Source organism: Salvia miltiorrhiza, chromosome 3 (genome assembly GCF_028751815.1).
Source record: "Salvia miltiorrhiza cultivar Shanhuang (shh) chromosome 3, IMPLAD_Smil_shh, whole genome shotgun sequence".
NCBI classification, from domain to species: Eukaryota; Viridiplantae; Streptophyta; class Magnoliopsida; order Lamiales; family Lamiaceae; genus Salvia; species Salvia miltiorrhiza.
This window is the reverse complement of record NC_080389.1, coordinates 12,269,642-12,341,730: the sequence shown is the minus strand read 5'-3', so window position 1 is coordinate 12,341,730 and position 72,089 is coordinate 12,269,642. Positions and strand designations below refer to the sequence as shown.

At 37.6% G+C, this 72,089-nt stretch overlaps 3 protein-coding genes and 5 long non-coding RNA genes across 13 annotated transcripts; 4 read left to right on the top strand and 4 right to left on the bottom strand.

Annotated features, from left to right (window-relative positions):
• The first annotated feature begins 7,785 nt into the window (after window positions 1-7,785).
• Window positions 7,786-9,618, top strand: LOC131017620 (sucrose nonfermenting 4-like protein). 4 transcript variants are annotated; one of them, XR_009099691.1, is made up of 7 exons: window positions 7,787-8,116; window positions 8,269-8,339; window positions 8,438-8,471; window positions 8,538-8,888; window positions 8,981-9,040; window positions 9,301-9,390; window positions 9,513-9,611. XR_009099691.1 is itself a non-coding variant. In XM_057946438.1 (5 exons), the coding sequence occupies exons 2-5, from the start codon at window positions 8,844-8,846 to the stop codon at window positions 9,549-9,551; spliced, it is 234 nt and encodes a 77-aa protein (XP_057802421.1). In that variant the 5' UTR covers window positions 7,786-8,116; window positions 8,438-8,843; the 3' UTR covers window positions 9,552-9,618. The 4 variants fall into 4 exon arrangements, 2 of the variants coding, with proteins under 2 accessions (XP_057802421.1, XP_057802422.1); XR_009099692.1 differs by lacking the exon at window positions 8,269-8,339 and having other exon boundaries at window positions 7,788-8,116; window positions 9,513-9,607; XM_057946438.1 differs by lacking the exon at window positions 8,269-8,339 and having other exon boundaries at window positions 7,786-8,116; window positions 8,438-8,888; window positions 9,513-9,618.
• Window positions 9,619-9,710: 92 nt separating this feature from the next.
• On the top strand, window positions 9,711-10,061 carry LOC131017685 (uncharacterized). The gene is made up of 2 exons (XR_009099782.1): window positions 9,711-9,803; window positions 9,897-10,061. It is a non-coding gene; the product is annotated as an uncharacterized LOC131017685 (long non-coding RNA).
• A 24,627-nt stretch (window positions 10,062-34,688) lies between these two features.
• On the bottom strand, window positions 34,689-36,119 carry LOC131018339 (putative late blight resistance protein homolog R1A-3). Its single transcript, XM_057947066.1, has one exon. It carries the CDS (start codon window positions 36,117-36,119, stop codon window positions 34,689-34,691), a length of 1,431 nt encoding a protein of 476 aa, XP_057803049.1.
• A 4,711-nt stretch (window positions 36,120-40,830) lies between these two features.
• Window positions 40,831-43,386, bottom strand: LOC131018338 (putative late blight resistance protein homolog R1A-10). Its single transcript, XM_057947065.1, has one exon. The coding sequence runs from the start codon at window positions 43,384-43,386 to the stop codon at window positions 40,864-40,866; it is 2,523 nt and encodes an 840-aa protein (XP_057803048.1). The 3' UTR covers window positions 40,831-40,863.
• A 7,994-nt stretch (window positions 43,387-51,380) lies between these two features.
• Window positions 51,381-53,942, top strand: LOC131017733 (uncharacterized). Of its 2 annotated transcripts, none has more exons than XR_009099833.1 (2): window positions 51,381-51,491; window positions 53,623-53,942. It is a non-coding gene; the product is annotated as an uncharacterized LOC131017733 (long non-coding RNA). The 2 variants fall into 2 exon arrangements; XR_009099834.1 differs by lacking the exon at window positions 51,381-51,491 and adding an exon at window positions 52,947-53,017.
• On the bottom strand, window positions 51,576-52,582 carry LOC131017632 (uncharacterized). Its single transcript, XR_009099716.1, has 2 exons — window positions 52,023-52,582; window positions 51,576-51,764 (listed from the first exon to the last, which is right to left on the bottom strand). It is a non-coding gene; the product is annotated as an uncharacterized LOC131017632 (long non-coding RNA).
• Window positions 53,943-56,683: 2,741 nt separating the features above from the next.
• Window positions 56,684-59,665, top strand: LOC131017729 (uncharacterized). 2 transcript variants are annotated; one of them, XR_009099829.1, is made up of 2 exons: window positions 56,684-57,214; window positions 59,346-59,665. It is a non-coding gene; the product is annotated as an uncharacterized LOC131017729 (long non-coding RNA). The 2 variants fall into 2 exon arrangements; XR_009099830.1 differs by lacking the exon at window positions 56,684-57,214 and adding an exon at window positions 58,670-58,740.
• LOC131017631 (uncharacterized) lies at window positions 57,299-58,305 on the bottom strand. Its single transcript, XR_009099715.1, has 2 exons — window positions 57,746-58,305; window positions 57,299-57,487 (listed from the first exon to the last, which is right to left on the bottom strand). It is a non-coding gene; the product is annotated as an uncharacterized LOC131017631 (long non-coding RNA).
• Window positions 59,666-72,089: the final 12,424 nt, after the last annotated feature.

Here is a 72,089-nt window from a genome sequence, read left to right as displayed (position 1 = left end):
TCCGACTTCTGATGGATGGCGTTGCAAAAAAGATTTGAGTTCAGCTTTGAATGCGTCAGTAGATACTAAGAAGGCAGGAGCTCGAAGATAGACCTTTGTCCGTCATCACTGCTGTCTTAAAGTTGCGTGTGGGAAAACTATGAAATTCATTGCTTTGCCTTGCTTGATCAGTTGATCTTGATATAAAACTCAACTCAAATCATAAAATTTTGTTTCTTTTGCAATGTATCTTGAACGCAGAAGCATAATAAGATTCTCCACATGCCGTGAGTGAACCATTTTTCTCTGTTTATTTAGATAGCTCTGTTTTCCATTCATTCTTGATATTGCTTTTTCCATATCAATGAGGCATTCCTTTTGTGCTTCAGTTATCGGCAGATATGCAAGAATAAGTCCACGACAAATCTCAAAGAAAGATTATATGTGTCCATTATCTTTTTTCAGTATGGTTCTTTAAAGGATATGGAGCTGCGAGGTATGAACTTTTGATATTAATCCCTCATCATGCATTCTTGTTGTTCGCTTTCTTCCATGTAGGAATTTAAATTTGCACCAACCACTTCAAGTCGTCAAGTGCATCTTATTGAAGAGTTTTGCTCGGATATACTTTTCTTCTTGAGAGCCGTGGATATTTTGCTTTTTGCAGATCTTCAGCTGGTTTCTTACATATAGGAGTTTTATGTGCCCCAACTTCAACTCTTGATTGATTGCATTCATTCTTCGAGGAATTTTGCTGATACAAATTCTGATCGAGTGCATTCAACCGAGGAGTTTTGCTGATAAAAATTGATTGAGCGCATTCAACCGAGGAATTTCGCTGATACAAATTCTGATCGAGTGCATTCAACCGAGGAGTTTTGCCTTTAAAGATTGCTGATTTTGAGGATCTTTTTTGTTGTGTGTATCTACTTGGACTAGATGACTCAATTCTTTTATAGGTCTTGGGTGCGCTCGGACCTAGGATTGCTCTAGTCTAGTTCCAATGGAGTTGTTACTTTTGGCGAGCGCGTGTTTTCGCTGCACTACTACTGGCTCAAGGAGTTATTACTTTTGGCGAGCGCGTACTTCCACTCCACTACTACCAGGTTTAATGGAGTTGTTACTTTTGGCGAGCGCATGCTTCTACTCCGCTGCTAGGTGTTATAAAGCTCGAAGTTCGGCGTATACTTTGGAAGCAAGGCGAAGTTCTCTGCGTCGGCACATAATTTGGAAGCAAGGCGAAGCCCTCCCCATTGGCGTATACTTTGGAAGCAAGGCGAGGCCCTCCACATCGACACATACTTTGGAAGCAAGGCGAATCCCTTCACATCGACACATACTTTAGAAGCGAGGCGAAGCCCTTCACATCGACGCATACTTTGAAAGCAAGGCGAAGCCCCCCACATTGGCGTATACTTTGGAAGCAAGGCAAGGCCCTTCACATCGACGCATACTTTGGAAACAAGGCGAAATACTCCGCATTGGCGCATACTTTGGAAGCAAGGCAAGGCCCTTCACATCGACGCATACTTTGGAAGCAAGGCGAAGCTCTTCACATTGATGCATACTTTGGAAGCAAGGAGAAGGTCTGCACCAACGTTCCCTATGCATCAACATTATAAAGTCCAAAGTTTAAGTCAGATCCAACATTCGAACAAAGCGAAGACCCTCCACGTCAACGTCATGAAGCTCAAAGATCAAGTCCAAGAAGATCGGATGCATATTTCATCAACAACTCTCAAGGACTACTCAAAGATCGTCCAAGAATCAACTTGAATATTGGAGAGAGCTCTTTCAAAGTGTGTTGAAGAGATGTGGAGACGCGGAGTTTAAGTTTGATCAAGAACGCTTTGAAGGTTTGAACCCGTTTTATTGAAGTTTTGTCAACTATTGACTCTCTTATTGTTTTGTTTCTTCACTTGCCTTCTTGCGCAACATTTATTGTTTCTTTTGGATTAATACACCATTTGACTTCAATCATCCAAGCATAACAATCAATATGCCCACCATTCATTTTACTCACCAAATTTAAAGGATGGACAACTTCAAATCATGACTGAACTCAGAGATATTTAAGCTGACTACGTACCCTTTTGAAAGGGATCAAGTCAAAACGTAGTTCAATGATCAACTTGAATTTTGATTGGGGGGGCGTACACAGTTTATACTCTTGCGGGCCAGGAGTGACTATTTATTTTACCACTATATAGACAAAGTGGGGCATATAATAGTTTAGCCACATAATTTACCTTTTGGTGGGAGAAGTTTAGCAGTTTAACCATATACACTTTCTTTGGTGGGTGTCGTGCATAATTTATACTCATATGGGCCAGGAGTGACTATTTATTTTACCACTATATAGACAAAGTGGGGCATATAATAGTTTAGCCACATAATTTACCCTTTGGTGGGAGAAGTTTAGCAGTTTAACCACATACACTTTCTTTGGTGGGTGCCGTGCATAGTTTATACTCATATGGGCCAGGAGTAACATGCAGTTTAGGCTCGTGCGTTATGGAGTTGTCTTTTTTTTTTTTCCAGGGGTAGTAGCGCTTCAAGAACTTTCCATTTATGAGCCCAACTCTCACATTGTCTTCCGAGAGCAACTTATATGCCCCATTGGCGTAGACTTCTTTTGAGAGGCGGGTTAGATAGTATTCCAATCTTTGTTGAGATTCTAATCTCTTCTTATCCAAAGCTTCCAATTCTTTGAGGTGCAAACGTGCATTATCCTCTTCAACTACTATCTCTTCGCAAGAGGTGATATGGTTTGATGTGGCAACATCTTCATCTTGCTGGCGAGGACTCTTGAAATCAACACACATTTTTATTCTTCCATTTCTCTGGCATATGAAGACCATATTCTCTGTAATGCTTGTTGTGATAACCCCACTTCTAATGAGACTTGCAATTTCTCGGCGCACTTGACTTTGAGCAGTATGAGGAACTGGATTACTAGCACTATTAGTAGCGTAGTAAGATGAAGCCACGCTTTCTCTATCTTCTTCGTCTTCGAGCATCTTTGAATCAGAAGAAGCTATACTTTCTCTATCCTCTTCATCTTCGACCGTCTTTGTAAGGATAACAGTCTTCATTCTGGCTTTCAATTCTCTCCCACATGTCACAAGTAAAGTGGTACATCTTTTCATATACGAGAAGGGATCGAGCTCCTTAGCTTATCTGTCATGTGCAGTCCATCACTCCCTTTTGTCTTGTCTTTTTTCCATGATTTGCCTTTGCCAAGTCTTTTAAAGACAGACATTTGTTGAACTTCTCTTTTACCCATCATTTTGAAAACAGAAACTCTTTGAATGCTTGAAGAAACCTGGATTTGTTGGGTGCTAGCATAGTTACTAGTAGCTCTCTTGATGGCGATACGAATGGGACTCTGCAGTGCATACCCCAAGCCTGCTTTTGGGTTTTGGCTCGTGTTACTAGTCTTTGACTTTGACATAGAGCTTTCTTGAGGATTGTATCCAGCATTCACAAGAAGTTTATATGCCTTCGGACCAAAGTGCTTTGAGAGTTCTTTGTCTGAGAGATCCCCGTGCTCTGCGGTGACACTTTGCTTTGGTTGGAAAAACCCTTCAAGCGATTCAAAAATTTGTAAACACAAATTTTATTGTATTCAATAAATGAAATAAAAAAATGTGTACAAATCCAATGTGGATTGAAATGAATTTGTTGCGGGTTGCGATTCTCTACTTTAATCCTCTGATTCTCCTCTTCGAACTTCTTCAAATCCTTGGAGGGAAATATAACTTCTTTATCTCCTTGAACTTGAATGTTGGCTTGAATTTGATTTGATAACGATAATACAAAGGGCTTCCACCTTATTTCTGAATCAAACGTTGACTTGGATGAATTTGATGAAGAACTCTTTGATCTTCTTTGCAGAATGCCTTGATCGTTGGAGATGACTTCTCGTAGAGAATTACTCCTTCAATGCTTGAGCTCTCAAATGATTTCTGTTCTTCCCTTTGACTCCACAAATGACCCATATTTATAGGTGAGGAATGGAATGGGCTGTGGGCTTTGGCCTGTCATATTGGACTTTTAGGGCTGAGTTGGCGCGATTTGATTGGCTCATCAATATTTGTATTTATCTACATAAAATATTAAATATTTTATGTAGATTTTCCACATGTCAATTTCTGATTAGTCAATAAATCCACATAATCAAATATTAATCATATATTTATTTAATCTTGGAATTATATTTAATTAAATTCCAAAATATAAAATAAAATATATAATTTCATATTTAATTTATAATTTCCACATGGTAGGATTTTATAGGCTATAAATTTAATTGCCTACATGATGAAATTTTCGACCTCTCTAAGACTCGAACCCAAGTTTAAATGATTATTTTTGCATTATAAAAGTCTTCTTCGTAGATTTCATTGATTTATTCATATCCATTAATTCTCATTCTTACGAAAGATAGCATTTTTAGTGGAGAATATATTCTTATTGCTAAACACCGAGCATTCTTTCATGAAATTAACCCTACTTATTTAGTATAGATATTTTATAGGTTCAATGCAATTAATTTATAAGTTATTTGTTTTTTGTTTTTTTCAAAGAAAATCAATAATAATTTCTTAATTACAGTTCTCACAATAAGATATTTTTATATTATTGCTTGGGTTAATATCGCATTCTATCTCAACCTTTCATTTATGTCTATTCCAACTTTTAAAATTTATCTATTTTATTCTCAAATTAATATAGAGGATTTTTTTAAATTCAAAATTTATCAAAGGATCTTGAAGCTCATGTTCTGGATTTGTCTGATCACATTTTGAATTTTAGCTTTAGGACATTCGGTAACAAAATAATTGAATAATAATTTTTTCGGAACAGAGAAACATATATACGTTCGAAATAATAATTGTAAATAGGATAACCTATATCATGGTCTTCAAACGACATCAATTATTTTTTAGTTCAAAATTTCTCTATATTGTTATGAGGATTGAATTGATACTGACAATGATGAAATTAGCTAGGGATTCCCTTTTTGATAAGGAAAGCCCAAATAAGATGTTTTCAGCCAATTTAAGGTTCAAATATATAAACCATACATAGACACAATTATAAATAAATTAATATATTCATATTATTTTAATATTATCGCAAGTTTAAAGTCACACTTGGTGGATCTAGCCACTACAAATCCAGGTTTATCAGCGTTGAGTAATATAAACATTTTTATTTTGTCATGTAAAAACGCTTCAAATTACATTGAAGAATAAAAAAATGGTTCTTGCACGAATGAATGCATGTATTGCTTCATCGAAGTAGAAATTTATTCGAAAATGAAAATTTATGGACATATTTTCTAATAATCAATACTACTTCTTCCCTTATTGTTTTTGACATCTAATGTGAATGGTTAGTTTTTATGCATCTTGATTTTTTTTCAAGTGAAGCATGTTTTTACGTTGAATGGATGAGATCCAATGTTTTAACTAATAAAAAATAATTATCTACCTTAATCAAGTGGAATAAACACTAATTAATAATAATTGTAGAAAAAAAATGATGAAAGAAAATAAATAAATAATAAAAAAGATTGAGAGTCATGAGACATAAAATTTGATACAGTGGATCTTAAGTGATATTGAATACTTTCTACCAAAAATTCACTCATCGTATAGAACTAACTTATTACTTTATAGCAAAAGCTATTCATCATCAGTCGAAACATACAGCCAATTTTTCAATTAAATTGAATTATTTTATCAATCATATATTATCATTCAAATCAAACACCTCTTTACAATTTTTCACAATCACAAGGGATGAGGAGTAAAATAGCAGCCTTGCCTTAGTGGGCTAAAGCCCAATAAAAACCATAAGAGAAAAGGCCCAAGTCTAAGAATGAGAAAAGTGAGCCCAACCCTATCATTTCTCTCTCAATCTCTGTCTCTTCTTACGCAGAGAGCCTATCTGCCCTTATGGCAATGTGAAGTATTCTTGTAGTGTTCGTTAGCTTTGTTTTATTTTACTAGCAGGAAGAACGTGCGATGCACGTTGAACACGTTTGATTTTTACTATGTTAATAAAATTGATCATAGATATTTTTATATAGTTTTGAAAACGTTGAACACGTTAGATTTTTACTATCTAAATAAAATTCATAGATATTTTTATATAGTTTTGAATATTTGTATTAATTCATTTGATTATTATTATAATTTAAAAAAAGAACCAATGCAACTATTAATGAATAAATTTAAAAGTAATAAAGTAATATTCATGCCTCTAAATAAAAATGCCAAAAAATCTATGAAAAACATCCTAAATTATCTAAGTACTGAGCAAGACGAATTTTAAATCTTTTCTTGTTTGATTTTGACGATTGAGGATCTCTTCTTCTTATTTTTGGTTTGCAACAGAATGTTGTTCAACGGCAGATCATCGTCACTTGTAATGTCAATGTAGTCATCAAACTTTTTCTTGGTTATCCTTCTTTTTTTCTTTTGCGATTCTGTAGGCTGCAACTCCATCGTATATTTTTTCTTTCTAGAGGGGATTTTTCTTTTTAGATTTCTCGGGTGAATTTTTCTTTTCCTCCACTTCAGTTGACTCTTCTTCAATATCTCCAACATTGATGCTTTCCACTTCAGTCGGCTCTTCTTCAATATCTCAACATTGATGCTTTCCATTGGTTGCATTTTTTCATAAGAATTTATAGGAATTTTAAAGCATGAATGTGTTGTTCTTCCTCCTGGCATGATCCCTGCAGCAACTCCAGATGTAGCAGTTGCAAGAGCTATGTGTTTTCTTAATCTAAGATAAGCTAATAGTGCACGATATAAGAAAGTCTTTCCCGTTCCACTGGGTCCGTCTATGAAATAAATCCCACTTTCTGCTTTCTGTATGCATCTCAAAATCATAGAAAATGATTTCCGTTGGTCATCATTCAACTTTAACTTTGCATCTTGATCTTCCTCAGGAATTTGTATCGGCATCTCATGTTGTATCTCTCTAGAACAATTATTTTCTATATTAGCATCACAAGAAGGAATTGTGAGAAGATCATATGAATTTATATCTTTTCCCATGCTCTCTAACAAAACTCTTAAGCTCAACAATGTCTTAGAAACACGTTGTTGAATTGAAGTATTGGCATCCCTTTTAAAATCTTCAGACATAGCATCAACGGTTTTGAAAATACTTAAATTTTTTTTCTCTCTTCTTTCACTAATTTTTTTTTTACTAATTTTTTCTTTAATTTTTTTTATGAACATCATCAAATTTAATTCATAAAAAAAATACTTAATACTACATCTTAAATTTAAGTTAATGAAAAAATATTTAATATGGTATAAAAATCATAAAAAATAAATAAATTATGAAAAAACAAAATTAAAAAGATGAATAACAGTGTCTCTCGTTTTCGACCTAATCGCGCTGGCCTCTCTATATCTTTTATAACGATTGTCAAACCGTTACGAAAATCGTTATATATGAACGTATTTTGTAACGGTTATTTCAACCGTTAGGGAAATTGTTATGTATGATCAATATTTTTTTCTCTTTTTTCCAATTTTTTTTTCAATTTTTTTTAAATCCAAATATATTTATTTTCAAATAAAAAAATGTTCTAAAAATAAAAAAATTAGAAATTAAGTTTATTTTTAAATTAGTATTTAAATAAATTAGAGTCAAGTTTTTTTGTTTTTATCATTTTTTTTTTCATATTTTTATCATTTATTTTAAAAGTCAATTTTTTTCATTTGTTTTAGTTTGTTTTCAATTTTTTTAAAGCCATAATATATTTAATTTAATCTAATTTAAATTCTCAAACCTCTAAAATCCAAACCCTAACTCTCTTTCTCTCGTTCAATTCTCCCGCCCACAGGCCGCCGCCTCGCCTCCCATCAGTCTGACGCGCCTCCGGCAGTCTCCCCCGGTCCAACGCACCACCGGTCTCCGACCGCCCCGCCTCGGTCTGACTCGAAGCCTCCGTGGCAAGCCAAAAGTATGCTATGCCCCGTCGCGCCTCAGTGTGCGACAGCACGGCCCATCCTTTCCCGTCGTCCCGCCTCACCTCCTCCGGCCTCAGCGGCTCCGTTGGTCCGTCCGGCGACTCCAAAACACCAGCAGTTGCCAACACGGCGAGGTAATGTGGCAACTCCCTTCCCTAATTTTTTTTTCGAATTTTAGATCCCTAAATTCTTAGGTTTTGGGAGTGGCTCTTCCCTATAGATTTTGTGAATGTGATTGAGTTTTGTTTGTGGATTAAATCGAGATTGAGTTCTATATACCTTGTAGCCTGTAGGAACTTGGGGTTGAATATAACTCATTAAGATGCATTTGACCGAATGTTTTGATGGTTTTGGAAGGTAACTTAATAAAATTGCAAAACCTACCTATTATTATATTTTTCATTTGGTCTTCTGTAATTCCTTGATGCATTATTTTTTTCTGTATTGGTTCATAGAATCGACATTCTGCCTGTAATCTGATGCCCAAAGGTACAAATGGGGTTCTTTCTTGTCTATGGTAGCTGCACTCAGTAACCCCCCCTCCCCCCCTCTCAGGAAGATGAAGATCATTGGGTTCGATGATGAAGTAACCTACTATCTCTATGAAATGCCAGGAGCAGCTACCTCAGATGTTTTCCATCTCCGGTAATATATAAATTATCATGGCATCCTTCAATCTTGATTCAAGCTATAGCTCCAAATGAAACTTTAAAGAAATTGGCTTCTGTTTGCTCAAATTTCAAGCTCCTTAGTAAAGTTCTTTTTTCCATTTCAACTACTGTAGCAAAGTTCTTGTGTATTTGCACCATACTATACTAGATTCATTGACCGCCAGCTAATGTTCTTTCTTTTGCTGTATTTATGTCGACGCACATGGCCTATGAATTGCTTCCTGAGTCTGGAAAGGTAAGGATGTCTGCTGCCTATTTTAATGTTAATCCCTTTGTATTTATTTTCTCTCTATAGTTCTTTTGCCTGATATATTACATTGCTTGCAGATTGTTGCCTTTGACGTCGACTTACCCGTAAAGCAAGCATTTCATATTCTGCATGAGCAGGTAAAACGATTTGGTATCTGTAGGTCGATATTTTTCCTGTCTTCCTTTAGATAATAATTCTATCTTATTAATTATCAGAGTTGGCATTGGTTTTTTATTTAAGAACTAATAATCCCATGATGGTATCAAAATGTTGGATTCTATTTTGACCCCTGCGACTGCGAGATTTGTCTTACATGTTAATTATACACACTTTTGCTTGCCTCTGCTTATGTATTTTTATTTAGTGCAATTCTTTTCAACCAACAAATTCTTTCCAGGGTGTATATACGGCGCCCTTGTGGGACTTCTCAAAGAGCCGGTTTACCGGAGTTCTCAGTGCACTGGATTTTATTTTGATTATGAGAGAGGTATATGCTCTATTATTGATATAAAGAAAAATTATCTCTATTTAGGTTCCCCTATTTTCCTGGAGTTATAGAATGTGGTTAGAAATGTTTGGGGTCATTATTTGATATCTAAGATTCTGTAGAGCAGTTCTCGGCTTTTGGTTTTGTTGAAATTGGACTAATTGTTCTGCGGGTGGAGGAAAATTTGACGAGTATGAAGAAAATTTATAATTGTATATTATAATATACACTGGTAATTGTAATTTATAATTTTTATTAAATTTTACTTCAAGACAATTTCTATAATTTCATATTTGATCACAAGTTTGTTTTTCTTATAGTTTGCATGAGGATGCTACTCCAAAAAGGAAATTGATGAAGTAAGGATAGAGTGGGTAGAATTTGTATGTAAAATCACAGATGAGTGATGATGGGTAAGTTTTATATAAAGTTAATTTTTTTATATTTTTGAGATATAAGGTTAATAAATTTTATAAATTGATACTTGAAATATTTTAATATTGCAGATGGTGTAACTTGCTTGGTTTGCAGTTATGTTTCAATTAGTACGATGATGATGTTTGGATTCTAATGTAATGTAGGATGATGATGTTTGGATTCTAATGTAATGTAGGGATGATGATGTTGGATTCTAATGTAATGTAGGGATAATGATGTTGGATTATAATGTATGAATTTTATTATTAATTTATGTATTTTTAGCTTTTCATATTATGTTTTTAGATTTACTGAAATATAAATTGAAAAATCAGGAAATTTTAAATATAAATACAAAATAAAAACTATAATATAGAATAGACAATGGTCAAGAACTTGTTGTATATAATAGAATAGACAACAGATGATCAGTCGTTGTCTATGAGAGAATAGACAACGGGTTTTCTCATGTTGTCTATCACAGAATAGACAACAGACGCTAAGACGTTGTCTATGAGAGAATAGACAATGGTCCAGAACTCGTTGTCTATGACCGCCCATCAATAGACAATACTCTCATTTACAACAGTTGATTTTGTAATAGACAACGGATTCTGACCGTTGTCTATTAGCGTTTTTTTTGTAGTGAATTTTTGTTCCTCTTATTCATATGTAATGCTCTGTTCTCGGTAGAGATATTGCCTTGCCTTTTCACTTGTAGCACACATAGTAAAATATTCAGTTGGCATTGTTTTAGAAACATGATCCCACAACAAAAGCTTCTGTAGATTTTGGGATGCGTGATAGGATACAAACTATTTATTAGGAAGGTGAAGTTGTAAGTTGATAACTGCTAGAGAAATATCATTCAAACCAAATTCACAAATTCTCCACATTGCTTCTTGTGCAAATACCCATCGTGCATCTTGAAATTGTTTGATTTCATCAACTTGACGCGGATGATCATCTTGGGTTATATGAACTGACACCCTATCATGTCCCTTATAGATATATTTGTACAAATACTTAACAGTTATGATACTAGAGCATACCTCAACATTAATATGACAGTTGTATCTGGACAATAGATGTGCATTATATGGTACAACCCATTGGTTGTCTAAGTCTGCATTCCGAACACGTACAGTTGATCCATTTTTTCTTCTTCTGTAAATTGGATATCCATCTTTACCTTGTTGTGTGCTTTCACAATATGGTCGTGGATAATGGCATTTGCATTTTCCTGTCACCATACAAGGATTATTTAGATTTTTCTCTCCACAAGGTCCAATTCAAACAATTCGGAATTGTTTTCTTCATCGGGAAGTTCGGCACTTACAAACTTATCTATTTCACTTGTCATTTTCAACTTATGCCCGGACTTGAAAATTATCAGCATGTGGACATGTGGTAACCCTTTTTTTTTTTAATTCAACTACATCAACATGTGCAGTTACATGTCCAAAAATTTTCCTCTTAAATAATTGATATTTCAAATCTTGCAATTTTGCTCGAAATACTCCTGTAGTTAAGTCTGGACGATCTTGAGCTGCTTGACCATCATATAATGCTTGTTGTATTTCTTTCCACTCTAGATTGCAAGTCATTGTAATGAATAGATCTGGTTTTCCAAATCTTTGTACTAATGTCAATGCATCAAGATATCTACGACGCATATCTCTTGGTCATCCTATAAATGTTGCTGGTAAAACAATTCTTTTGCCAACTTCATTCCCTCTTAATTCTCCATTGAAGACACTATTCACAATTCCTTGATACAATTTTGCTCTCATACTTGCTTGGTTTTGACGATAATAATCTAGTCTTGTTGTCTCCAATTTTATGTACATATCCACTATATATTGCTGTAATAATCTTCCAGCTAATAAGAGTATGGATTGTCTTAGATTTCTAATCTGTATCTTTTAGCAAATATATTCTCGGCACGATACATGCTTAACGTTTTCTCTTCTAACACCTAAAAACATAGAAAAATGCAATATAAAAATAAAAAAAAAGTTATATTATAGTGATTAGTAAAATAAAATAAATATAACAATATACAAAATAAATATATATGCCAACAATTGCTTAAAATATATTCATTATCACCTAAACACTCTAAATACAAATCAACACTTTATCGATTCAGCTCATTCATAGATAGGATTTATAGATTATGATTAAGTAGGGATTTCATTAAGACATATGCATAATGAGAAAAGTAAATAGCCTTAAGCTAAGGTGGAGCATAAATATTTGCAATTTGTAATTGTAAATTCTGAAAATCAATTTATATTATTGTTTATATGATTAGTATGTTATAGTTAATGGGTAGGAATGAAAAGAATGTTCTCTACTCATAGCCAATTATAATCTCATGATTGGAATAATATAACTTTAGAAGAATAAAATTATCCAAAAGTTTAATATAATTTATCAAATCAGTAAAATCAATTATAAACATTATAAAAATATAAAATATGATACTTGTCACGACCGGACTTAATTAAGGATAATTAAACCTGGAAACCATGACTAAGGGAGGGAGGTAAGAAGCGGGAGTAGAAAGGGGAGTGAATAAATAGAGAAGGATCGTACTTTTTCATTTATAACGCAGGAAACATCTAATATATATATAACGGAGGTTTAGTTGCAATGATTCAAGTAAACTAGTAAGTTCGGATATCTCCGACTTAGCCAAAATAACATAAGACTTCTTTGAGTACGCAGCGGAATAGGGGTCTGATTACATGTATGAAGACATGTACCCAAGAGTTTTTCATAACATATAATATTGAGACAAAAGAAGATTCCGCTTGTCACTTCATCACCATCGGCTACTGCTCAACCTGCACATTTAGAAATACATGCAGGGCTGAGTACAAAGGTACTCAGTGGGCACATATGCCTACTATGAAATATAACATGCTTCGTAAAGTTGTAAATTGTCATGCCATCATAAACAGTACAACAAGGGGGTTTTTCGCTAAAAAGGCCCAAGCTTACTAAATTCATTTGTGATTATTAAAGTTCGAGTGATCAGTCTAAGTTATCTTGTAATCTATCATATCTGAAATTGTGTGCCGGAGAGGTGGCCACCTCTCACGGTCACTTGACCGGCCAACCCGCTAGATGACTCACGGTAACACGTGTACACTAGCCCTGGCAGGATAGCTATCAACTGCTCAGGACCCGAATTCGATTACATATCACATCAGATAGATATCATACCAAAATTGAAACATTTATGGCAAGACAACAGTTGAAATAATTTTCAGTTCAAAGATTATGTAACGGAATAACTTGTTCAATTGTAACATTAAACTCATTTGATATATATGAAAGTAATGCCCACCTGATAGCAACTTTATGTGGTACAGTAGCAAAATCCTCAAATAATATAAATAAGATACTGCTCGAGCAAAATCCTCAAATAATGAGAATATGAAATTAATGATGCATGATCCTCTTATGCATGAATTATTATTCTGAAATAATAATTGGGAAATTTATGCTATTAATCCAAACTGTCGGACTTAATACATAAACCATCTAGGTTTCGTCTCATGAAGTGAAGCAATTAACCGTAATAATCCATTCTCATGAGGGTGTTCTAATTTGCCAACTAAATAAATCCCGCTCCTTGTAGTCGATAGAAAAGAAATAAATAAGTACTTCGACTTATTCGCTTTATAACCTCATAAAACTTAATCGGACTTAATAAATGGGAGAAAGTAATGTTATAAGTTTAAATAATTAAAAGGCTCAACATAAGGCAGCCTAATAATTAATTAAATAGAAGTGGGCTTGAATAATTAGTATGAAATGCCCAATTGGAATGATTCATTGGCTTAAGTAATCAAATAAATCTTGGCCCAGTAAATAAATAATTAATTAGCTGGGCTCAAATAGATAAATCAAACGAGGCCCGGCTAATATAATACAACAGTCCAATTAAATAGAATGAGTGAGGCTCAATCCATCTATATAATATATAAAAGAGGAGTTTTTTCCCTTTAACTTTTCCTTCCATTTTTCTCTCTTCTTTCACTATTTTTTCTTTATTTTTCTTTAATTTTTTTTCCTAAACATCATCAAATTTAATTCATGAAAAAAATACTTAGTATATTACATCTTAAATTTAAGTTCGTGAAAAAAACTTTAATATGGTATTAAACAATCATAAAAAATGAATATAAAATGAATAAATTATAAAAAATTAAAATTAAGAATGTTTTATTTTTTCTCTCTTCTTTAACATTTTATAGCTTTTTATTTATATTTGTGTATGAAAATATTGATTTATTTATTATGACGTTTAATACTCTATAATAATAATAATGAGAATAATAATGTGTAATGTCAATTTTCATTATCAAATAATTTAAATTTATTAATAATTATAATTATCATTATACTTTATACAAAGTTGAAAATACACGTTTCAAATTCAAGATTTTATTGAGTAATTGATGTGGATTATTTAATTTTATTTTATTATTAAAATATACTCTCTCCGTCCATGAAAGAACTTCCTAGGAGAGAGTGGCATGGGTTTTAAGAAAAAATATTGTTGAGTGTATTGAGAGTGGATAAAAGGTAGTTGAGTGTATTGAGGGTGGTGAAAAAGGTGTTATAATTAATATTGAGAGTTGTGAAAAGTGAAAAGTAAGAGGATTATAAGTGGTGGGGTATAGTTCAAAAATAGGTAGGAAGTTCTTTTGTGGACGTCCCAAAAAGGAAAGATAGGAAGTTCTTTCGTGGACGGAGGGAGTATTTTTTATTTATTTATATTTTAATTTTATTTAATATTTTTTATTGTTTAAACATATTTAATTTCGATGTTCGTCGTGCATCGCACGAATGGATGTTCTAGTTAATAATTAATCAATAGTTGAGCTAAATTAAATAAAATGTGCAAGGCCCAACTAAATAAAAATTCCAATCCATCATTTAAAATTAGCTCAAGAATAGAACGATTTATGCGGGGCTTAAAATTAAATGAACTCGGCCCGACTGAAATAAAATGTGGCTCAAATGAATAATTCTATAAGGTTTCAACCCACATTAATAATTAAAAGGGATACATTAAAAGTAACAGGCCCAATTAGAACAAAAGAAAGAAGCCCAAGCTAATAAGAATAAGGAGAAAGCCCGATCTGCTCCAAAATTAGTTGGCCCAATCGAATCTCTCTCTCTCTTTCATTTCAGTCGAGAACTCCTCTTCTTTCGAAATCAGTCGAGACTTCTCTCCCTCTTCTTCAAAAATCAGTCGCGGTCTCTCTCAAAATCAGTGGAGACTTCAGCCGCCGCCTCTGCTCCGACCGGCGTCCAACCATTGACCGCGTTGCCTCCTCTCGTCTCGTTCTCTCGCATGAATTCACGCATCGCAGCCTTCTCTTCTCTTGATCTGTCCTCCGCCGAGGAGCCCGCCGCCGCCACTCTGGAATCCGGCGACCGGCGAGCGTCGACCGTCTCTCAACGGACATCAGTTCCAAAATCTTCCTCTGTCGCCCAAAATCCCAACGAGGGAAGCCCTAATTTCTTCCGAATCTGGAAGCGTCGCTGTCGCAGTTCTCTGGCCATCAATCGGCGAAACCGGCGTCGTCTCGCCTCCTCCTCCGAGCCGTTCAGGTCCCGATTCAGACGTCAAGGTGGGCAGGGAGTCGAGCCCTGTCTTCCTTGAGAGAGGAAAATCGCTATCGTCGCAACGGGAAGGCCAGCGAGCGGCCGAGCTTCGTCCGTCCTCTTCTCCTTCTCTCTGGTCCTGGCGCCGCTGCGTTCTGTAAATCCGGCGATTTACAATCGCCGTCCATCTTCCCGATTCAAAGCAGGGCAGTCGGCCACTCCTTTCTGAAGCTAAGTAGACATCTCGCTCCTCCCTTTTCTTTATATCGGTTCGCAACGACAGAATATAAACAGATGCAGTCTAAACTCTCATTCGCATGTGACTCATACTATGCTCGTAACTCAATTCATAAATCTCTTGTGAAACTATAGTGTTCTGTACTAGTCTTTGTTTCACTAGTTCTTGCGTGAAGTCTATAAGTATAAACTGAATGAGCTATTCATCAGCAACATATCATGGTTTATGCTGGATTATGGAAAGTGTGACTTTGCTAAGTCTATACGCATATATACTAGTCTGTATAGTCTATATCCATTTACTAAAACATGGTTCGATGCTATGAAGTATAGATTTGAATAATTGAGATAGTATAATACCTTGCAATTGATTTGTGGCTTGGTTGGCTGTTGTGTTGCTATTGAAATCAGCGGGAAGAAACTGAAATAGAAACTGGTTGCTTTAACCTTTTGCAGGGAGGAACCATGGAGGGATGGAGAGAGTTAAGCCAAAACTTACCTATCCGAAACTTGGCAGCTGGAAAATCGGTTCTCTCCTTTGATTGCTGGTGAACAAAGACTGAATAAGGGAGTTTGTTGGATGGCTGACTTATTGAAGGAGAGAGTTAGCTAAATGGGAGTGTCTACTCTTCTATGACATGCTTGAAAGATGGGCAGCAGGTGTAGGGTGGCTGACTGAGGAGATGGCTGTCATAGGGTGGCTGACTGACACCCTAAGTGTACCTTGGCATGCTTTATGGGATGGGGGAGTGGCTTGGTGCAGATGGAGGTGAAAGCTGCTGTTGCAGCTATTCTGCACACACGGCACACATTTCTTTTTCTTTCTTTTCCTCCCTTTTGTTAGCAGGTAGTGAGTAGGAAATAGGAAGTGAGTGATGATTGCACTAGCTATGTAGTAAGAGTAAAAGTTGTATTGTAACTAGGAACAAATCCTTATGACTTGTATTCTTTATGCATCTGTAATATGAATCGCGTGCTCGTATCTGCCTGATATTGTATATTTAAATAAATCTCGTGTTCCGATACATGATTTCTTGCCTTGCTCGAATTGACAGGTTGTAAAATGAATCTAAATTAAACCCGTAAATTTAATTAACTTCACGAGTCGGAAATAATCCTCGACTTAAGTAATGATATGAATAATAGAATAAATAATTCCATCTCACTTATTAAATAACATGACTTCGCTAAGTCGGTTATAACTTTTGAAATAACTTCATTGACTGCCTCAATAATATAAATTCAGGATAATCAGCTGAATTCATATCAGGATAATAATCGGGTTTCATTCACTGATGAAAAATAATAATCACGCATTATTGGATTTAATATATATATATATATAAAAGAGCGGGTTATTACAATACTTAACTAATTTAATCATTAATCATTTTATAAAAAGTTAATAGAGATACTTTGTTCTTCATTGGAGATAATATCGCTTGCATTTATGGTTCTTGCTAATGAAGTAGAAGTAGAAACAAAATTTGTGTTAAGAACCAAAGATGCTGGATCAATCTTTCTAATGTTTTGATGTCAACCTATTTCGCTCATTGAAAAAAGAAGTGGATATTGCAATGGATCATAACATCCATAATAATGCTTTATTCTATGTCTGTCGCCGGAATGAGCATGAACTACAATATCCCGCTCCAATGGGATATTTTCATTATTTTCCTCAACCCATATAGCTGCAACTTGATCTGCATATGATGAATTATATACTCGTTGATCTAAGTTGATATCTTTAGAAATATGAAGTTGAATATTGCCCATTGAAGGATAATCTTTCAATCTTCAAAAGAATTTTGCATCCGGGTTGATCTCTAAAAATTTTATGAACATCTGTACAACTGCTTCTGACAAAACATGATTTTGCATTATGTTAATTCTGTTCTCAACCTCATTTTATGTGTCATAAAAGTATAGCTGAAAAAACGTTGGAGACGTATATTGTGGGATCAATCCAAGAAGATCATGTAAACCTTGCCTTGTGCTCGAAAAGAATAAACTCCCCGTCTTGCAGATGGCAATTCTTTATCTAATTTTACACCGAACGAAGTAAATGAGAATATACTATTATAAGCACGAATATTCCTTGTGAAATTAATAGCTTCTTCTGACTGGGCTGTAAACAATTCATCCAACTCCGGAGGAACTTCAGAAAATGCAAGTTTAACTTTTCCATTATCACAACAAAAAGTAGAAGGTTCATATTCAAATCTTCTTGCACCACAATGAATGTAATTGGGTACATTTTTCAATTCATGTAACAATGAACCTAAATAGATAAACAATATAATTAAAAAAACATTAATAGTTTATCATAATGTATTAAACGTATTTTTATCATAAAAGAATGTAATACTTACAATTCAAATCACTTGTAGATTTTTTCTTTGTCTATATACCTGATTAGCTGCAATATATAAATATAAATATATCAATTTAAAGAATATTTTGATTTGTGCTCATATCGTGTGATATGTGGTGATTATATGTGGTGTCTATATATATATATATATATATCCCTTAATATAAATATTTAGAACTTAGAAGCTTGTGCGCTTATGCTATAGAAAATACTTGAAGATGAGCTTGTTTTGCGCAATGTGACTTCCATGTTCATAATTAGTGTATATAAATTTTAAAATCCTGCAAATAAATATTTATTCTGTAACACAAAAATAATAAATAATAATAAAAAAATAACAACAAAAAGGAATGTTAATAATAATTATAAGTATAACTCTAATCAAATAAATATAAACATATTGATATGGCAGCAAAACAATTACTATATCATTATATTTTATCAAAGCCTAACTTTCACAACTAAATAAAGGTCATTCTACAAACCCAAAAATTTGCATAACTTATAAATCAGCCTAAATGACCAAAACAAAAATTTGAGGACATAAGTGAACATTCAGAACCTTTGGATACATGTGTCCTGCAAATATGGTATAATAAAGTTTATTTTTTCCGTTTTCTATCATGAAAATGAAATATTTTCTACTTTTTGTCAAATGTAATAACGAATTAGCAATCATACTAAAAAATTTATATTAAAATCAACAAATATTTTAAAAATTTTAAATGCATATTGCTATTTCCAAAAACAACAAAGACAATTAAAATTATGAAATTTATGAGAGGTGAAATATACTACATGAGATCATTTTTCTTCTACTAATAGAGATTGTTGATATGAATCTCATTCTTTGATTCCTCATCAAAGCCTAAATCCACCCCACCACCACATGCAAATTACTCTCACTTTATCACGTGGGATCCACAATCACGTCGGTATTTCTTCATCCGATTACAGAAAAAGGATAGTGATGAATTATACACTAAACAAAAAATATAATATATACCATTGATCAACATCTTAATACAATTAATCAAGGGCCCTGCATCTTGTACAATTTAAGACGGATTGCATTCTCTTAAATATACAAATAGCATTAATATTAATTAAGTAAATTGTCAGCATTCAAGATCCAACAGCAAAGAAAAACACACCTGAAAAACTTATATAAACAAATTCTAACAAAAACATGAAACTAAGCAAAGCCATAGCAGGTTTATTGATTTAGAACATGGTCACTAAACTCAGAGTTAAACGATATGCTTTTGGAATTCTGAACTGTAATTAAATCAAAGCTTTTGGGGATGCAAAATAGTTATTAGGCTTAGAGATAGATTGCAACACCACCGTGCATTAATTACAATCATCTTTTTGCATGCTTTCATTATATCTTAGATATTGAGCAATGGGAAATACAAAGCAGTGCTTCAGTGGTAAACAAGGAAATAACAAGAATTTCATGGCCAATCTTCATGGAGCCACCTCCACATCTTGAAATCGGGCCTCATCCTAAACTTGTAGTTCAGATATACCAGAACAGAATAAACATCAATCAAACAACCAAAACAAAGTAAATCAGCGCATTGGTAACATCACCATCAAATACCAGCAAATCAGATTCATGATACTGAAAACAATGAATATAATATGATAGGCGTACCTATGTGCGGAGCAAATTGTGAAATTCCAGTCGACAGCGGCGACCTGCGGAGCAAATTGTGAAATTCCGGTCTACGGCGGTGACCTGCCGGAGATTGATGTAGGGAATTATGAGAGAGATAATATTTTGGAGAAAGCGATAATTGTATTATTTTTTGGAGTGAGTTACATGGACTTGCAACTAGACTCTTATTTATACTAGTAAGCTAGGCATACGAAGCATCTAAGAGTAAATGAAAACTCATAAATACATTCAATACTAGGTAGATGATTCATATTCACCCATGTAACTTATGACTCTAGAAATTCAATTTATAACTTAGCCAACAATGCCTCCCGTAAATTGAATTTGCTCATGACTCCCAAAGCAGCAGCATTTCTTGCAAAAGATGGTCCTCCAAGTGGTTTAGTGAATATATCTGCAAGTTGCTCTTGACTTGGACAATACTTGATGTTGATTTCACCTTCATTAACAAGTTCCCTTAAGAAATGAAAACGAAGACGAATGTGCTTCGTTCTTCCATGCAAAACAGGGTCTTTGGACACAGAGATAGCAGAGCTATTATCACAAAAAAGAGTTGTCGGGCCAGGCTGCTTGCAATTCAAACTCTCTAGAATACCTCTCATCCATAAAGATTGACAACCAGCTGAAGAAGCTGCGATGTACTCCGCTTCGGTAGTAGAAAGTGCCACAATCGGCTGCTTCTTTGAACTCCAAGAGATAGCTCCACTTCCAAGATTAAAAACATAACCTGAGGTACTTCGAGAATCTTCAATGCTTCCACCAAGATCGCTATCAGAATACCCAACAAGTTCGATAGGAACTTGTGCTTCATAAAAGATGCCATGATCAAGTGTTCCTTTGACATACCTCAAAATTCTTTTTGCTGCCTCCCAATGATTAGAATAAGGCTTCTCCATGAACCTACTAATCAAGCTTACAGCAAAGACAATATCAGGTCTTGTGGCAGTTAAATACATCAAGTTTCCTACCAAGCTTCGAAACATGGTGGTATTCACGAGTTTTCCTTCACCATTTTTGCTGAGCTTTAATCCAGTAATGCAAGGAGTTGATACAGGATTAGAATTCTCCATTTTGAATTTCTTTAAGATCTCAGCTGCATACTTTTCTTGAGAAATGAAAATTCCCGACGTCGATTGCTGGACATTAATCCCAAGAAAATGATGCAACTCTCCCAGATCAGTCATCTCAAATTCTTTCATCATAGAGCTTTTAAAATCTGTCAACATCTCCACATCGTTTCCGGTGAAGATAAGATCATCAACATAAAGACTCACCACCATAAAACCTCCATTGTCATTTCTTTTGATGTAAAGTGTGTGCTCATGAGGACATCTTTCAAAACCAAATTTAATGAAATATTCATTAATTCGACCATACCATGCGCGAGGAGAATGTCTTAACCCGTATAACGCCTTCTTGAGCTTGCACACTTTATCTTCTTCGCCCTCTTTGACAAAACCTGGAGGCTGCTCAAGATAGATTTCTTCTTGCAGATAACCATTTAAAAAAGCAGATTTTACATCCATTTGGAACAACTTCCAACAATTTTGAGCGGCAAGTGAGATAATCAAACGAATGGTATCGAGTCGAGAAACAGGAGCATATACCTCATTGAAATCTTCACCTTCCTTTTGTTTGTATCCTTTAGCAACCAAACGGGCCTTGTATTTGTTGACTGAACCGTCTGAATTGGTCTTTGTTTTGAACACCCATTTAACACCAATTGGAGATTTATTTGGAGGTAAAACAGTTAGCTCCCACGTACCATTCTTTTCGATTGAATTGATCTCCTCATGCATGGCTTGAATCCATTTTTCTTCTTCCGAAGCTTCTTCATATGAAATTGGATCTTCGCCAGCAAAGAATGCAAAAAATACTTGATTTGTTGCATCCATCTCTTCCGTTTCATCATAGAGATCTCTCAAACTTCTTGTTCTTCTTGCCAAGGGTGATGGTGAATTTTGAGGAGAATCATTTCTGCCACCGTCTCCATTTTGAGGTGATTCATTTGGTTCGTCACCATCTTCTCTCTCTTCGAACTCAAGGATTTGTGAACTTGGTGTTCCTGAAAAATCATAGCAAGAGTTCTCATCAAACCGAACATCTCTACTAATCACAATTTTCTTTGTCGCCGGGTTGTAAAGCTTATAAGCTTTACTTCTTTCGCTGTATCCAACAAAGACACATTTTTCAGATTTATCATCAAGTTTAGTTCTCAAAGGATTTGGAATATGCACATAAGCAAGAGAACCAAATGTCCTCAAGTGACTAACACTCGGCTTCTTACAAAACCATTGCTCGTTTGGAGTTGAACTTTGCAGACTTTTTGTTGGCGATCTATTGATCAAATAGACGGCACATGAGACTGCTTCAGCCCAGAATTCAGATGGCATGTTCTTTTTCTTCAGCAAGCACCGAACCATTTCCATGATAGTCCTATTTTTCCGTTCCGCGACACCATTTTGTTGTGGCGTATACCTGGCTGTCAATTCATGTCTAATACCATGGTCCTTACAAAAATCCTCAAATAAGTTAGACAAATATTCTCCACCACGATCACTTCTCAAATTTTTAATTTGACACCCAGAAAATTTTTCAACTTCTAGTTTGAACTCCTTAAAGTGAGAAAGAGCTTCTGATTTTTCTTTCAAGAGATATACCCAAACTTTTCTTGTATAATCATCAATGAATGACAAGAAATATCGATTACCTCCAAGTGATGGGACTGGAACTGGCCCGCAAATATCAGTGTGGACGAGCTCCAATGGCGAGTTTGTTTTCGAGCTTGATTTTGATGGGAATGAGTCTCGATGTTGTTTTCCCAATTGACATTCTTCACAAACCTCACTGATGACGTCCATTTGGGGTAATCCTTGCACAATATTCTTTCTTGACAGCTCCCTCAAACTATAGAAATTAAGATGACCATATCTTTCGTGCCACAATTTGGAAATCTCTTCTTTAGCAGACAAGAAACAAGTAGCATTAAGAACATCAAGTTTGACAGGAAACAAATTATTCGAAGCCATGTCAATTTTTGCTACGATTCGATTTCTCTTTTGCATGATGCAAAGATCATCAGCAAAGTGAATATCAAAACCTTTTTTCATTAAGTGTCCAACACTCAACAAATTACTTTGCAATCCTGGTACATAATATACCTCAGACATCTTCTCGATTTTTCCACATTTGGTTTTGAATGCAATTTCTCCAACACTTTGAATTTTGTAGGATTTTGCATCACCAATTGTAACCTGTCCACCGTTAGTTTCAACAAGAGATGAAAACAAACTCTTGTTGCCAGTCATATGTCGGCTGGCTCCACTATCCAAGTACCAAATATTGCCCAAATTTCTATCAGAAGCAATTAACAAAGTTTCAGAATTTTCTGGTTCATTTTCATGCACCAAACCAGCTTCACGTGGCCTTTTCTCTGGATATTTCTCCCAACAATCATTTATTTTATGTCCTGGTTTATGACAAAAATGGCATTCGATGTAAGGTTTTTTACCTTTGTAAGTACCTCTTCCTCTTCCTTGAGAATGATAGGAAGATCCACGCTTCTCATTGTTTTTCGCCTCTTCGGAGTCTTTGGATGGAGCAGATTTTCCATCTTTTCCTTGTCCGCGTCCTCCACCGCGTCCATGGTTACCGCCACGGCCTCCCGAGAAGGTAAATTGAGATTTTAAAGCTTGATCTTGAGGAGCACTTTGAGGATTTCGCAGAGAAATCCTAGCTTCATGAGCTTCCAACCTTCCTTGTAAGCTTTCCAATGCTATTGAAGAAATATCTTGTGATTCCTCGATAGCAACAACCACATGATCGAATTTGGTTGGTAGGCTGCGAAGCACTTTTTCAACAACTTTTTGAGTCTCCACGACTTCTCCATTTGACGCCATTTGATTTACAAGAGAAGTCACTCTTGTAAAATATTCGGAAATCTTCTCGTTGGTTTTCATTTCCAACTTCTCAAATTCCGCTCGCAAGGATTGCAAGCGAACCTTCTTGACCTGCTCTTGACCGCAATAAGTCGTCTCAAGAATTTTCCATGCTTCTTGAGCAGTTTTGGCTTTTGAGATCCTCTCATAAACATGGATCTCGATTGCTTGATAGATTTGGAAAAGAGCTTTTCTATCTTTTTGTCTTGTGCTCTTCAAGAGATTTTGTTGAGCTTGAGTCAATTGAGACTCATCGTCGGGTGGATTGACGCCATCTTCAACGACACTCCATATGTCTTGAGATTCAAGACATAACTTCATTAGGTTGCTCCAATAATCGAACTTTTCTCCATTGAAACGAGGCAGGGAGGAAGCCATAATGTTGTTGGCCATTTTTAACAACACTGGCTCTTGATACCAATTTGTAGGGAAATGAGAGAGATAATATTTTGGAGAAAGCGATAATTGTATTATTTTTTGGAGTGAGTTACATGGACTTGCAACTAGACTCTTATTTATACTAGTAAGCTAGGCATGTTGGGAAATCAGTTCCCCATCCAAACTTGGTAGAAGCAAGAAATAAGAATAAAAATAGACACAATTTAACAACACAAGAATTTAACGTGGAAACTCCAAATCCGGAGAAAAAACCACGACCCACTGAAAAATTACTATATGATAAATTTCTACAATCACACAGTATTTCTCACCCTCTCGACTCACAACCACTACACTCTTACAAGCCTTTGAAAACCTCTCACCCCTCTAAAACAAAGAGCAAGGAATTTCAAACTAGAAGTAATCACAAGACTAAAGGTAGTGATTGGTGCAATTGTATCAAAGACCTTGGAACTCCTTAAATAGCCTAAGGGTCTCCACCTACTTTGATAGCAAAACCAATGTGGGACAAAAATCCCCACTTTCATTTTTAACACAATTCCAACAATCTCCACCTTGTTAAAAATGAAAAAAAAAAACACCATTGTCTTCACCGACAATTATGATTCTTATCACAAAGAACCATCATCCTCAAAAGAGAATAAACCTACTCCACCAAATGAGTAGAACACTTAGAATAAACCATTCTAAGAATTTTACTTCGGCACATGTCGAAAAACCTTGCTGAAATTTTTGGTGCAACCTTCTAGCTTTTGGCCCTCCTAGAAGTCATCAGCCATCGACATACTTTTCACCACACACCTGCATCCATGCCAAAAAACCATGCACATGTGGTCCAACTAACATCGTCACATCCTCTATCATGGCCATTGGACATGCCATAAGGATATTCATGTCCTCAAAGGACATCATCAAACACGATGTTAGCTGCTTGTTCGGAGCTTTCTGCCGAATCCGCTCCACCTCGACAAGCTCCACCTGGACAGTTTCGCTTCGTATGGCCGGGTTTTCCGCACCTCCAACAAACAACGCCCTTGGAGTCTTTCTTCCTCCCTCTGCTAAAGGCCACCATTGCTGAATTTTCCGATGAAGGACGTCCTTCACTCATCAGCCTTCTTTCTTCCAAAAGAAGTTTGCCCGTGACTTCAGCAAAGACCAGAGTTTCCTTCCCATAAACTAATATTGGCTTCATGTGTTCATAGGAACGTGGAAGAGACAAGATGAGTCTCAACGCCTTATCCTCATCTTCAATTTCCGCTCCAATACTCTCCAGTTCAGAGATAATGCCATTGAGAATACTCAAGTGATCTGAAATCTTCACACCTTCATCCATCCGTAAGGTATGAAATTGTTCCTTCAAATACAACCGATTCGAGATGCCTTTTTCTTGGTACAGAGCTTCCAGCTTTTCCCAAAGCTCCTTCGCACTCGAAATCCCATGTACATTTGCAAGTACATTCTTGGCCAAGCAGAGACGAATTGTGCTTGCCGCCTTCAGATCCAGATCCTCCCAATCTTCATCACTCATACCGGACTTGTTGTTTGCGTCATCATCTGCACCGGGCTTTTTGACTGCACCTGGACTTCCTTTCAGGGCCTTGTGTAACCCAGATTGTATCAGCACATCCTTGACTTGCACTTGCCACAAGCCAAAATTTATTATTCCATCGAATTTCTCCACGTCGAACTTCATTTGGACTTGAAGTTGACTTGACGTATCGCTTCTCCACCAAAATGAACAGCCGTCTCGCAAGAGACACCCCCGCCTGGATCTTTCTCAAGAAATCATTTCTGATGTGGAAGATCAGACAATGCTGCAACCACAGAGCATACTTGGAATATCAAGAGACCTCAGCCAGGCTCTGATACCAATTGTTGGGAAATCAGTTCCCCATCCAAACTTGGTAGAAGCAAGAAATAAGAATAAAAATAGACACAATTTAACAACACAAGAATTTAACGTGGAAACTCCAAATCCGGAGAAAAAACCACGACCCACTGAAAAATTACTATATGATAAATTTCTACAATCACACAGTATTTCTCACCCTCTCGACTCACAACCACTACACTCTTACAAGCCTTTGAAAACCTCTCACCCCTCTAAAACAAAGAGCAAGGAATTTCAAACTAGAAGTAATCACAAGACTAAAGGTAGTGATTGGTGCAATTGTATCAAAGACCTTGGAACTCCTTAAATAGCCTAAGGGTCTCCACCTACTTTGATAGCAAAACCAATGTGGGACAAAAATCCCCACTTTCATTTTTAACACAATTCCAACAAGGCATACGAAGCATCTAAGAGTAAATGAAAACTCATAAATACATTCAATACTAGGTAGATGATTCATATTCACCCATGTAACTTATGACTCTAGAAATTCAATTTATAACTTAGCCAACAATTGATCTGCTCTTGTGGGTGGGTTTTGGAGAGGAAGAAGAGGATGCCTTGTGAAGGTAGAATTCTAATGCATACATATTGGTGATGTGGTCGATTACGTCCATTAATATTAATTTGTGTTAAATTTTAAAATTATATTTAGTAGTTTTCGTTTCCACTTTTTCACATTGGTTTCGAATCCACTTAAAAGATTAGTTTTTGGTTTATAATATAAAATATGTAGAGGGGTAAAATAGGCAATCCACAAATTGTCCCATATAATGCTTAGGCTCTTTTTCTATCAGTATAGATATAGATATAGATATAGATATATTCTGCTTCTCTGCCTAAGATTACCTTCCCACACTCTCTTAAGAAGTTGAAATTCGAGATGAACGACGAGTTGGCGTTGGATGACATGTTGGGAAAGATAAGTACATTGAGAACCATCTCTCTCCCTCTCTCTCTCTTTGTAGGGAGGTGATAAGAGGTGAGAGGGAAGAAGATGAATAAAAATAAGCAAACACACAAAAACAAGAGAGATATTAATAGTGGTAGAACCTAGCTAGCTATCACATATAACTTCAAAGTTGAGGCCTGCCAAGCTCTGCACTGCTTCGTTCTTACTCCGAAGCTGAACTTGAACATGAAATGGAAGATCTTCCCCTTGTAATTCCACTTGTTCCTCTACGATCTCCTTTGCGCACATCACAACAGATTCGCCACAATCCCTCATCCATATCTTTTGCAGCGTCGGTATGTCTCCAATTTGAGTCGGGATCTCCTTCAACTCTTCCATCTCTAAAAGATGAAGCTTCTCAAGGCGTGGAAAGATGGAGTTCGATTCCGCAGTCCAATGCTCCAAACTGGGACACGAATCCAATCCCAAGTATTTGAGGGAAGGGAATTGGCCTTCAACCATTTCCCACTTGCCTGTTCCAAAGCACCCGTACCACAACTTGAACTTCTCGAGAAGGGGCAATGCACCTATCTTTTCCAACATTTTTTCCCATTCCAAGCCACGACTCATCCCAAGAGTCAACTTCTTGAGGCTTTGGGGGAATGTTAGGGCATACGGAGCAGCTCTAAAATCATTCCAACAATCTACGCGGAGGGATTCCAATTTACACAGACGTTTGATATTGTTCAGACAATAATAATCATCTTGCTCGATTCCCCCTCTCCCAAAATACACTATCCCCAATTTTTTGATATTGGGAATTCTCTTAACCACCTCTTCACTGCACTTGAAATTTGCTATTGCCTCAAGCACCAGTAGATTCTCCATGACAACGACATCATCACTCGAAGGTTCTGGAAGATAAAAAATTCCTTTAGTCATTTTAATATGCCTAAGTTGTGGCATTCTCCAAATCTCACCAGGTGCAGTGAACTCCTCCACACAAGAAACAATCAATATGTGCAGATTCCAGAAGCGAGTAAACGAGGTAAAGATCGAGGATGTGCTAGCAACTTCAACAGCAAGGTGGCGCAAGTTGACATACTGAGATGCAAGGGACTTAATCAAGCTTCCATATCCAACATAACGAAACTTGTATGCATGTAATGTTCTAAGCAACCCCGAATTCTTAATACGTGAGACATTCCCATATTCACTGATAATGGAACGAGCACGTGGCATAGACTGCAAGTCGTCAAATGTGTTCCTGGGTATAACAACGCGGCGTTGGCTACTTATGCCTCGAGGACTAGATTGCCCTATCACATCATAGAACCCATCTTTCTTGCTCTGGCTCAAGCATAAATCTCTCAACAAATCATGAATTTTGACAAATTTTATGTTTCCTGTAGACCCCACTTTATCAACTAGAATGAGATTTCTATCAACCAAGTCCTTTAAGAACTCTATGGCAATAGTTTCCAAACTTTTGTCATTCATGGGTTTTAAAAATCCTTCAGAAACCCATAGCTTCACGAGTGTTGAGACTTTAACCGAATTATCCTCCTCAAACACTCCCATATATAAAAAACATGGCTTTAAATAAACTGGCAAATGATTATAGCTCATTTTCAACAGTTTCATGCAATTCTTATCATTCTCCAAATTCACTTTTGAAGCTAAGTTCTTCCTAATTGATTTCCAAACTCCTAGAGTGTGTTTCCTATTTCTCAAAATACCCCCCACTACAACAATTGATAAAGGAAGTCCTCTGCAATTCTCTACTATTTTCTTTCCAATTTTCTCTAACTCATGAGGGCAACTTCCAACCCCAAACACAATTTTTGAGAAGAGTTCCCAACTTCTAACCTCATCTAAAAATTCCATTTGAAGGCTATAATTGTTGTTCAATTGGGAACTCAAGTGGGAAAGCCTAGTCGTCACTAATATACGACTACAATTCTCATTTTCGGGAAAGAAACATTGTATCCTATCCCATGCATCGATGCTCCACATATCATCCATCACAATTAGAAACCTTCTTCCTATCAAATGCTGGTAGAGCTCTAATTCTAGTTCATCTTCACTCTTTTCACTCAGTTGTTCCTTGGTTTTTTTAGTGGCTTGAGAAACAAGTTCACAAAGAATTTCCCTTGTGTTGTATTGTTGAGAAATAGTAGCCCAAGCACAAACATCAAACCGCTGCTCAATAATTTTCTTCGAATAAACAGTTTTGGCAAGAGTGGTCTTACCTATCCCGCCCATTCCTGTGATCGGGATGACTTGGCGCTCGCGTTGGTCCGAAACGAGCATTTCCAAGATTCCATTCACGACACCCTCGGACCACACCACCATGCCACTGCTGTTCTTCCCAGTTGAAGAAGAAGCAGAGACGAAGCTATGCCGCTTATCTGTATTCCTCTGCATCGCCAAACTCTTGATCTGATCCATTTCTTGTATCACATTTTGCACATCTTGAAACAACTTCATCTCTTCCTTTGGATTTGCTTCGTCGGAAACAGGGGAGATATCAGCTTCTGTGGATCTGCTCAGCTGAATCTTGGCCACGATATGAGATTCGATGGCATCTTCAGCTGCATAAGCTGCATCTGCAATACGCATCTCCAAGGGATCTGCTTCGTCGGAAACAGGGGAGTCATAAGCTTCGAGAAACTCCTGCAAGAATGTGATAATTTCAGTGAGGGATTGAACTTGGTGTTTGTTTAGAGAAATCGGAGGGGAATGGTGGCGCTCGAGGTCGTCTATGATATGCATTAGAGAAACCAAGGCTGCGTAGGCCGCCATGATCGATATCAGTAGAAGGGAAACAGAGTATAATTATGAGAATTTTAGACAAGAATTTGATAGAATCTTAATTAGCTTCTTATTTATAATAACATGAAATCTTAATAGGTCATATTTTAAGCGACGTCAACGAAATATCTTATCTTAGCAGTTGGCAGTAATGTGAAAGCGGATGTTTATATAAAGAGTTGTTGCAGATTATCAAGAGCTTCATAAGCCATCTCGATTCTACACATAAAATATTCTCAAAATTATTGTTTACTGGTTGGTTGTGACTTTTGAGTAGTGATGAGTTCAAAGTTTCTTTTTGCTTTTTCAATTTCAAGGCAAAACTGAGCCACCCATTCCCTATCTTTTCGTCAGTGCGATTCCACGTCATCAATCACTATTCTGTTGGTGTAAAACCACGTCATCCAATCCCTTTGAGATGAGCTTTTCGCTCTGTTTGTGGGTTTATTCCATCTTGCACCTTGGTGCATTGCACTTAGGTGCTTCGATGGAAGACACGTGGCTTTGCATTGCATTTAAGCCGTTGATGTATAACGTTGCATTTAGGTGCTTAGATAGATGAAAATGTAAGTCCCAAATTCAAAAATTTGCACGACACTAAATCTCATCTCATTCAACACATAAACATGCTACACTAGGAAAAAGAAAAAGTCAAAGATGCATACAACTAACCATGACATAATAGATATCAGATTAATACAATAAGCAAAGGCCGAAGATTATTACAAATGTAGTGGTATTGAACAATCTAGGCTGTATAGTTTGAAGAGAATTTCATTTATTTCTGTGTAAAAACTCAACATACAAAAGAAGAGCAAGACAACTATTTATACTATACAAAGAAGCTTCAAGAAGCTCTTCACGGTTATAACTAACTAGACCTACTGTTAACTAACTAAACTACTCTTAGCTAATCACACAGAAACTAACGTGCGCTTTATGCACACAGTTCATGCATGCGTTCTTGTAGCTAAGCTGCAACTCCTCTTCAATGGAGCCACGGCAAATGGAGAGACGTTTCAAAACCGAATAAATAAAGGACTTTAAGGGCGTGGGTGCTACTGCCCTGCGTTTGCATGCGCATGGGCTGAGCTTATATTTAAATGTAAACTCATACATGGGCTGATTTATAAACTGGTTCATATATATATTTCTGAAAATCGACCGCACAATCTATATATAACCTTTCATTTTCATACAAAATTTGTACGTTGATCGATTTTTATCTATGTGGACTTGGAAATTCACACGGAGGCGGCCGGAAATGACACCGTGCCGCTGGAAATGATACGTGTCAATTTTTGACGTCCACGTAGATAAAAACCGAACACCGGAAAAATTTGATACGAAAATGAAAGGTCCCCAAAATTAATCATATAGTATTAAAAAAATGCAAAAAATTAGTAACGCTTCATCTCCATCAAGATTTCAGTTTATTCGTATTGTTGAAACACATTTTAAGACGATTTTGTCCTTTTTTTTTAACCACAAACACAATTTCCATAACACTGGGGCACACATTCGATTGTGCATTGTTTGTCACTAGTTTCTGATCCTGATTGGAAGTGGCATTCGCATATCCCAAGTTCAAAATCAAACGCCTGTTTTGCGATGCATTTTTTTGTTGAAGATTGCTTAAATAATAAGAAAGGGAATGAAAATGTTGGGAAAGAAGCTATTGATCACAATAAAGCTAAGAATCATCCTATGCTTTGATCACGTGGCAGTCCGTCACACTTGCACAAGTTAATATCCTCGCTGAACGACACCTAAAAAGAAGTTGTGCGACAGATCGAATTTGACGATTTACAGCAACTGCAGATAAACGAGCTATACCTAAGAAGTTAGCATTAATAATATAGCATTATTTTATCATCTATGCAATAAGAAAATGATGTGCCAAAAAAACTAATATAGCATTATTTTATCATCTACGCAACATCAGCACAAATCTATGCAATTGTAAAACATATTTGTGCAATTATATGCATTACAATATGTATACAACGAAATTTCAGATACTAGTGACGAAGGATGCGAGGAATTGTTATGTGCGCCCCACTGTTATGGAAATTGTGTTTGTGAATAAAAAAAGGACAAAATCATCTTAAAATGTTTTTCAACAATATGAATAATCTGAAATCTTGATGGAGATGAAGTGTTACTAATTTTTTGCATTTTTTTAATATATGATTAATTTTGGGGCAAATTGCCTTAAATCCATAATATATTCCGGAATTTGGAATTGCACCTATTTTTGAAAATCGGCCATAACCTTTAATTTTCGTCTCAAATTTGTCCAGTGTTCAGTTTTTACCTACATGGATGTCGAAAATTGATGTGTCATTTCCGGCGGCCACCCTGTCATTTCCGGCCACCTCCGTGTGAATTTCCAAGTCCACATAGATAAAAATCGATCAATGTATAAATTTGAGATGAAAATGAAAGGTTATGGATTGTACGGTCGATTTTCAAAAATATAGATATGAATCAATTTATAAATCAGCCCATGTATAAGTTTGCATTTAAATATAGGCTGAGCCCAACTTAAAAATAGGGGCCTAATAAATACAGCCCATCCCCATCTCTCTAATCTCTCTTTCTCTTGGCTGAAAACTGGTCTCACGCAGCCCTCAAAGTCCTTTATTTATTCGTTTGTATCAACATGGGTCTACACATTCTTGTATTTAAATTAAAATACACTGCCTCGAGGAAGAAAATGTAAGTCTCAAATTCAAAAATTTGCACGACACTAAATCTCATCTCATTCAACACATAAACATGCTCCACTAGGGAAAAGAAAAAATCAAGATGCATAAAAACTAACCATGACAGAATAGATATCAGATTAATACAATAAGCAAAGGCGGAAGATTATTACAAATGTAGTGGAGACGACAAGACAAGAGTAGATGAATCTCTGTGTAATGAATTCAATCCCAGTTCACATACAGCGACCCCTCCGGACACATACTCTGCCCCTCCCGCTTGCACTCCACGAAAGGATTCTCACCATAGCATGTCGCGTTGACGATCAAGTCCAACTAGATGGAGCATCAATTAATTGATGAAATTTAACCCAAGTTTAAATGATTATTTTTGCATTATAAAAATCTTATTCGTAGATTTCATTGATTTATTCATATCCATTGATTCTCATTCTTACGAAAGATAGCATTTTTAGTGGAGAATAAATTCTTATTGCTAAACACCGAGAATTCTTTCATGAAATTGACCCTACTTATTTAGTATAGATATTTTATAGGTTCAATGCAATTAATTTATAAGTTATTTGTTTTTTGTTTTTTTCAAAGAAAATCAATAATAATTTCTTAATTACAGTTCTCACAATAAGATATTATTATATTATTGCTTGGGTTAATATCACATTCTATCTCAACCTTTCGTTTATGTCTATTCCAACTTTTAGAATTTATCTATTTTATTCTCAAATTAATATAGAGAATTTTTTAAATTCAAAATTTATCAAAGGCTCTTGAAGCTCATGTTCTGGATTTGTCTATCACATTTTCAATTTTAGCTTTAGGACATTCGTTAACAAAAAAACTGATAAAGAATTTTTTCGGAACGGAGAAAACATACGTTCGAAATTGTAAATAGGATAACCTATATCATGGTCTTCAAACGACATCAATCATTTTTTAGTTCAAAATTTCTCTATATTGTTAGGAGGATTGAATTGATACTGACATTGATGAAATTAGCTAGGGATTCCCTTTTTGATAAGGAAAGCCCAAATAAGATGTTTTCAGCCCATTTAAGGCCCAAATATATAAACCATACATAGACACAATTATAAATAAATTAATATATTCATATTATTTTAATATTATCGCAAGTTTAAAGTCACGCTTGGCAGATCTAGCTACTACAAATCCAGGTTTATCAGAGTTGAGTAATATAAACATTTTTATTTTGTCATGTAAAAACACTTCAAATTACATTGAAGAATAAAAAAATGGTTCTTGCACGAATGCATGTATTGATTCATCGAAGTAGAAATTTATTCGAAAATGAAAATTTATGGACATATTTTCTAATAATCAATACTACTTCTTCCCTTATTGTTTTTGACATCTAATGTGAATGGTTAGTTTTTATGCATCTTGATTTTTTTTCAAGTGAAGCATGTTTTTACGTTGAATGGATGAGATCCAATGTTTTAACTAATAAAAAATAATCATCTACCTTAATTGGAATAAGCACTAATTAATAATAATTGTAGAAAAAAAATGATGAAAAAAAAATAAATAATAAAAAAGATTGAGAGTCACGGGACATAAAATTTGGTACATTGGATCTTAAGTAATATTGAATACTTTCTACCAAAAATTCACTCATCGTATAGAACTAACTTATTACTTTATAGCAAAAGCTATTCATCATCGGTCGAAACATACAACCAATTATTCAATTAAATTGAATTATTTTATATATCAATCATATATTATCATTTAAATCAAACACCTCTTTACAATTTTTCACAATCACAAGGGATGAGGAGTAAAATAGCAGCCTTGCCTTAGTGGGCTAAATCCCAATAAAAACAATAAAAGAAAAGGCCCAAGTCAAAGAATGAGAAAAGTGAGCCCAACCCTATCATTTCTCTCTCAATCTCTCTCTCTTCTTAATTTTGGAGACACAGCCTCCTTCTCGGGCGACACTAGTTAGTCGCTGCACATTATAGTAATGTGAAGTATTCTTGTAGTGTTTGTTAGCTTTGTTTTATTATATATTCTGCTTCTCTGCCTAAGATTACCTTCCCACACTCTCTTAAGAAGTTGAAATTCGAGATGAACGACGAGTTGGTGTTGGATGACATGTTGAGAAAGATAAATACATTGCCCCTTAAAGAAAAATAAGCAAATAAGCTTATTGAGAACCATCTCTCTCTCTCTCTCTCTTTGTTGGGAGATGATAAGAGGTGAGAGGGAAGAGGATTAAAAAAAAAAAGCAAATACACAAAAACAAGAGAGATAATGGTGGTAAAACCTAGCTAGCTAATACTGTAATGCATAGACTTCGAAGTTGGGACCTGCCAAGTTCTGCACTAGTGCTTCGTTCTTACGCTGAACCCAAACTTGAACATGAAATGGAAGATCTTCCCCTTGTAATTCTACTTGTTCCTCTACGATCTCCTTTGCGCACATCACAGCAGATTCGCCACAATCTTTCATACTTATCTTTTGCAGCGTCGGTATGTCTCCAATTTGAGTCGGGATCTCCTTCAACTGTCGCATATCAGAAAGATGAAGCTTCTCAAGGCGTGGAAAGATGGAGCTCGATTCCGCAGTCCATTGCTTCAAATTAGGACACGCAAACAATTGCAAGTGTTTGAGGGAAGGGAACTGGCCTTCAACCATTTCCCACTTGCCTGTTCCAAAGCATCCCTCCCACAACTTGAACTTCTCGAGAAGGGGCAACGCACCTATCTTTTCCAATATTTTTTCCCATTCAAAGTCACCATACATGTCAAGATTCAACTTCTTGAGGCTTTGGGGGAATGTGAGCACAGACAAAGAAGCTATAAAACCATAGTGACGCCGTACGTAGAGGGATTCCAATTTACACAAATGTCTGATATTGTTCACACAATAATCATCATCTTGCTCGATTCCCCCTCTCCCAAAATACTGTATCTTCAATTTTTTGATGTTGGGAATTCTCTTAACCACCTCTTCACTGCACCTGAAATTTGCTATTCCCTTAAGCACCAGTAGATTCTCCATGACGACGACATCATCACTCGAAGGTTCTGGAAGATAAAATCTTACTCCAGTCATTTCAATATGCCTAAGTTGTGGCATTCTCCAAATCTCAGCCGGTGCAGTGAACACCTTCCAACAACAAAGAATCAATATGTGCAGATTCCAGAGGCGAGTAAACGAGGTAAAGATCGAGGAGATGCTACCAACTTCAACAGCAAGGTGGCGCAAGTTAACATACTGCGCAAGGGACTTGATCACGTATCTTTTATCTTCAAAATAAGGGTATGCCTGTAATGTTCTAAGCAACCTGGAATTCTTAATACGCGGTACTCTCCCACATTCACTGATAATGGAACGAGCACGTGGCATAGACTGCAAGTCGTCAAGAACTTTCTTCTTTGGCGCGTTCCTGGGTACAACAACGCGGCGTTGGCTACTTATGCCTCGAGGACTAGATTGCCCTATGACATGATAGAACCCATCTTTCTTGCTCTGGTTCAAGCATAAATCCCTCAACAAATCATGAATTTTGACAAATTTTATGTTTCCTGTCTTCCCCACTTTACCAACTAGAATGAGATTTCTATCAACCAAGTCCCGTAAGAACTCTATGGCTATAGTTTCCAAACTTTTGCCATTCATGGGTCTTAAAAATCCTTCTGAAACCCATAGCTTCACGAGTGTTGATACTCTAACAGAATCATCCTCCTCAAACACTCCCATATACAAAAAACATGGCTTTAAATAAAGTGGCAAAGCCCACTGGCCACCAGGTCCTCACTTAAGTGAAGTGACCCGGGTTCGATCCCTCTTGGGAGCGAATTGGAGATTGGAGATATAAGGTGGATTTGGTGAATGGAGAGATAAGGTGGTTCTTGGAGTGGATGGGGAACTAACTACTAACATCTAACATGACTTTGCCCGATCAAAAAAAAAAAAAAAAAAATAAAGTGGCAAATGATTGTAGCTCACTTTCAACAGTTTCAAGCAATGCTTATCATTCTCCAAATTCACTTCTAAAGCTAAGTTCTTCCTAATTGATTCCCAAACTCCTAGAGTGTGTTCCCTATTTTTCAAAATACCCGCCACTACAACAATTGATAAAGGAAGTCCTCTGCAATTCTCGACTATTTTCTTTCCAATTTTCTCTAACTCATGAGGGCAACTTCCAACCCCAAACACAGTTTTTGAGAACAGTTCCCAGCTTCTAACCTCATCTAAAAATTCCATTTGAAGGCTGTAATTGTTGTTCAATTGGGAACTCAAATGTAAAAGCCTAGTCGTCACTAATATCCGACTACAGTTCTCATTTTCGGGAAGAAACGCTGTATCCTATCCCAAGCATCGATACTCCACATATCATCCATCACAATTAGAAACCTTCTACCTATCAAATGCTGGTAGAGCTCTAATCCTAGTTCATCTTCACTCTTTTCACTCAGTTGTTCCTTGCTTTTATTAGTGGCTTGAGAAACAAGTTCACAAAGAATTTCCCTTGTGTTGTATTGTTGAGAAATAGTGGCCCAAGCACAAACGTCGAAACGCTGCTCAATAATTTTCTTCGAATAAACAGTTTTGGCAAGAGTGGTCTTACCTATCCCGCCCATTCCAGTGATGGGGATGACTTGGCGTTCGCGTTGGTCCGAAACGACCCTTTCCAAGATTCCATTGACAACAACGTCGGACCACACCACCATGCCACTACTGCTCTTCCCAGTGGAAGAAGAAGCAGAGACGAAGCTACGCCGCGTATCATGGAGCACCACCTTCTCTGTATTCCTCTGCATCGCCAAACTCTTGATCTGATCCATTTCTTGTATCATATTTTGCACATCTTGAAACAAGTTCATCTCTTCATCATCATCATGATTTGATGAGACAGTTTTCGGATCCTCTGGAGCTTGAAAGCAGCTGAGGAAACGGCTGCGAATGGTTTCTTTGGATCTGCTCAGCTGAATCTTGGCCACAATATGAGATTCGATGGCGTCTTCAGCTGCATAAGCTGCATCTGCAATACGCATCTCCAAGGGATCTGCGTCGTCGGAAACAGGGGAGATATAAGCTTCGAGAAACTCCTGCAAGAACGTGACATTTTCAGTGAGGGATTGAACTTGGTGTTTGTTTAGAGAAATCGGAGGGGAATGGTGGCGCTCGAGGTCGTCTATGATATGCATTAGAGAAACCAAGGCTGCGTAGGCCGCCATGATCGATATCAGTCGAAGGGAAACAGAATGCAAATATGAGAATTTTGGACAAGAATTTGATAGAATCTTAATTTAGGCGACGTCAACGACTAGTAAACTGTAGAGCCAACCGACACATCTTATCTTACCAGTTGGCAATAATGTGAGAGCTGAAGGTAGAAGAAAGGTAGCCACATAATGTTTCTGATAATAATTGAGGAGATATAAGCGTTGTGACTTACAGATTCTCCTTATTTCAATTAAACTCCTTATATTGCGAAAATAGATAGAATTATTTCATTGAATCTATAAATCAATTCTACTGAAATTATAAATTAATTCTAGCGAAATCTATAAATTATTCACGATACTTGTTTAGTATAGAATACAATGCAATTACTTTTGAGGATGATTGAGAAATAATTATCCAATTTAATCGATAATTATTATGTTTTCAGTTTTTTTATAAAAATAATAACGACTGAATATTCGATCGTTAACAAGGGATCATTTTATTTTAATTTTTTTATATTTAACAATTAAAATATCAATCGTTAAAAACTATCTAATAATCTATCCCCCACTAGAGGTGCTCTTAATATTCCATCCGTGCAACAAAAATTAGTCATTTTTTTTTATCATTTTGAGATGTTCACAAAACTTAAGACCTTTCCATTTTTAAAAACTACTAGCAGAAAAAACGTACGTTGTACGTTTAATTAATGTTATTTTATTTGATAATCTATTATTTTAGAAAATCTATTAATTCATTACTTTTATTAGATAATTTATTGAATGAATATATTTATTTATAAGCCTTATCAATAGCTATATATATATCACATAGATTAAGTGTAATATCTAATGAATTAATATAATCTTATAAATATATAATATGTAAAATAACCCTAAAATAAAATATATAATAGGGTCAAATAGGCAATCCACAAGTTGTGCCTTAGGATGCCTTAGGCTCTTTTTCTATTATTATAGATATCTATCACATGGTGGGTCTTATTCTCCATTCACAATACAATTAATTATCATTATAAACACTAGTCCCTCCGTCCACAATTTAAAGTCCTATTTGCTCTTAAATTTGTGTCCACAAATTAAACCCCTATTCTGTTTTTTTGTACTTTTTACTCTTCTTTTTTTCTATATTTACTACTCTTTGCCACTAATGGACCCACATTAAAACATCATTATCATTTTTATATTCTATATTTAATACACTTTATCACTAGTGGAGCCACTCACAACACCTTTATCACGTTACTCAACTATTTTTATCATTTTAGTCAACTATTTTTATAATTTTAGTCAACTACCCCTTATGTTTCATCCATATCACATTTTTCAGATTTCTCAGTTTCCGTGCCCACACCAAAGTGGGACATTAAATCGTGGATGGATGGAATACTTTTTAAGTCAGACTCTATCTCCACTCACAATACAATAACCATTTTTATTTAAACTCATGCTGTCCCTTACCAAAACTATTTTTTATGGGCGAAGGTAGTACTATTTACTTATTTTATTATTTTTACCAAAAAAATAACGATTATTATATCGATTGCTAGTAATGGTTTTTTTTAATCTTTTATTTCAATATAACGATACATTACTACTTTTTAAAATATATTTCTAAAATTTAATGATCGAATTTCGATAGTTAATTCTCTCTTAAATCCCCGAGTTTATACTTAACACCTCCTTATAGTTTTCACAAATCACAAGCTATGAGGACTAAAATATCAGCCTTAATGGGCTAAAGCCCAATAAAAACCATTAAACAAATGGCCCAGGTCTAAGATTGAAAAAGATAGCCCAAAAGCCTCTCATTTCTCTCTCAACCTCTCTCTCTCTCTCATCTTTCCTAGCACACATACACAAGCATATCTGCCCTTAATTTTATAGGTGTTTTCACAAATCACAAGCAATGTGGACTAATAAGTGGGCTAAAGCCCAATAAAAAGCATAAAACAAAAGGCCCACTCCTATCCACTATACTCTACCATCAACTCTTTGCCTTCTTAATTTGAACACGAGTATTTGATGAGCTACGTCATAAACAATGGCAATTCAAAACTCTGCAGTGGAAAAAAAAGAAGTAAAAATGGGAATCATCTAACAAAACCAAGTAGCAAATTAAATGTGCAGAGGAAGATGCTTACGCCAGTTGTGCATTTTCACCAATATTTTTGAAAAAAACTCAATTTGAAAATGATGACTTTGTGACTACATATATCTATATAGAGCAATTCTCGAAATAAAGGCAACCAAATTATTCAAATTTTACAAATCTCTAACCAGAAAAGGAGCAGACATCATATCTATATTGTCGAAAGATGATCAGTTTATCAGGTTGAAAGCTATCATTTCCATAATTCCGTTGTTTCTTTTGTGTCTTTTGTTTCCCAGAAACTGCGTTTGCAAGCATAGTTTCTTAGTTTAAGCACTTGGAGATTAGGTAATGAACCAATGATGGTGATATCGCTCCAAGAAAACCTCCAACCACTCAAGGTTAACCCTTCTCAGTTTTAGGGTTTGAATCCTAGACCTCACTGTTCGTAAATAGGAGTTCGCACCACTTGATGTCCCCTTGGGGACTAGACGTAAGTTTAGACCGCCAAGTATCTTTAATAAAGAAGGTAAAATTTCAGCATTAGCAACACAACAAAGTCACCGGAAAATACTGCAGGCTCAAGAAAGTTTCATCTTCCTTGTGTTGTTTCCATATCATTGAGATTTGCATGGAGCTTCATCAACTGAGACTAAATCTCCTTCAACTCTCCCTTCTTAATTTAAACAGTTGAATATTTAATCAGCAATTCAAAACTCTACAGCTGGAAAAAGAAAGAAAATAGACTAGTCATCCAACAAATACCAATCATCTAATGCTCGTTTGGTTCAAGTAGAGGAATGGAAAGGGAATGGAATCAAATAAAGGAGTGGAATGGTAACAATAATCATTACTTTTATTGAGTGTTTGGTTTAACAATGGAAATGAATCATTAGTAAGGGATTCCCTTTCTTTTGTTTCCCCTCTATTTTGAGGGGTAACAAATTGGGTGATTGGGTTACCCTCAAGTAAGGGTATAATGAGTTACCAAACAACAAGTAATGGATTCACTTACTTGATTCCCTTTCCAACCTCTAAAAACACCCAACCAAACATGGGCTAAATCTGAATAATTTCTACAAACAGTAGTTTCTAAATTAATCTCTAACCTGAAAAGGAGCGGACGACACTTTATCTATATTGTTCAAACAACATCATATCAGGAATGCTTCACACGAACTTGAAAGCTATCATTTCCAGAATTCCGTTGCATTTTTTCTATCAGTGCTGCCGAGCTTAAAAGACTACGCATGTGCCACTTCTCGACCTCAATCAGCTTAAGTGTTGGAATGTATCCAATATTACGTGGAATCCTATATAGAACACGACACCGACGAAGTATTAGGCACTCGAGTCTCGGGAAGTGGCTAGCTTCAGTTATCCAATCAACCAAACCTGATCGGTCAATTAGCAAGAATCTCAGCTCACGAAAATTTCCCTCAATTGTCATCCAGTAATTGCCTTTGCAAGCATAGTTTCTTAGTTTAAGCACTTCAAGATTAGGTAATGAACCAATGATGGTCATATCATTCCAAGGAAGCTTCCCACCACTCAAGGTTAACCTTCTCAGTTGTAGAGGAAAGTTTAGACCTCTAGTTTCAGCAAGTTGTCTCGATAAAAAACCTCCACTCATCTCCAATTTCAATTTCTCAAGTTGACAAAACAAATTAAGATTGTCGAGGCAATAGCCTGCATTCACATCAAACTTCTCCTTGGAGTAACATATTCCCAACTTTTTAATGTTTGGAATCATTTCCACCATTCTTTTACTGCACACCAAGTCTGTTGCCAGCGAAAGTGCCTCCAAGTTATCGAGGGGATTTTGTTCCCACTCAGGGCTCGGTAAGGGTTGAAATGAGAAGGCAATAAGATATCTTAATTTTCGCAACCTCCAAATCTCCACAGGCAAACGAACCTCAGATCTATAAATAATTAAAATTTGAAGATTCTGAAGCTTTAATATGGTTGAAGGAACTATATTATTGGGAATGTTGGAAGCAAGGTAAGTTAAATGAACCAGATCGAACACTTGACCTGGCTCCCAGTCCCAATAATCGCTTCTACGTAAAACATGAAGGACCCTCAATGAACTAAACTTCTCTACAATGCCCACAAACCTACCCCCTTTCTTGGGGATGCATATAATGGTGCGTATGTGTGAGCTATGCACAGAGTCTTTGAGATGTAGTAGATCATAGGAAGTAGTACTTATGCTGTGATGATCTTTTATGAGACGTGGAACAAAATGCCTTCGCAGGATAGGAGTAGGTAAATAATCAATAACTGGCAGAATTACCTTCTCTTTTGCAGCTTGCCTTATGCAAAATTCCCGCACAATATCATGAAGGCTGCAACTCTTTATTTTCCCATCAAACTTCCTGTTGGCGACCAAAACTAGACTTCTCTCGACAAGATCCTCATAACAATCTTCTGCCTCCTCTTCTAAGCTTTTAGATCCATTTGAAAGTGTTACAAAACCTTCGGACATCCAAAGATTAACAAGCTCTGTAACACGAATCTCCTGATCTTCTGGAAAGCCAGACATATATAAAAGACATGGCTTCAAGTGATTGGGTAAATGAGTATAACTCGAACCAATTATTGATTCAAGCTGCCCGTCATTTGCAGCAATTTGCTCCCATGAGGATCGAGTATGAACCTTAGATAGAAGTCCTGCCACCACCACGATTGAAAGGGGGAGTCCTCCACAATTTTGAACAATTTTCTTCCCTATATCTTTTAGTTCAATAGGAAAGTATCTACCGGCAAACACCTTCTGCTCTAGCAAATTCCAACTATGATGTGCATCCAACACACTCATAGTATGAATGGAACTAGAAGAGTTGACATAAGCAGCCACATCATGCAGCCTTGTGGTTACTATGATCCAACTGCCATTACCGGAGTCAGGAAACAACATCCTTACATCATCCCAAGCTTTCTTACTCCACATGTCGTCCATTACAATAAGATACCTCCGACCTAGTAGGTATTTGTAAATTAAGGTTTCCATAGGGATGTCACTATCTCTTAGTGTTGAAATTTCTTTCATGGAAGCTAGAAGATTTAGAACAATACGTTCTACACTATGATCTTGTGATATTGTGACCCAGGCGCAGATATCAAAATTTTCCACAACGGATGCATGATTATAAACAATTTTAGCAAGTGTGGTCTTACCAATGCCTCCTGTTCCAACAATTGGGAGGACTCGTAGTCTGGATGATCTCTCTAAAAGCCGATTCTTGATCACTTCCACATCTTCTTCAAAACCAACCACACCATCATCTTTGCTGCTTGTGATTGCTGATCTTGATGATGAACTAACATCGGCAGAATCAGTTACACTGCCGATTGAGCCTTTACCCTTGATGCAATCCACCACATCTCCAACGGTTGACTCCAATCTCTCTGCTAGTTTCCTCAGCCTGTTCGCAAGTCTGGCTCCATCTGAAAGGTTTTCTTCAGAGAAGAGATATTCAATAATCTCATGTGTTGAAACTGCTGCATCTCTGATTGTTTCTTTGTTTGGATAATGTTTGAGATTCAACTGCAAGACGACAGCTTGGACGCGGATGGATAAAATTTCTTGTTTAACAGAATGAGTGATGGCGCGATCATCGCCATGCTTTAGGATTCGATCTAAGGTTTGAAGCAGAGTATCAAAAGCTTCATAAGCCATATATCTCGATTGTGCAGAAACAATTTGTCAAACCTGTGAGTTGTGAGTTGATTAATTCTAACATAACTCCATTTGAATTGGTTTGTTGGGTAGCGAATGTAGCTGTATGTTGAAATATTTAAGGGATAATTACCACTTTTCATTTATAATATTAAGGTCCATAAAATTAAGGTCCTTACCCATGCCGTCTATAATGTGACGAATTTCTTGTGAACGGCTTTTTTCCATTTTCTTGTAAAAATGATATATGGCTTTTTAAATATTCAAGAAAAAACAAAAAGGAAAAAAAAAATCACCACTCTCTCTCATGAGGCCGGCAATCCTCAGCATGTAAAAATGATATATCTCTTTCAATGAATTAACCCATATTATTTTTATTCTTCTATTCAAACCAAGTCAACGTCAGACAACAGTTAAGAAGTAGAAGAAAATATAAGAAAATATAGGAGTTATCATCCAACAAAACCGCTGAAATACCAACTAGGAAATTCAATTTTCAAAAGAGAGGAAGATGCTTAGGCCAAGTGTGTGCATTTTCACCAATTTTTTTTGGAAAAAGCTAAATCTAAAAATGATGACTTTATGACTCCATCCGTATATTTATAAAGAGAAGTTTAGAAATACAAATTATTCAAATTGTCATCCAGTAACTGCCTTTGCAAGCATAGCTTCTTAGTTTGTTGAGAATATTAGAATAAGGGTCATGCATGCTGCATGCACCCACTATTAAATAAGCCTAGCTGCATCTAGATTAGTTATGCTGAGCTGGCACCATGCGCGGTGCGTGTGTGTATTTCCTTCCGATTTGTATCTAGTATATAAGTGTTAGTTGTGTGATGTAAACCTTTGATCAATATGAAATACACTTTACTTTTGCTGCAAGCTCTCTTTTCTGTTATGGTATCCAGAGCAAAAGCCTTCCGCTGAAATCTTCTTCTTCCTTTTTCCGATGGCACCTCACACGCCTTCCCCATCCAAAAACAACCAATCACCTCCTTACGAGGATCAATCTAGTCCGTATTTCTTACCCAGCAGTGATAATCCTGGAGTCCAGTTAGTCACACAGCAATTGAACGGTTCAAACTACATCACATGGAGTCGCTCGATGACGACGGCGCTTATGGCGAAGAACAAAGTTGCTTTTATCGACGGTTCGATTATACGACCTCATTCTACCGATCTGTTATTTTCTCAGTGGCTTCGTTGCAACAGCATGGTTGTATCTTGGCTTCGCAATTCTGTCGTACCAGAGATCAGTTCCAGCATCATGTATATCGATGATGCGTCTCTTATCTGGAGCGATTTGAAAGAGCGGTTTTCTCAAGGTAACTTAGCTCGTATCTGTCAACTGAAGCAACAATTGCTCACTTTGAAGCAGGGATCTGATGATGTCTGTTAAAACATGTTATCATCATAGAAGAGAGAATTTGTTTCTTGAATATTGTTCTTGTATTTCTGTTTTTTCCTGCTGATACAATCATCCCTTTTATAGTATTAAGAAGGGAGCTGATATTCAATATTACTTCTACAACATCATGAGGATTCCTACAACATCATGAGGATTCCTACAACATCATGAGGATCCCTATAATTAAGGGATCCTTGATTATCTTTTGACTAACTTTATCTTTTGACTAACTTTATTTGTTTGCTGACTTTTATTCTCAACACTCCCCCTCAAGTTGAGTGACGGGATTTTCGATACTCAACTTGGAAAGAACTTCTGAAAAACTTTTGAAGTCTACAGCTTTGGTTAGGATATCAGCGAGCTGATCTTCGGACCTCACAAACGGGAGCTCCACAATCTTTTCCTCAATCTTTTCCTTGATGAAGTGCCTATCCACTTCGACATGTTTTGTTCTGTCGTGTTGAACAGGATTTTCTGAGATGCTAATCGCGGCTTTATTGTCGCAGAACATCTGGCATGTTTGTGTTGGTTGAAGGCCCAACTCAGTTAACAGTCTTCTCAACCAAAGGACTTCAGTCAATCCACTCTTGATCCCTCTGAACTCTGCTTCCGCACTAGAGAGAGCTACCACCTTTTGTTTCTTACTCCTCCATGAGACAAGATTCCCTCCGATGAATGCAAAGTATCCAGCTGTTGACTTCCTGTCTACTGGGTTTCCAGCCCAGTCAGCATCTGTGTAAGCTTGTACCTCGAGGTGTTCAGTCTTCTTGAACAGCACTCCATAGTCAAAAGTCTTCTTCAAATATCTCACAATTCTGAGCGCAGCTTCCATGATTAGGCGGCCCTGTATGATGAAGAAATACCACAAACAGCAGAACAGGCTCTGAAAAGTGAACACTGGAGAGATGCCATGAAGAAAGAAATAAGTGCACTGAATCGAAACCATACATGGGAGAAGTGTAGACTACCAAAAGGGAAGAAAACTGTAGAATGCAGATGGGTCTTCACAATCAAAAGGAGACCGGATGGATCTATTGAGCGTTACAAAGCTCGATTGGTCGCAAAAGGATACACACAGATGTATGGAATCGACTATGAGGAGACCTTCTCACCTGTTGCAAAGATGAACACTGTCAGAGTGCTCCTCTCAATTGCTGCTAATAAGGACTGGGATCTTCATCAGTTCGATGTTACAAATGCTTTCCTACATGGAGAGCTTGAAGAAGAGAGAGAAGTCTACATGGAGGTGCCTCAAGGCTTTTCAGGAGATTTTGGAGAGGGTGAAGTTTGCAAGTTGAAGAAAACCTTATATGGGCTCAAGCAGTCTCCCAGAGCTTGGTTTGGAAGATTCACCGCAGCCATGAAGAAGTTTGGGTACCAGCAAAGCAACTCAGATCACACCTTATTCTTAAAGAAACGAGGTGATCTAATCTCTTGTTTGGTTATTTATGTTGATGACATGATTATAACAGGGGATGACACAGAGGAGATTCAAAAGTTGAAAGAAAGCTTGTTCAAAGAGTTCGAAATGAAGGACTTAGGAAAACTAAAATACTTCCTCGGAATTGAAGTTCTCAGATCAAAGAAGGGGATCTTCATCAACCAGAAGAAGTATACTCTAGATCTCCTAGCTGAAACTGGGATGCTAGATTGCAAGCCAGCAGAAACTCCTATGATCGTAAATCATGGGCTACAAATTGTGGAAGGAGCTCAGTTAGCCGATCGAGGACAATATCAGCGTCTGGTAGGGAAACTTATCTATCTTTCCCATACTCGACCTGACATTGCTTATGCTGTTGGTGTTGTTAGCCAATTCATGCACCAACCACAGGCTGACCACATGGAAGCTACGCTCAGAATTGTGAGATATTTGAAGAAGACTTTTGACTATGGAGTGCTGTTCAAGAAGACTGAACACCTCGAGGTACAAGCTTACACAGATGCGGTTTTGGATATGTTTCCTTTTGCTACATTCCCAATTGCGTACCGAGAATTCTTCCCAAACTTTTCCGGGGTATACCGTTTGGGAGGGATACCCCGAGTACTCCTGGGTGGTAGAACATATCCCTTTGTACCTTCATTTGCTGTATTCTCCTCATGATCCCTTTCAACAAGGCATTGATTCTCTCCCTGATTCCTTTCAACATCTTGAGACATATGATCAGTGAAACCATAAATCTCAGTGGTAAGTTCAGGGGTGTTTACCTCAGATACCAACGGCGGAGGAGATATTGGCTGAGGAGGCGGACTTTGTACAGTAGTGGATGGAGTTTGCTCTGTGGCAAGGTTAACTTTTTCTGTTGGATCTGCTTCCGGGCTGTTTGGCATTGGTAACCAACTTAACAAGTCAATCTCACTCTCACTCTCCCCCTGACTGGTAAGGTGGTTATTGTAAAAATACTCAGTTTCAAGGAAATCACAGTTCATGGTGGTGATAATTTGACGGGTTTTGGAATTGTAACACCTATATCCTTTTTGATTAACCCCATATCCTACAAACACACACTTGACTGCACAAGGAGAGAGTTTGGTGCGTTCATGTTTAGGAATGTGAACGAAAACAGAGCACCCAAAGACCCGTGGTTGAAGTGTAAGGGCAATAGGTATGGAAGCCAGGGTAGACAATTTCTGTAATGGGGTTTTAAGTTTAAGAGTCCTAGTAGGGAGACGGTTGACAAGGTAAACCGAGGTTGCCACAGCCTCGGGCCAAAACGAGGAGGGAACATGAGACTCAATCATCATAGAACGAGTCATTTCAAGTAAAATTCGGTTTTTTCTTTCGGCAACTCCGTTTTGTTCAGGAGTGTGGGGGCAAGTAGTTTGATGAATAATCCCTTTTGTTTGACAAAATATTTTCATGGAATTATTAACAAATTCCCCCCCATTGTCGGTTCTAAGGGTTTGTATGTTTTTCTGAAACTGAGTTTGAGCCATAGTATGGAAATGAGTAAATTTTTCAAAAACTTCAGATTTGTGTTTTAAAAAATATACCCATGTCATCCTAGTGCAATCATCAATAAATAACAAAAAATATTTAAAACCTTGTCCCCCTATCACGGGCGAAGGACCCCAAACGTCAGAATGAACTAAAGAAAACATAGAGTTCACTTGTGTATCATTTGATTTGAAAGATTGTCTATGGCTTTTAGCTAAGATACAAGTTTCACAAGAAAGAGTATCACTTTGGAGTAATTTTGGAAATAAAAGTTTAAGGTATCCCGTGGAAGGATGTCCTAACCGACGATGCCAAAGCCAAGCTTCCCGGTTTGCAGTTCCGTGAGCCAGCATCACATTGCCTTTTTGAGCAATCTCATCCACATAGTACAGTCCATTTTTCTCAGTGCCACGCCCAATAATCTCCCCCGTCCTGATATCCTGAAGAAAACAGAAGTGAGGATGCATTAGCATGGTACAATTGAGTTCTTTGGTAACATGACTAATTGACAACAACTTATGAGATAGGGACGGAACATATAGACAATTGGATAATCGCAAGGTTGGGGTAATTTCTATATTTCCGGCCCCTTCTACTTGAGTTAAGTCACCATTAGCAGTTTGCACATGAGTTCTAAAGGATTTTGATGACTCAAGTATATCTGATTTATCAAAAGTCATAGTGTCTGTAGCCCCACAATCAAAAATCCAATTTTTGTTCCTACTGATTTGTTTATTTGAGACTTGACATGCAGTAGGGGTTTTTTTCGAATTTTCACAAAGTTTAGGGTCAAAATTAGACTTTTGCATAACTGTGGGGCTGTTTTGAATAACATGGGGTTCATTCTGGGATTTCCCTAAACTTGAGGGACTAGACTCAAAAAAATGGGGTTTCTTTTGTAATTTTCGAAAAATAGGGGACTGAAATTGAGAGAAGGCAAAAATGGGAGGGTTTGATGGATATTCATCAAACCCTATACCTAATATTTCCTCCCTTTGACCAAAAAAAGGCGCCTCTCTCTCCCTTTGACTGAAATCAGCCGCTGATTCCTCCTTTCCTCTCTCGGTTCCGCCTTTATTTCCTCTCACTGCTCCGCCTCCATTAACGCCGGCATAGGCTCCGGCAGTCGACAGCCTGCTGTTTCCTCGGCCATCTCGGCCTGGGAAGGCGGCAGCCGAGCCGCTAGCCTGGTAGCCGGTCGCGGTTACGCCTCTCTCGGAATTCTCGGCTCCACCCACGGCTACCGCCGATCCGGCGGTCTCTCGGCCATCAACGCCGGCCGCCGCCTTCCCTTTTGCTTCCCACCATTCGGGGTAGCCGATGAGTCGAAAGCACCCTTCTTTGGTGTGCCTCGTCATTCCACAGTTTGTGCAAATGAGCTTCGATTTGTCCTCCCTTTTTGGTTTCGAAAATGGTAAGCCGGGACCTCTGCCGCCGGAGGTGCTGGCAGCGTGGGGTGGTCGGCCGCTGGTTCCAGAGTGGTGGCGGGAGGAGGCGAGTCCAGCCCCTATTTCTCCCGATGATGAGCCTTTATTTTCGGTAGAGTTGGTTGCCGGCTGCAGGATCTGTAGCCGGGCGGCCTCTCGTCTTACTTTTGAGAAAGCCGATTCGGCTGAGGGAATGGGTGTTTCTTTGAGGATGTCTCGCCGGATGTTATCGTATTTCCGATCCAACCCAGAGAGGAATTGATAGAGTCTCCGGTTCTCGATTAATTTCTGGTATTTATTGATTCCTTCTTCACAACACCCGAGAGGATTCGGCTCCCTTCGATCGATGGTGAGCCAAATCGCCTGCAGTTCGTTCCAATAATCCTCCAGAGTAAGTACTCCTTGGCTTACTTTGTTGGCCTTAACTTCAAGGTCGTAAATCTGAAAAGGATCGACCCCGCTTCCATAGGTGATAGCGAGGCTATCCCAGACAGCTTTTGCCGTTTGGTGTTGAGCAAAGTTCACCACTAACTTTGTTTCCATGTTTTGTATGAGCCATGAAAAAACTGATAGATCTGTTTCCTCCCATTTGTAGTAGTCGGGATCCGTTGTTTTTGGAGGTGGTGGTCGGCCGGTGATGTGGCCGGATTTCCCTCTACTCCCTATGGCCACCTTCATGAGGCGAGCCCATAGGGCGTAGTTATTGCCATCGAGCTTGATTCCCAGCGAGATGGTGTTTGAGTTTTGCACTAAATTTGCAATCTGTAGTGATAATTCTTGTGAGGCTGTTGTTTTTGGATCGGTAATTTGGGTTTCTTCTGACATGTTTTGTTTTGTGGTTTGTTTTCAGGAGAAACAACGTGAGATAAGAACAGGTTTGATCGAAAAAGAGGTTTGAGTAAGGGATTTGGAAACTATGATGATAATTTTCTGAGTTTCAAGGATTTAACCCGCTCTGATACCATGTTAAAACATGTTATCATCATAGAAGAGAGAATTTGTTTCTTGAATATTGTTCTTGTATTTCTGTTTTTTCCTGCTGATACAATCATCCCTTTTATAGTATTAAGAAGGGAGCTGATATTCAATATTACTTCTACAACATCATGAGGATTCCTACAACATCATGAGGATCCCTATAATTAAGGGATCCTTGATTATCTTTTGACTAACTTTATCTTTTGACTAACTTTATTTGTCTGCTGACTTTTTATTCTCAACAATGTCAGTGCTTATTTCACCAAGTTGCGTATTCTCTGGGATGAATACCGCGATTTTCAACCATCACGGTGGTGCGTTTGTGATAATTGTAGATGCCAGAGTTCTCGTAAATGGAATGAGTTTCAACTACAAGAATGTTCTATGCAATTTCTTATTGGTTTGAATTCCTCTTATTCTCAGATTCGGTCTCAGATTATTTCTACTGCACCTCTACCTTCTTTGCAGAGAATTTTTGCCTTAGTTTTGCAGGTAGAAAGGCAAAGATCTATTGAGCAACAATCACCTGTCATTAACTATGAAAATCAAGGTTCTATGATTAATGCAGCGAGTACAGCGAGTATAGCTCGTGGCCGAGGAGGCCGAGGAAAATTTCTGTGTACTCATTGTGGCAAAACTAGTCACACTGTGGATAAGTGTTTTGAGATCATAGGCTATCCCCCAGGCTATGGCAGAGGAAAACCTAAATCTCAAGGATATTCTAATGAAGGAAACAGATCTATTAATTAGATGACAGCTAATGAGGCTGCGGTTGCGCCTCAAAATTCCTCTGGTTTGTCAGCTGCAGATATGGCTCGGATGATATCATATTTACAGACTCAGATGCAAGTGAGTCCTCCTCCTGCTACCAATCAACAGCCGCGTGCATCAACAAAACCAGAGAATGTTCATGTAACACCCAGCATTTTCACTAAAGTATATATATTATTAATATTATTTTAGAAGCCTGTAAGTTGAAAGAGATGGACTAACTTTCAATATTTATGAAAAAGCCCAACAATAGTAAATGGGCCAAGAGTTTTATAAAAAATAAAAGAGCCCAACAGTGGTTATTTGGGCCAATGGTTTGTTAGTATGTGGATTAATCGAACCTTAGCTGATTAGTTATTAGCCTTTAATTAGGTTATTAGGTTTACTAATCCTAATTAAGTATTCAGCCACCACGTAGTATATCACTTTTTACGCAGCTGCTGCTGCTATTGTTAAACCGACTTGAAACAAATATATATATATTCCCTCAATCCCTACCGAAACCAATTCTCCAGTCTGCCAAATCACATACGCCGCCCATTATCATCCCCAACAATCTTTCACAAGCAATTCGATTGACAAGCAGGTAGTATTTCTTTATTTACAGCCCATTCATTCAGTATGAATAGAACAACAGATATAAACAATAGCTACACATCCTTAAAGCATATACCAAGCAATAACACCAACTTTCTTTAGCATCTAGAATATTTTTTTACAAGAAATTCTAGTTTTACGAGGAGTTAATAACTGAGTATATACAAAAGAATGAAATTCGAACAGCCACAGTATAACCAAGGCTGCCTCGTCGGACCGGTGACGCCTGCCGCCGGCGATGTTCATCAAAGAGCATCGATTTCTGAAATCAAGAGTTTAAGTCAGAAAAACAAATAGAATAGAAAGAGACAAAAAAGGGGATAGAACAGGGGTGGGGAACGGCAGCAGCCGCGAGCCACCGCGGCGGAGGCGCGACTGGCGGCTGCGACCGCCGGTGCTGCCCTCGCTATGCCAGTCCGCGGTGGCTGCTAACAAAGAGATAGAGACTGTGATACAGACAGAGGGCAGAAAGAGAGATCGAGAGGCAGAGATAGAAAAAAGAGAGAAATAGGGGGCTTACCTGAGTTAGAGGGGCGGCAGCACGACAGAGACGACAGCGGTGGAGGCAGGCCGCGCCGGGGAGACGAATTTCAGAGGGGAAGAAGGGAGGTAGAAACCCTAAGAATTAGATTTTATGATTTAGACATTTTAGAAATTGGGAATAAAATAGGGAAGAAAGACAAGGAGGGGGAAGGAGAGGGCCGGCCTCGCCGCGCCGGAGGCGGGGAGGACCGGCGACATCTGCCGGAGGAGAGAGCGAGAGAGAGACGGTAGAGAGAAAAGAGAGAGAATGGCAGATTTAGGAGATTATACGTACTGCTAGAGGTAAAGAAAATTTAAGCTTGGGTTTTATTAGTTGTACTTACTCTAATGGGTTTTGATAATTTGGGCCCATTTCTTATTATACGTATTTGGATTGATTAATGGAGTGGTGGCTTTGGTTAGCCTTAATTTATTATTGGACTATTATTAATTTAATTGGCCCCTTAATTTAGTTAAAGTGAGCTAAGTTATTTTAACTTAAGCCTATAAATGTGTTTAAAGGATTATTAGCTATTAGCTAATAATTAGTTTGATTTATTAAATAGCCTGGACTTATAGGATCATTATAATTAAATTATGCTATTACACTATGTAATTATGCATAAATTTGACACTAGATTATTATAGAATCAAATTCTTGAAAGAAGAGAAAAATAGATTTATATTATTTCCAATTAATAGCTATTTATTAAATTAGAGTGAGTAAAGTTATGGTTAACGCTAGAGTTATGAGTATTGCAATTTAAGCCTATGTTGGTATTTGTTGATAAGTTTGCTAAATAGCAACTAGTCTTTATACCATAATTTCAATAGAGCTATCATCTTAAAACCAACATAAGCATTCTTTATAAATCAAGTCCCTGTCATTTTCTCATTATTTATTAGTCAGTTATTTTACACTGAAGGTCAAATACAAGGAAAAAGAAGTAAAGCATTAGTTCAGAGTTACTTGTGTCGTCAGACCACGATCAGGTGGGCTTTCTAAACTCAAAATCTGAAGTGCACACTATTTCATGATGTTTACATGAATAAAGTTATATTAAAGTTATTGACTTGCCAAAACTTTTATGAGCTTGTATGATACCTATCTGGCACCAGAAGTTAATCGAATTCGGATCCTGTTCTATCCAGATGTTAGACAGGATTAGTGTACACAAGGGACCGTGAGCCGATCTAGCATATCGGCCGGCCTAGGACCGTGAGCCGGTTTAGCGTATCGGCCGGTCTAGGTCCGTGAGCTGGTTTAGCGTATCGGCCGGTCTAGGACCGTGAGCCGGTTTAGCGCATCGGCCGGTCAGTGACCGTAGAAGGTGGCCACCTTCTCGGCACACAGTTATCATTGCAGATATGGTAGAGTACAAAGAAGTATGTCTGCAGACGAATGTGAAGTTTATGATAATTACATGGAAGTTTTATAGTTTTGGCGTGCACAAGTTATTTAAATAAAACTCTTGTGTGATGCTTGAGATGGCAAGTTCAATATATAGCTCTAAGAGCAAGCTTTCAAGTTATTTTGGCATGTGACCATTGAGTACCTTTTTAGTACTCAGCCCTGCATATGTTTTCTAAATGTGCAGGTTAAGCTGTGATGCAGATGGATGTCAGCAGAGCAAAGCTTTTGATATATAAGTACTAAATTAGGCTCAGGATTCCATGTCTTCATACATGTAATCCACTTAAGCTATTCCGCTGCAACGCTTAGTGCGTTTTACTTTATTGATGTGTTGCAAAGATTTCAAACTAATAGCTTACAGAATTATGTCACCTGATACTTAGACAACTTGTCGTTATGTATTGCGAGTTGTCTGCTTTTGAGTTTTAGAAAAGATTGTTTATGATTACCAAATATTTTGGTAAATTATTGTTTAAGCAGGTTAGTGATTTTTATTGAGATCTATTTTTCTTTTTATTTTCTTATTTTGTTTTCAGTCACACTTTTTCCCGACTTAACTATTCACTAGCTTAGGTCGGGCTGTGACAAAGTGGTATCAGAGCTGATCGTTTGCTCTGAGCCTAAATATTCATTTGAGTCTAGTATAAATTTGAATCTTTGGACTAGTATGAGTAATATAGTAAAAGCTCTGCTCTCCATCTCATCCAGCCTAGCCAGGTATGAATTTTCAGAGTTTTAAAGTATCATGGTTTTAAACAAGTTTGAGTATGAGTTGCAATTTTGCAAGAAACTAGTATGTGGAGAAGTTTATATGTTTACAAGTGAGTGAATATGAATAACATGGTCTATTTATGAGTATCCTCTACTAGTATGAATTTCTTGAACGGATAAAGTGTTGTTCATATTTTAACACTTGTATCTTGATATGTGGGGGGTTTTCATTTGTTGCATAGCAATGAAAATGTTTGAGATGACGATGTGTACGTATATCTATACATTGGATGGATGCAGATATAGACAGTTTGATGATGCAGTAGCGAGTTATGTCAGTGGCACTATAACCTAGTACTAGTAGTGACGTTATACAGTTAGTGCATCACAATTAGTACTAAGAGCCTTTTTGCAACGTATATTCCCATCTTTTGTATGAGAACTCGTGGAGGCAAATTTTTCCATGATATGAAATGATCAAAGTGGTCATTTACTAGGCCGTTGAGCTTTAATTGCTTAGATGGTTTAATTTTTGGGCATTAGTTTTATAGCTTAGTTGATTTATAGCTAACTAGCAGTGATTGCTTTATTGATGGGACGAAAGCTCAATTTTGGGGATTTTGTGTATTTACTCGGCATGATGTCTCAAGGAAGAAATGAAAATCTGCCATTCACTATGTGAATACTTTAGAGAACTATTCGTCCCCATCAACTTGAAAGAAGAATTTCAGAAGTTTTTTATCGTCAAAATTCCCCTGTTTATAGTAGAGTTTCGCGAGTTTCGCTTCCTTAGATGCAATGATCAAGAGCGCCTTCTTGTATGTTATTTCAACTACAAGGATCGACTGATTCTTAGTGGGAGACGAAGCAGAAGATACATACCCTCGAGCGATTAGAGAATCTTATTTGGGGCCAGTTCATAGAAGCTTTTATGAAGAGTATATTTTCAGAAGCCGTCGTCAGCAAAAAGGATACGTAATTTAGCAATTTAAAGTAAGAGGAGAAGACGTGGCTGAATATGGTCGAGAGTTTTATGACATATCTTGATATGCGCCTCATAAGGTTGACATAGCTAATGACTATAACTTCTCATAGGATTTTCGATGTTGTGCCTTTACTTGTTGGCAAGCCAAACATTTTTCTACAACCAAAGCTATATTTCATTTCCATTTCTTTCCACCAAAGTTTTGTTTGAGATCTTGATATATTTTAGTGTTTCGTGGGTATGCAATATCTAGCATACATGAGCTTAAATTTTTCATTGTTGAGTATACATAATCTTTTCTCAAACAAGAGCGCTTTACCCTGAGCTTCTTGGTAATTATCGAGCTTCTTGGTAATTATCAATCCCTTCTATTCCTTACCCGTAATTTTTCAACATTGCAATTACAGCTTCTATGGTTTGCAGTGGTAGAACCACTTCTAATTCCAACCTTTTAAAATCCTTGATGAGAATTTTAATTTCTTTATGGGTAAGGAGAATTCCTTAGTTAACTTAAATTTTTCTACTCAAAGCATCCACACTTTATTAGCTTTTCGTGGATGATAATTTATTCACAATCATAATCTTTTATTAATTCGAGCTATCTTTTGCCTCATATTTAGATCTTTTGCTCGAATAAGCATTTTAAACTTTTGTGATTTGTCTAAATTTTACACTTTGTTCCATAATATCATTGCTGCTAGTTCCAACTTGTGTGTTGGATAATTCAGTTCTTGCAGCCTAAGTTTCATAACCCTTTTTGACACCTCAACCCATATTTCATATGATCTTTCAGTTTTCATAACTCAGCTAAATTTTGAAACAATATTTCATTCACAAACAATAGATGGTCACTTTGAGAGAACTATTTAGACCCTGGAAGATGTGATATGAACTATTGTATTAGATCGAGGAACAAATTGGGAATAAGCTTTGCTACCCATTGAGTTTTCCTAGAATACTAATTTCGGGCAACAGTTGTTGACACCTATAAAGCACTTTATGTAAGGAAATGTCAGTCCTCACTATATTGAGATGAGGTAGGTAGAAGAAAAGGTGCTGGGATCTGATGCAGTTGAAGAAACGGTTACACTTATCCAACAAATTCAACAACTATTCAAGAAGGATGAAGATCGATAGAAATTTTATGTAGACACTCGTCGATTTGAGTTAAATTTTTGAAACTGGGGGATAGAGATTTCCTTAAAGCTCTGCATTCTAAAGGAGTGCACAGATTCGATAAGAAAGAAAGATTGAAGCCCACATCTAAAGAACCATGTAACATTTTAGAAAAGATAGGTCTTGTTGCATATAAAGTAGCTCTACCCCCGAGTTTCAGTAGTGCTCATTATGTATTCCATGTAACACAACTAAGAAAATACGTGTTCGACCTCAAACACGTAATTCATCAGGATGAGATAATACTTAGCCAGACTAGATCTATCAAAAGAGAACAGAAGTTATCTTGAATTGAAAGACATAGGATTTAAGGAATAAATCAATCGCATTGATGTGTTTCTTGCGGAGATATTACGGGCAACAGAAAGCAACATGAGAGCTTGAAGACAAGAAACACCTAAAGTTGTTCAACTAGGTACGCAAATTTCGAGGACGAAATTTTTTTAAGGGGGAGAGGATGTAACACCCAGCATTTTCACTAAAGTATATATATTATTAATATTATTTTAGAAGCCTGTAAGTTGAAAGAGATGGACTAACTTTCAATATTTATGAAAAAGCCCAACAATAGTAAATGGGCCAAGAGTTTTATAAAAAATAAAAGAGCCCAACAGTGGTTATTTGGGCCAATGGTTTGTTAGTATGTGGATTAATCGAACCTTAGCTGATTAGTTATTAGCCTTTAATTAGGTTATTAGGTTTACTAATCCTAATTAAGTATTCAGCCACCACGTAGTATATCACTTTTTACGCAGCTGCTGCTGCTATTGTTAAACCGACTTGAAACAAATATATATATATTCCCTCAATCCCTACCGAAACCAATTCTCCAGTCTGCCAAATCACATACGCCGCCCATTATCATCCCCAACAATCTTTCACAAGCAATTCGATTGACAAGCAGGTAGTATTTCTTTATTTACAGCCCATTCATTCAGTATGAATAGAACAACAGATATAAACAATAGCTACACATCCTTAAAGCATATACCAAGCAATAACACCAACTTTCTTTAGCATCTAGAATATTTTTTTACAAGAAATTCTAGTTTTACGAGGAGTTAATAACTGAGTATATACAAAAGAATGAAATTCGAACAGCCACAGTATAACCAAGGCTGCCTCGTCGGACCGGTGACGCCTGCCGCCGGCGATGTTCATCAAAGAGCATCGATTTCTGAAATCAAGAGTTTAAGTCAGAAAAACAAATAGAATAGAAAGAGACAAAAAAGGGGATAGAACAGGGGTGGGGAACGGCAGCAGCCGCGAGCCACCGCGGCGGAGGCGCGACTGGCGGCTGCGACCGCCGGTGCTGCCCTCGCTATGCCAGTCCGCGGTGGCTGCTAACAAAGAGATAGAGACTGTGATACAGACAGAGGGCAGAAAGAGAGATCGAGAGGCAGAGATAGAAAAAAGAGAGAAATAGGGGGCTTACCTGAGTTAGAGGGGCGGCAGCACGACAGAGACGACAGCGGTGGAGGCAGGCCGCGCCGGGGAGACGAATTTCAGAGGGGAAGAAGGGAGGTAGAAACCCTAAGAATTAGATTTTATGATTTAGACATTTTAGAAATTGGGAATAAAATAGGGAAGAAAGACAAGGAGGGGGAAGGAGAGGGCCGGCCTCGCCGCGCCGGAGGCGGGGAGGACCGGCGACATCTGCCGGAGGAGAGAGCGAGAGAGAGACGGTAGAGAGAAAAGAGAGAGAATGGCAGATTTAGGAGATTATACGTACTGCTAGAGGTAAAGAAAATTTAAGCTTGGGTTTTATTAGTTGTACTTACTCTAATGGGTTTTGATAATTTGGGCCCATTTCTTATTATACGTATTTGGATTGATTAATGGAGTGGTGGCTTTGGTTAGCCTTAATTTATTATTGGACTATTATTAATTTAATTGGCCCCTTAATTTAGTTAAAGTGAGCTAAGTTATTTTAACTTAAGCCTATAAATGTGTTTAAAGGATTATTAGCTATTAGCTAATAATTAGTTTGATTTATTAAATAGCCTGGACTTATAGGATCATTATAATTAAATTATGCTATTACACTATGTAATTATGCATAAATTTGACACTAGATTATTATAGAATCAAATTCTTGAAAGAAGAGAAAAATAGATTTATATTATTTCCAATTAATAGCTATTTATTAAATTAGAGTGAGTAAAGTTATGGTTAACGCTAGAGTTATGAGTATTGCAATTTAAGCCTATGTTGGTATTTGTTGATAAGTTTGCTAAATAGCAACTAGTCTTTATACCATAATTTCAATAGAGCTATCATCTTAAAACCAACATAAGCATTCTTTATAAATCAAGTCCCTGTCATTTTCTCATTATTTATTAGTCAGTTATTTTACACTGAAGGTCAAATACAAGGAAAAAGAAGTAAAGCATTAGTTCAGAGTTACTTGTGTCGTCAGACCACGATCAGGTGGGCTTTCTAAACTCAAAATCTGAAGTGCACACTATTTCATGATGTTTACATGAATGAAGTTATATTAAAGTTATTGACTTGCCAAAACTTTTATGAGCTTGTATGATACCTATCTGGCACCAGAAGTTAATCGAATTCGGATCCTGTTCTATCCAGATGTTAGACAGGATTAGTGTACACAAGGGACCGTGAGCCGATCTAGCATATCGGTCGGCCTAAGACCGTGAGCCGGTTTAGCGTATCGGCCGGTCTAGGTCCGTGAGCTGGTTTAGCGTATCGGCCGGTCTAGGACCGTGAGCCGGTTTAGCGCATCGGCCGGTCAGTAACCGTAGAAGGTGGCCACCTTCTCGGCACACAGTTATCATTGCAGATATGGTAGAGTACAAAGAAGTATGTCTGCAGACGAATGTGAAGTTTATGATAATTACATGGAAGTTTTATAGTTTTGGCGTGCACAAGTTATTTAAATAAAACTCTTGTGTGATGCTTGAGATGGCAAGTTCAATATATAGCTCTAAGAGCAAGCTTTCAAGTTATTTTGGCATGTGACCATTGAGTACCTTTTTAGTACTCAGCCCTGCATATGTTTTCTAAATGTGCAGGTTAAGCTGTGATGCAGATGGATGTCAGCAGAGCAAAGCTTTTGATATATAAGTACTAAATTAGGCTCAGGATTCCATGTCTTCATACATGTAATCCACTTAAGCTATTCCGCTGCAACGCTTAGTGCGTTTTACTTTATTGATGTGTTGCAAAGATTTCAAACTAATAGCTTACAGAATTATGTCACCTGATACTTAGACAACTTGTCGTTATGTATTGCGAGTTGTCTGCTTTTGAGTTTTAGAAAAGATTGTTTATGATTACCAAATATTTTGGTAAATTATTGTTTAAGCAGGTTAGTGATTTTTATTGAGATCTATTTTTCTTTTTATTTTCTTATTTTGTTTTCAGTCACACTTTTTCCCGACTTAACTATTCACTAGCTTAGGTCGGGCTGTGACAGTTCAATTTGGAGATTTTCGGCTCCAGCTGCTGTCTCTCCTCCATTCAGTGGTACAGTATCCCTTTAGCCTCTAGTTTGTTCTATATCTTCTTCCTCTTGTTGGTTGCTAGACACAGGTGCTACACACCATGTCTGCAATGACTCTAAAATGTTTAGTGATTCTTCCATTGCTAATAATATTCATGTCAGTCTGCCCAATGGTAGTAATGCCAAAGTTACTTGCATTGGTACAATTGTTATCTCTCATTCTCTTCAACTCAAATCTGTGCTATGTGTTCCTAGTTTCTCCTACAACCTCATTTCTGTCAGCTCTCTCACTACATCATCTAACTGCTCAGTGATTTTTACACACAATACCTTTGTGATTCAGGGAGCTTCACAGGGGACTGTGATTGGGAAGGGTAACCGAGTAGGCAACCTCTATGTGCTAGAAGCTTCTTCTCCAGTTCAGCTCACTCCATCTTTACTCCTTTCTGCCTGTCATGCAGTGTCAGCCGATGTGTGGCACCGTAGACTAGGGCATTTATCTTTCCATAAACTTCAAATTTTGTCTAAAGTTTTGTCTATTCCTTCTTGTAAACAGACTCTATGTGAGATCTGTCCTTTAGCCAAACAAAAACGTCTGTCCTTTCCTGAATCACATCATGTATCTCAGGAAGTATTTGATCTTATTCATTGTGACATTTGGGGACCATATCAAACCCCCACTGTGCAAGGATACACTTACTTTTTGACTATAGTTGATGATTGTTCTCGTTTTGTTTGGACTTTTCTCATGAAGTTTAAGTCGGATGTCAAAGCCATTCTTACCCAATTTTTCAATACTGTCGTCACTCAGTTTGGGAAGCGCATAAAGATCCTTAGGTGTGATAATGGCCCTGAGTTTGGGTTGGGGGAGTTATATGCACAACATGGGACTTTAGTTCATCACTCTTGTGTCTCTACACCTCAACAAAATGCTCGTGTTGAAAGAAAACATAAGCATTTGTTAAATGTAGCTCGTAGTCTTCTCTTTCAGTCACACTTACCTGTTTCTTTCTGGGGAGATTGTGTACACACAGCTTCCTATCTCATAAATCGTGTACCTTCTTCTGTTCTGCCACACAATAGCACTCCTTTTGAGGTTTTGTTTGGGAAATCTCCTTCCTATAGTCATCTTCGGGTCTTTGGATGTTTATGTTTCACCTCTACCCTTGACAGAAATCGGTCTAAATTCTCTCCACGAGCTACCAAATGTGTGTTTTTGGGATATCCACCGGGGTACAAAGGCTATAAAGTTCTTCACTTAGATACACAACAAATCTCCATTAGTAGGGATGTTGTTTTCCATGAAACTATCTTCCCTTATTCTCACTTATCTCCCTCTATTTTTCCTGAGCCTCAATTTACTTTTCCCATCGAGTCTGTTCCTCTCCCTACTCAGCCTTCTTCTCCTCCTTCACCTATCATGCAAGACTCTCCTCCTGCCTCACCTCCCAATTCTGCGCCTGTCATTGAGCCATCATCCTCATCCTCTTCTTCACATAATACTCCTCCTGCTCCTGTGGTCCCTACCACTAAATCTGGTCGGGTCATTAAGCCTCCATCTCATCTGAATGACTATGTGTGTAATGCTGTCTTAGCTTCACCTTACCCACTCCATAAGTATATCTCATATTCCCAATTATCTTCAGCCTATTTTCGATTGATCTGCTCTTTATCATCTATCCCTGAGCCTTCATCATATCACCAGGCTGCTAAGTACTCTGAGTGGAGGAAAGCTATGCAAGCTGAGCTAGAAGCTCTCATCAAGAACAACACTTGGTTTATTACATTGTTACCTGCTGATAAGATCGCCATTGGCTGTAAATGGGTCTTTCGCACTAAGTTCTTTGCTGATGGTACTTTAGACCGATATAAGGCTCGTCTTGTTGCCAAGGGTTACACCCAACAGGCTGGGATTGACTTCTTCGATACTTTTTCTCCGGTTGCGAAGTTAGTCACAGTCAAGGTACTCTTATCTTTGGCTGCTGTTCATGGCTGGGATCTCTGTCATCTAGACATTAATAATGCTTTTCTTTATGGTGATCTTGATGAGGATATCTACATGGAGTTGCCTCCTGGCTTACTTGATGCAGGGGGCCATCCTTATCCTCATGGATCCGTTTGTAAGTTGAAGAAATCTTTATATGGCCTCAAGCAAGCCTCGAGGCAATGGTATTTGAAATTCTCTCAAGCTTTGAGCAGTTTTGGTATGGTACAGCCTGCTTGTGATCACTCTTTCTTTTATAAGAAGGATGGTGATAAATTCTTGGGATTGATTGTGTATGTAGATGACATTCTACTTGCTAGTAATGATGCTGCCTTGGTCACTTCTTTTAAAGATTTCTTGGGCAAGACTTTCAAATATAAGGATTTGGGAAAACCTTCATATTTTCTTGGTTTGGAGATTGCTCGCAATGACAACGGTATATATCTATGTCAACGAAAGTATGTTCTTGATTTGCTCAAAGATGCAGGGTTAACAAACTGCAGACCAGCTAGTACTCCTATGGAATCTGGAAAGCATTTGGCACTTGACGAGGGACCTCCATTATCAGATCCTACTAGTTACAGACGACTCATTGGACGGTTGTTATATCTCTGCCTCACTCGACCAGATATCACCTTTGTTGTGCATAATCTGAGTCAATTTGTAGCTAAGCCTTGTGAAGGGCATATGGAAGCAGCTGAAAGGGTTCTTAAATTCTTAAAAGGCACAGCAGGCCATGGCTTGTTCTTTAATAAAAATTCTTCCTTAAGCCTATCTGCCTTCTCAGATGCGGACTGGGGTAACTGCCCCACTACTAGAAGATCTGTCACTGGGTTTGCGGTGTTTTTAGGTTCCTCCTTGATCTCCTGGAAGTCTAAAAAGCAAACTACCATATCTCGATCTTCAGCCGAAGCAGAGTATAGGGCCATGGCACAAGCAAGCTGCGAAGTTACGTGGATTCGGAATCTGCTACTTGAGTTCGGAGTTGAACAAAGGAATGCTTCACCTTTGTATTGTGATAATCAAGCAGCAGTTTATATTTGCTGCAATCCTGTGTTCCACGAACGTACCAAACACATAGAGATCGATTTCCATACAGTTCGAGACAAATTTTTGCAAGGGGTGGTGAAACCTTTGCATGTCAAGAACACACTCCAGCTCGCGGATGTCTTAACTAAAGCACTATCTGCGCCGGCTCTGCGTAGTATCATGGTCAAGATGGGTTTTGGGAGCATCTATCTTCCATCTTGAGGGGGCCTGTTGAGAATATTAGAATAAGGGTCATGCATGCTGCATGCACCCACTATTAAATAAGCCTAGCTGCATCTAGATTAGTTATGCTGAGCTGGCACCATGCGCGGTGCGTGTGTGTATTTCCTTTCCGATTTGTATCTAGTATATAAGTGTTAGTTGTGTGATGTAAACCTTTGATCAATATGAAATACACTTTACTTTTGCTGCAAGCTCTCTTTTCTGTTATAGTTTAAGCACTTGAAGATTAGGTAATGAACAAATGATGGCCATATCACTATAAGAAATATTCAAGGTTAACCTTCTCAAATGTGAAGGAATGATTAGACGTCTAAATGAAAAAACCTCCATCTATCTCGAATTCTAGTTGATAATGACTCACTTTATCTGAATGCAGGAATCAAAAAGGAAGTGTTTAGGGTGTAAAGTAAGTAGGGACTAATTATAAGGATAATGAGTAAAGTAAGTTTATGGTGTAAAGCAAGTGATGACCATGAGTGTAAAGTAGGTTTGGCATGAGAATTAAGGAGGATTAGAGGCCTTGATTATTTCTACTGTTAGATTAAGCCATTATCAATAGGATCGTCGTCAAAAATAAAAAGTAGACCATTATTAATAAGACAAAGGAAGTATTATTTTTATCTCTCTAAGCTAATTCTCAAAAGTAAACACGCTTGTGTTTAACGTTTTTATCCAATTTTTTTATAACAAAGTCAACGTCATACAATAGTTAAGAAAATTCTAGGAAATATATGTCAACAAAACCGAGTCAAGACATGCTTTAAAAAACATAGTCAAGACACTTTCTTTTATTTTATTCTGCTTCTCTGCCTAAGATTACCTTCCCACACTCTTAAGAAGTTGATATTCAAGATGAACGACGAATTGGCGTTGGATGACATGTTGAGAACCATCTCTCTCTCCCTCTCTTTGTTGGGAGGTGATAAGAGAAGAGAGGGAAGAAGATTAAAGAAAAATAAGCAAACACAAAAAAAAGAGAGATAATGGTGGTAAAACCTAGCCAGCTATATCACATATAACTTCGAAGTTGGGGCCAGCCAAGTTCTGCACTGCTTCGTTCTTACGCAGAAGCTCAACTTGAACATGAAATGGGACATCCATATCTTTTGCAGCGTCGGTATGTCTCCAATTTGAGTCGGGATCTCCTTCAACGCTTGCATATGAAAAAGACGAAGCTTCTCAAGGCGTGGAAAGATGGAGTTCGACTCCACAATCCAAAGCTCCAAACTAGGACACGAAGACAATTCCAAGTATTAGAGGGAAGGGAACTGGCCTTCAACCATTTCCCACTTGCCTGTCCCAAAGCATCCGTTCCACAACTTGAACTTCTCGAGAAGGGGCAATGCACCTATCTTTTCAAACATTTTTTCCCATTGAAAGTAATCATTCATGTCAAGAGTCAACTTCTTAAGGCTTTGGGGGAATGTGAGCACATACAAAGAAGCTGTAACACTACTCCAACACAATACGAAGAGGGATATTCCAATTTACACAGACGTTTGATATTGTTCAGACAATAATAATCATCTTGCTTGATTTTCCCTCTCCCAGAATACTTCATCCCCAATTTTTTGATATTGGAAATTCTCTTAACCACCTCATCACTGCACTTGAAATTTTCTACTCTCTGAAGCACCAGTAGATTCTCCATGACGACGACCTCATCACTCGAAGGTTCTGGAAGATAAAAGCATCTTTTCATTTCAATATGCCTAAGTTATGGCATTCTCCAAATCTCACCAAGTGGAGTGAACTTCTCCTCGTTACAAGAAACAAACAATCTGTGCAGATTCCAAAAGCGATTAAATGAGGTATAGATTGGCCTCATGCTATCAACTTCAATAGCAAGGTAGCGCTAGTTAACATACATCTTCAAAAAGTTACGAAACTTGCATGCATGTAATGTTCTAAGAAACCCAGAATTCTTAATACGCGGGACTTTCCCATATTCACTGATAATGGAACGAGCACGTGGCATAGACTGCAAGTCGTCAAGGACTTTCTTCAATGGTGCGTTCCTGGGTATAACAATGCGGCGTTGGCTACTTATGCCTCGAGGACTAGATTGCCCTGTGACATGATAGAACCCATCTTTCTTGCTCTGGTTCAAGCATAAATCCCTCAACAAATCATGAATTTTGACAAATTTGATGTTTCCTGTAGACCCTAGTTCACCAACTAGAATGAGATTTCTATCAACCAAGTCCTTTAAGAACTCTATGGCAAGGAGTAACATATTCCCAGCTTTTTCATGTTTGGAATCATTTCCACCATTCGTTTACTGCACAGGAAGTCGGGTGCCGGCGAAAGTTCCCGCACGTTCTCAAGGGGGCTGTATTCAGGGTCTGGGTAGGGTAAGGGTTGAAATGAGAAGGCAATAAGATTTCTTAATTGTCGCAACATCCAAATCTCCATGGGCAAACGAACCTCAGATCTATAAATAATGAAAGTCTGAAGATACTGAAGCTTTGATATAGCTGAAGGAACAATACTATTGGGAATGTTGGAAGCAAGGTAAGTTAAATGAACGAGATCGAAGACTAGAATCACGTTACTTTCTCAAATCATAATTCCTGCGAAATAAACGGGCCACAAGAATTTTATTTCTTATTTACTTTTGGGTAATTTTAAATATAGCCCCTTAAACTCTCATTATAGCCCCTCGTTAAAATATATATACATCTGTACATATTTACCCCTATAATGCCATTTTAAAATTTTACAATTACTATTTTCAAAACATTTACGCAGCCCCCCATTTCCTAAAAAAATATATAGCCCCCCTCCCCCCCAAAAAAAACTGTGCAACTTTAGGGGGGTGTATTCGTTAAGGATTTTAATAGATTTCTGTAGACTTTTAAAATTTGGGTGTATTCGTTCAAGACTTTTAAAAGTCTATGAAAAGCTGGGTGTATTCGTTCAAGACTTTTGAAACTCTATAAAAATCTTGGTGTATTTATTCAAGACTTTTAAAAGTCTATGAAAATTTGGGTGTATTTAAAAATCTATGGATTTTAACATTGGACTGATTTCCATGGATTTCATTAAAAAAATACACATGAACAAATCCGAGCTCGAACCACGAGAATTCAAATCTTGAGAGTTTCCAGCGCTAGCTGGGTACCAGCGAACGCGGCTGAAGAAGCCAGTGCTCGCTGGACACCCAACGCTCGCTGGGTGTAACATGCAGCAATCCAGCGCTCGCTGGCTTGAGTGTTGTTAAACTTTATTACTTGATTTGTTTCTTAAATACTACTCCTGCGCAAGAAGACAAACATTTGATGGCTATTAATACAACAAAAGTCTGCACAAAGTAGAATAACTTTATTGAATCTTGCTCCTGCGCCACTGTTTCTTCAACTTTAATGCTCCAGCAAATTAATGAACGCCAAATCACAAAACGACTAATCCCATTTCAGAAACTGAAAATAGAAATTCAATTCAAACAGTTGCTCGCTGGGTATCCAGCGACCGCTAGGGTCCAGCGGTCGCTGGGTGCCTGTCTATCGCTCGTTCAATCCCCGCGCTCGCTGGGTTTGTGGATTTGAAGTCCGAAAATATCACGTCAAATTCTTGCTAATTCATTAAAAATCCAACCAAGAATTCATTCAAAATCATGAAGAATCCGTGAGAATTCTATAGACTTTTAAAATCCACGGACTTTTAAAATCTAGATAAATCTTGAACTAATACACCCCCTTAATTTAGAATGCAGTTATCAGAGTTCAGGAAGTGGGGGCGGCACCACTAGGCAGGAGAAGAAAGAAGAAGAAAGAAGAAGAAAGAAGGATAACATGTTGCCTTCAATTTTTGAATCTGTTTTCATTCATGGAGGTTTTGGGCACTCCTTTTTTCTCCTTTTTTTTTTTAAATCTTCAATGAGCCATAATCAAGTTCATGCAATGATTTCAAATTAATTCGCCGTGAACATTATAATTAGTTTATCTTTAAATTGAGTGTTAGTCCAACGACGTTCTCTACATTCATTCAAAAAAGTAAATAACTTAATTGAGATATTCTTGTAGTTGTTGTTTCAATGGGAGATGGATGTTTTTGGTTCCAATTTGATGATGGACTGATGGTTAACAAGCTCAAAACATTAATGCATCTGTTTCATTTGCACTGCTTTCTCATACAAAAGCAATAATTGAGAAAATGATGGTCAAAGTTTGTAATTACTTGGCATAGTGGAGTCAAGAGAGATGATGTAATTACTTTGTGTAGTGCCATCAGGAAAGATGCTGCTATTATTCTCTTGAAAAAAAGAGATAGAATGTATCCTTGAAACAAACAATTGTGAGTCGCAAATTAATTCTCTTTGTGTGCAGATTTGAGGGTCGAATGTTTCAAAGAGAGAGATGGTTAGTAGGAGAGAAGGTGATACGATCTGTATCAACGGTGGAGCAATTCGAGTAGCTCAAACTCCAGAAATTAAGAGAGAAGAGAGAGATTTGATAAACATCAACCAAAATATTCATTTCATACTCAATAAACTTAGAGATTACATTATTTATACCTAATAATAAAAACCTAATGGGCTAATGGGCTAGAGTATAATAGGGCCAAGTTAGGGGATTGGGTGGGCATATCATTCCCCACTCCTTCACAATCACCTTGTCCTCAAGGTGAAGCTATGAAAAATGGCGGTGATTCCCCACTAATTGCGAAAACATAACAAAATGGTGCCGAAATAAGCTTTCTTAGCCACTTCCCAACATCGAAATCTAACGGTTGTAGTCCATCTCTTGCATCGATCAAGAAAAGTGACAAATAGGCTTTTGACAACACATATCCGGTCATAGCAGCAGTTCTAACAAGAACAGAACCCGAAGAAGCCTCTACCTCCAAGCCAACTGAATCTAGAACTCGAAACCGCAAATCACCCAATTTAGCAATTCCATCTCTTATATCACGTGTAACGTGGTCATTAGGGGTGTTGTAAACAAGTGCCTCCCTCCTCCGAATCAAACGGTTAAACAATGCTGACTTCCCAATATTCGGACGTCCTATAATTAGGACGGTATGAAGCTTCTCAATAGGAATGTTAGTGAAGTCGAGAGATTCTCGAGTAATAGCTTTAACTTTTGATTTTGGCTCATCAAAATCACGGTAATCAGCAGCAACTCGAACCTCCTCTTTCACTTCACAGCTTGAATCACCCAAGGGAGGTGAAACAACAGAACCCATCGACTCAATCCCGACTTCATGCTCAAGCATAGAACAAAAATTTGCTGCATTGCGAGTTAAATAAGACCACCGAGCAGAGAGCGATGGTCCATTAATGGATGTGCAAGGCGCCACTCCTATGCTGCATACCGCATAACAACACCCACGATTTAATTTTACTTCACCAGTAGCATTTAAAAACTTCCTTTCTCCATTACCCGAGAATGTGGAAATTGCCCGCCACATGCTTGATAAAAGCCAAGGCTGATTTCCAATTAAAAGCTTGATAAATCTATGCCCACCAAGTGCTCGACAAAAGTTCCAGCCGAAAAACTGCACAAAGATAATCCAAACAAACCTCAAAAACTTATACGGCGTGGTATGGAATCGACTGGGTATTCCCAAGAGATCCGGCGGTGGTTCACCGCATAGCTGAACTTCTTGACCGGCGAAAACGCCCATGAGAGGGTAAAAGCTAGAGACGTCGCCCACGATTACAACATCCGCAATAGCAACTGATATGGGTCCAAAAGCATCGGACACAATCTCATCCTCAAAACCAACGAGCAACCAAAATCGACTGCATCCACAATCCTTCTCCTTGATTTTGACAGTGTGAAGTGGCGCGGTTAATAGTGCAGACACAGCTTGAGGCAGTTGAAATATCCCAATTTTATAAACTGGGAGAGAGTGACAGAGACGGGCCTCTGCACTTGGGCTGGGGGCAGCCACAATCAAAGCTTTTGGGCCACTCGTAATGGGCCCAAATATCAAGATTGGGTTGGGCTCTTCATTTTTAAACCCAAGCCAAATGTGAATCTCAAACGGCTGATTAAACAAGTCAAGATAAACCCTAGCTTGTGGTAGAGAAATTGAGATTATCGGCGGGGTTTCACCCACAATCACCTCATTGCCGATTGCTGGAATAGGACTGCCCGGTGAATCAAAGTCAGTGTATCCATAATTCAGAAGGAGTAACATTTTGTTGCGGCAACGGAGGGTCGGAGATGGTGGTGATTGACTAAGTGGGGAGGGGATTGGCGGAGGACTCACCGGAGGAGTTATTGGTGGTGGTATTGCAGGTGAAGGCGGGAAGCCTGAGGGTGGCTCGGCTGGTGGAGGTTGTATTGACGTTGGTGTTGGTATTGGCGGCAGCGGCAACAACCATTGGGGAACTATCAGTGGTAGCGCTCATGGTGATTTGAGTTCTGTAAAAACAAGAGGAGGGGTGATACAGGGTTAATAGCTGAGATCTATCCTTGCGGGAGGTGGCAGAGTGGGCGGATGTAGAACAGAGTAAAGTGGAATAGCTTTGGATGGCAGCTGGGACGGAACATCAGTGAAGGGCCGATCTGTTGGGCTGGGCGGTGCAGGAGTGATCGGTGGTGCAGGGGAAGATGGGAATGAGTCAGGTTGTGAAGTTGGACCATCGGTGGTGGCGGAGGCTACCGACGGTGAGAAAATCGGGGGATGGCTGTGAGTGGTCAAGATTGGTGAAGGATGAAGCGATATAGCTGTGGGATCGGATGGTGGGTCTTGAGATACAAAAGAGATAGAGGACAGCGGCTGAGACGAAGGTGGTGGATGTTCAGAGGCGCAACGACTTGTGGCATCCTCCACAGTAACCTCAACTCCAGCCATGAAATCTGGAGATTTAGGCTCGCCAAAGTCATCCTCATCATCGGTGCCAAACAAAATCAAGTATTTGCTGCGGCATCGATGGGTCTCGGACCAGGTTTGGTCACAATTGTAACAAAGCCCTCGGTTGTTTTTCTCTTCGATTTCTGATGGGCTAAGACGACGAATGGGAAGATGTGATGTGGAGTGAGTTGTATGTAGGAATGGGGAAGTAAGGAGTGGTGGGGAAGGGAGTGGGAACAGGCTGAGATCTGGAGCAGTAGTCGGTGATAGAGGGAACGGTTTTGTGGCCTGCAGATTGGTGTAAATGGAGGGTTGCAAGCTGTAGATAGAGGTGTGAAGCTCTTCCATGGCAGCACATATTTCAGATCTTGACATCTCTTTTTTTTTTGTGATAAAAATGGGATATTCAAAGAGAGAATTCTCTCAATGAAAGCACCAATTGATACGATCTGTATCAACGGTGGAGCAATTCGAGTAGCTCAAACTCCCGAAATTAAGAGAGAAGAGAGAGATTTGATAAACATCAACCAAAATATTCATTTCATACTCAATAAACTTAGAGATTACATTATTTATACCTAATAATAAAAACCTAATGGGCTAATGGGCTAGAGCATAATAGGGCCAAGTTAGGGGATTGGGTGGGCATATCAGAAGGAGAGGCGACGACGATGATGGTATAATCGGCGGCAACCTTCGCCAGAATAGGAGGAGATGGAGGCGGATTTAGGAAGAAGGGGAGAAGGTTATGTGATTATTTCTTGGGGGTTTTGCAAATTATTTCTTGGGAGGGGCTATACGGATTAGCTGCAAAAAGAAGTGATATTTAATTTAAAAGTTATAATTAAGAGGATAAAATAATAAATTTTTAAATATTTTTAATATTATTTAATATGAAGGGCTATAGTGAGTAAAATGGAGGCTGTGAATAAAATTACCCTTTACTTTTAGATATACTATTGGGCTAGACAAATTAAATGTAAGATGAGATGTAGAATTTGGTCTGGTTTTTCGGGCTAACCCGGCCCGGACCATAATATTTATACATAAAATACATTTTTAGATGGGCTATGCTAGAAAAAAGCGGTCCAATTTTTTTGAACCAACTGCCAAGGGAGAAAGTGAATAGTAGGTGTTCGATCAATTGTCTGAACCAATACGCAATACTAGAGGAATTTATCCCGAATCGATCACTTACCCACCGTGGGCAAGCGTGACATGCCCACCACTGATGTGATGGGCACTTTGATAGCCAAAAAAAAAATTTTACTATTTTTTAGTTAATTTTTTTAATATAAAAATCATTTAAAAATTGTGGGGACAACCCCTCCACACATAATGAATGTTCTCGTTTGGAATGTCCGTGGGCTCACAGATGAATCTAAACGAATTATTAAGGAATACTGCATTTTCTTCTCTCTTCTTGTGATCGGTAGCATCGAGCCCAAGTCTAATTTCAATAAGACAAATACTGCTTGTTGGAAATCGATCAATATGGTTATTATGTTGGGCTTCTGGTCCTTTGGATCTTGGTGCTATGTGGCTCGGTTATTTTAGATTTCGCAATGGTTGCTATGGGTGGAAGCTACGTGCGAATGGAAACGTGAGCAAGAAGTCTTTCCTCGCTGGGACTTTAATCAAACAGTTAGTGATCATCTTGCTTTTATTCTGGATGACCCGGTCAGATGGTTAGTGCTGACTTCGATTCATGCTGATTTGCTGGCGGGATAGTGTGGGGTTGGGCCTGGATGCAGTTGCGTTTGGCCCTCTCTTCCGGCGTCACTTGCACTTGTGTGGGTCTCTGCTGCATTTTGACGAATAGGTGGTGTGCGTCACTTGCACTTGTGTGGGTTATTAATTTTTAAATTTCAATAGGAAGTACTCATGTATTTTCTTTTTTAATATTTCAAACCACTTGATAAATCTATCAAAAATTTACCCATTTTCCATTTCACAATTTTGACCTTTTAAATATATTTACATGGAAGTATTTATCAGAAGCTTTTCAATTTTTCCAACCGATGCAGTTTTCAAAGAGAGAGAGAGAGAGATTTGATATTCAGCGTGAAGCCGAGCCCATAGTTGAGTTGTGAATATATCTCTATTTTGTGTATTAATTAGAAGAATACTAAAACACTGTAGTTTTAATTGTGGCACACAAAAGTGGTACAGAGGATCCGAACCGGTTATTTGGGCTATTAATGAGCAGCTTTTTTTTACATAATTAAATACACGATATTGACGGTTGAT

Bases quoted from the DNA above. Each gene is read 5' to 3' on its own strand.
- LOC131017620 (XM_057946438.1), top strand. From the start codon at position 8,844: ATGTCGACGCACATGGCCTATGAATTGCTTCCTGAGTCTGGAAAG. The intron at 9,041-9,300 runs GTAAAACGATTT...AATTCTTTCCAG, and splicing joins TTCATATTCTGCATGAGCAG to GGTGTATATACGGCGCCCTT. The intron at 9,391-9,512 runs GTATATGCTCTA...AAGATTCTGTAG, and splicing joins TTATTTTGATTATGAGAGAG to AGCAGTTCTCGGCTTTTGGT.
- LOC131018339 (XM_057947066.1), bottom strand. From the start codon at position 36,119: ATGGGAGTGTTTGAGGAGGATGATTCTGTTAGAGTATCAACACTCGTG.
- LOC131018338 (XM_057947065.1), bottom strand. From the start codon at position 43,386: ATGGCTTATGAAGCTTTTGATACTCTGCTTCAAACCTTAGATCGAATC.